We start from the raw sequence: 69887 nt of genomic DNA, 5'->3' as shown, positions 1-69887 counted from the left end.
TTGTTTTGCTCTACTCAAACTGATGAACTATGTTGGATGAGTTTTTCTTTCCATGACCCCATTGATGTGATAACTCTTTAAACTTATGTTGAATCATTTGCAGTGGGTTATATTCATGTTTGAGAATTGCCTTTTGAATTGAATCTTTGAGTTTTCCATGGTGAAAAATATATTGATGACCCTCAATTGATTGAGAATAAATTGAAATTGTGTGAATGAACTTAATGTGACTTGATTTAGCAATTGGTGTTGATTTGCCCAAATCATTGAGAGAAAGAAAATTCAGCAAAGGCAAAGACCTCAAAAGCACAAATTGAAAATTGTTTCAATGGTCAAAAGACTAGGAACAAGGCTAGTAGCCACTTGGATAGGTGACCAACTGAAAAATATAAACCATGACATCAAAAATAGGTTGGTGACCTTTCCAAGCAAGATCTAAAGTGCAAAAGCCTGAATAAAGTACTTCAAGGTAAGGGCAAGTCAATCCAAAAGCTGGAAAAAGTCTTAACAAATCAATGTGCATGATCTCTCTTGAGGAAAACAAATCCTAGCCATGGTAAGCAAAGGGAAACAAGGAAAGGAGGTAAGTAATCTTCATGCATATATTCTTCACTGCAATGCTTCAAAATAAGTGTCTAGAGTATGAGCTTAAGTGGTAATAAGGATCTAGAGCAAAGAAAGCTTATTTGACTATGTTTATTTGCTTGAGGGCAAGCAAAAGCTTAAGTGTGGGGGTATTTGATAGAGCATATTTTAGTCCATATTTTCATGATCTTATTGATGTTTATTTGCACCTATTCTACCTAATTTTGTGGTTTTAATCATGTTTTGCAAATATTAGGTGTGAAGAAACAATTTGAAGAAAATGCTCTTAAAAGTGCCAAAGAATGCCCAAAAACAGCCACTTTCGGAAGCACCTTCGGAAGCACTTTCGGAAGCCAAAACTCAACCACTTTCGGGGGCACCTTCGGAAGCACTTTCGGAAGCCGAAAGTCACCCACTTTCGGGGGCACTTTCGGCGGCCTAAAGTCCAGTCCAGAGGCGAAAGTCACCCACTTTCGGGGGCACCTTCGGCCGCCGAACCTTGGCTCCAGAGACGAAAGTCTTGCCCCCGAAACTTAACTTAGGCGGCCGAACTTGCCCCCGAACATGCTCTTCCCTATTTAATGAGCCAAATCTTGAAGATCACATGTTTCCTACATAGTGCCATGTTCATTCAAAATTCAAATCAAGGCTCCACCTTCCTCTTTAGTGCATGAATCTTCTTGGACACACCTTGGACATCAATCAAAAGACTAAAAAAAACTTGCAACTCCACACATGCACAAAGAAAACTCAAGGGCACTATGGGGCAATCACTCAAAGATACATGGACACTAAAAAGGAAAAAGGCAGCCTCTCAAGATCTATTTAAAGGCCTCAAGAAGACCAAGAATCACAATCTTCCATCAAGGGATTGATCAAGGCTCTCCAAAGGCTCCTCCACCTTGGTTCTTCATTTTTCTTTCTTCTTTTCTTTTATTTTCTGTTTTGGTTCAGCCATGAGTGGCTGAAACCCTCTTTCTAGTTGAAGTTTGGTTGAAACTAAGGTTGTTTAAAGGGTTGTGAGATCTGAACAGAAACTTTTGTCTTTGATTTTATTCAATATTCATGCAATTGTGCTTAATTCTAAAGATTGCTTTGTTGTTTTGATCAAATTGGCCACTTGATTCTTAATTGCAAAGTTAATTGATTGTTGATTAGGATATTTGTTAGTCCGTAATTGCTGGAAATATTCTGATCTAAGAACACTTGGTGTAAAAACCAAGAAATTGCATGATCTAGCAACATCTCATGCGTTTGAGTAGTTAGGGTTTGGATTTTTCTTGTTCTTCATGCAATTGGCAATTGTTTTGATGCCTATGGCCCAAGGACGTTCCTTGGCAATTTGTTGATTAGTAATTGGTTAGAGGACGTTCCCTAATCAATTTGTTCATAAGGAAAGACATGGTGGTGAGAAGCGTCTTCCACCCCCATAACCAACCTATTGAGTTAATCAAGATTACCATGTTTCAATGATCAACCCAAACAACCAAAGTGGATCCATATCTTCAACTAGACCTTTCTCTTATTGATTTCCTCTTTTATTTTAATTACTTGCTGTTTTAATTACTTTCATTAGTTGTTAATCAAATCATCTCAAAACCCCCCTTTTTACTTTCCTTGCACTTTACTTTTGTTCTATTTGCAATCACTTGCTTTCACTTGTGCTTTCAATTGGTTTGATTGGTCTTGATTAAGATAAATAAGTAGGTAATCAATTCTCTGTGGATACGATCCTTCACCACTGTCTACAGTTGTATTTGTAGGTAACCAAGAAGGTTATTTTTGGCCGGCTTCGACAACCGCTCCTGTCAATATCTCGTCTATCTTCTCTAAGCGCGATATGGATTGTTTGCACGATACTTATCACATTCCTCGTGAATCTTTCCAAATTTCCATTCCCTCTCCTTGCATTAGTGTTAATGACTTGATCCCTGGCAGTGACACTATCATTATCTTCGAGGAGGCAGTTGAAGGCGAGTCTCCGCTTCCCTTTAGACCCTTTCTTCATGGAGGTCCTCCGATTTCACAAGTTTTTAGTTGCCCAGCTTCATCCTACTGGCTGGAGAATCTTAGTGGTCTTTCAGTTCATGTACTTTAACAATCACATTGAACCAAGTGTAGCACTTTTTTCCCAGTTATACCAATTAGATACTTGTAAAAATGAGGAGTTTTGGTATTTTAGTAGTCGAAAGTACTTGAACTTTTTTTACTGAATGCCTTTTTCTTTAAAGCGGTGGAAAATTAAATTTTTTGTACTTCATCATCGGATGCCAAGGGGTTTTGGGCGCCTTTAAACCAGTTGACATTATTGGGTAGAGCTGAAGAAGGATAGGATCCGTCCAAGGAGAGGAAGATGAGGCTTTAGCCTTTCTCATGGCGATAACTAAAGCTGTAACGACCCGAAAACCGGACCGCTACCGGCGCTAGGATCCAGATAGACTTAAGGTCGCCGGGACCCGTAGCAAGCCTACTATACATCCTGTGTACCTGATAAAATCCCATACATGATCATACATTTTCATAAAAACTTTAAATTTGCATATATCAAACTTGACCTGTGCATGCACCATACTGTAAACATAAAACCCCACACTAGAGCCCTCATCAAATGCTCTAGTAGGGCAACATATCATATGTCAAGCCTGGTTCAACATAACTCATCACTAAAATATTAACATAAGATCATGTACAAAAAGGGATTTACCATATATTAGGGCCAAGCATAATATTAATCCTCATTACATCACTGTACAATACCTTACATTACATTACATTATTTGACATATCATGTCCACTACTAATCTGTTACAAATATATAGCTTTTACCCTTGACGACTTCCCGGTCTATCTTGAACCTGCAAACCTGGGGGTTAGAGGAGAGGGGTGAGCTACTAAAGCCCAGTGAGCACCATAGTAAAAACAACTTATTAAACATATGTTTTCATGAAATGCCTCACATCACAAACAAATCACACCAAGGATGGACTTGTCATCAATGGCCCTCTACATAATCCAATGTGCCCGGCCCACAACGGGAGCTCCTCAGGACTTTCGCTTAACATATCATAACATAACATATCCATATGTGCCAGGGGCGTAGAATGGGCCTCGACTTGGACTTTCTCTTACTCTTACTCTGTGCCAGGGGCGTAGAATGGGCCTCGACCTGGACTTCCATACCATATCATATCATATCATATCAAGGGCCAATGGGTCATCCAACATCCATCCACATCAACATCATATTATGCAATGCATCATATTCGTGAATTCTAATGTAATACAACCTATTACATACATGGCATTCATGATGCATGAATATGCTTAAAAGTTTAATTACTTTGAAATAAAAAGAGTTGTGTTCTACTCACCTCTGGCTGACTCTGAACTAACTCTGGAGCAGCTAACACTGCTGGCCTCCTCGGTTCCTCAGGTCCGATCCTACACAGGTGGACTCAAATGAGGGACCAAACAAACTATAACATGACTCTAAACAACTCCCTAAAAAATCTCTTAAAACATCATAAACATGTATGGAAAAACAGGCAAAGGAAGGCTGGGCAGGGGACTTTCGGCGGTAGGTTCGGCGGCTGAAGGTCCCTCCAGAGTCGAAAGTCAGGCACTTTCGGGGGCAGGGTTTGGCGGCCGAAAGTCACCAACCTTCGGGGCAGGTTCGACGGCCGAAACTCCCCTCCAGAGCCGAAAGTCCAACTTTCGGGGGCGAGTTTAGGCGGCCTAAAGCTGCCTCCACAGGCAGGTTCGACGGCTGAAACTGGCTTCGGCGGCTGAACCTGGGCTCTCCCAAAGGGCAGAACCCAATTCTGTCTTGCATATCCAGCCACCCACAACATCCCAACATGCATCTAACTATACTAAAACATGCATAAACACATATTCAAGCATATAGAGGCATAAAACTAGACTATACCCCAACAAGCATCACATTTAACATACATTTAACATAAAGGGTACATAAACCCTAATATTTTTACATCTACTCTAAACATGCATCAAAACCCTTAACCCCTTCTTAAAACTTACTTAAAACATGAAAGAAGAGAAGGATCTACACGTACCTCTTGAAGATCGAAAGGAGGGTGATCCAAACTTAGAGATATGGAGGAACGAGCTTCGGGGGTCTCCAAGCTTCAAAACTTTGATCTTTAGCTTAAAAATCTTCAAAACAAAGTAGAAACTCATTAAAAACTTGAAGGGATTGAAGGAAAACAACAAATCGATCATGGAAGGGCGAAATCTCACCTATACCCAAAAATAGAGGGAGAAAACTCGTCCATTTTGGGACAAGGGGCCTGTTATAGGTGGCTGGCCAGACCACCTTCGGGGGCCAAAGGTGCCTCCGCAAGAGGCCAATGTTCGGCGGCCGAACATGAGGTTCGACGGCCGAACCTGGCTTTTTCCTTCCTTGGTTTTTCTTTCAAAACTCAATTTCTTTCTTTATTAAAACTATAAAAACACATAAAAACATTTTAGAAAACCATATATTACCCTTCTAGAGGGTTCTGACATCCGAGATTCTGCCGAAAAGTGGGAATTCCGATGCCGGAGTCTAGCCGGGTATTACAAAAGCATTAAGAAAAATTGATATCACTCAGGCGGTGAGGAACACCATTTTGTCCTGGCACAGTCATCTCTCGGTATGCCAAACCTATGCTCCTCACTCGCCCAACCTCCCCGAGAGCACACCCTTGTCTGTGGATCAAGGTACTTCTCTTTTCATTCTCTTTATTTTTTGAATCGCTTTTCTTACTTACTTTTCCTCTTGTTTGCAGATATGGCTAGATCAAGTAGGTTTGCCAAAGCAGTACGCGCTACTCCTAAGAGCAAGGTTGTACCTACTAGGGTTGCTAGTCCCTCTGCTAAGCGTGCCCACCATTTAGAAGTGGTGATCGTGCTTCCTCCTCCCATTCCTCAACCTACAGTTGAGGAGACGGCACTTGAATCTTTAGCCCCAGGTGCTTCCGCTTCTGCCTCTGCTCCTACTGACATCCCTTCCCCTTCCATTCCTACTCCTACGAGTGTGAGGGTTGAGTCTTCCTAACATGCAAGAATTTGGCATTTGGCCCTGGAGCTAAATCGGGTGCCTTTGCTCCTTGATGACCCCTCCCTAGGCCTCCTGCTAATCAAGAGCACCCTAAGACCTATAGATCGCTGTCATGTGAATGTAGTGGAGATGGATGAGCTGTTTGTTAATGCATCCATTATGTACTAGAGAGTGTCCTTTGCACTTACGTAGCCCATGAGCGGTTTAAAGCCTTGAGGCGAGAGCTTAGGGCAAACAAGATAAACAGAGAGCTCTTGGCCGAGGAATGTTCAAGATTGAAAGCCTGGGTTACTAAAGTTGAGGGCACCGTGAAGGAAACCCTGGAGTCGGTGGACAAGCTTTAGGCTGATTTTAACGGCGCCCTTGCTTCTAATCTAGGTCTTGAGCACAGGGTAAAATTCGTTGAGGATCAAGTGGTTCTGTTATAGCATCAAGTTTTGCAACTACAAGCTCAAGCTGACAAGGCCCAAGTTGTTACTACTAGGATCACTAAGCTTGAGACAGAGCTTAAGAAAACAGATGCCCCCCCTGTAGCCTAGTCCTGAATTGCCTTAGGATATTAATATTATCATACTGTCATTCATCCATTGTGTGATCCACCATGTGGCCTGATTTGGTAAGGACAACCTCGTGGCCTTGATTAGTGGAACTCATGTAATACCCGGCTCGAGTCCGGCATCGGAATTCCTGTAGTCCGGTGGAATCTCGGGTGTCGGAACCCTCGAGAAGGGTAAGGCATATGTTTTCCAACGTCTTTTCACTTGTTTTCATGGTTTGAAGTGTTAAAAGACTTGAGTTTTGAAAGAAAAGCAATAAGGGAGAAATGCAAAGGTTCGGCCGCCGAAGGTCACTTTCGGCCGCCGAACATTGCATGGTTGCGGCTTCACGTTCGGCTGCCGAAGGTGGTCTGGCCAGCCACCTATAAAAGGGCCAAAGGTCGGTGAGAGGAGGGTATTTTCTCCTCCACTTGCAGCCAGAGGTGAGTTCCAGCCTCTCCTACGTTGACTTTCATGTTTTCCATGATTTTCATCAAATCTTTCAAGAGTTTTAAGAGTTTTGGTGACTTATGAAGGTTTTGAGCAAAAGAACCAAGTTTTGAAGCTTGGAGCTTTGGAAGAGCTTTTCTTCATATCTCCACGTTAGGATCCTTCATCCTCAAGTTGTTTAAGAGGTAAGTGAAGATCCTGAGCTTCTTTGATGATTTTGAAAGGTTTTATGAAGTTTGTATGGGTAGTATGCATGTTTAGGTTTAGGTGAGGTTTTTGGTGATTTGTGGTGTTCCAGCATGTTTAAGTGTTATGTGCTATGTTTGTTTGGGGTTTTAGGAGAGTTTTAGACCCCTTTGTGCATATATATGTGTATATGCTAGTTGGGAGTAGTTGATATGCATGTTTGTAGGTTTGGGCACAGTTTGCATGAAACAGAGCAGGGTTCTGCCCTTCGGGCAAAACCAGGTTCGGCCGCCGAAGGAAGGTTCGGCCGCCGAACCCCTTGTGGAGGCAGTTCGGCTGCCAAAGGTTGCCCCCGAAAGCTAGGCTTTCGGTTTAGAAAGGGACTTTCGGCCGCCGAAAGAGGGAGTTCGGCCGCCGAAAGAAGAAAACTTTTATGTTTTTACAGCAAATGTATGATCATGTGTGGGATTTCACAGGTATACAGACAGGATAGCAGGCTTACTACGGGTCCCGGCGACCTTAAGTCGATCTGGATCCTAGTGCCGGTGGCAGTTCGGTTTCCGGGCTGTTACAACTCATGTTTGGTTTGGTCTAGCAAAAACTGCTTGGTGACCTGGTCTGGTGAGAACTGCGTTGGGGCCTTAACTAGTGGGACCAATGCCCGAGTGGTTTGGCGAGAGCCACCTTATGTCCTGGCCTGACGAGAACTACCTTATCACCTTGATTAGTGGGACCAATGCCCGAATGGTCTGGTGGGAGTCGCCTTATAATATAGCTTAGCAACAACTGCCTTATGGCCTTGATTAGTGGGATTTGTGTCTGAATTATCTAGCCGATGTCGCCTTACGATTTGGCCTGGAGAAAACTGTCTTATGGCTTTGATTAGTGGGATGAGTGCCCAAGTGATCTGGCGGGTGCTGCCTTAGGACCTGACTTGGTGAAAAATGCCTTATGGCCTTAAACTGTCCTATGGTTACTTTGAATTGTTTTAATAGATATAAGGGGAAGGTAATCTATTGTTCTTATTCTTTAGAGGACACATTACATGAAAATACATCTTTGTTTGTTAAAAGAATATTCTTTACCTATATGCGAGGGTGGAACCACTCAGTTCTCTGACTGGCTGACTTATGAAATTTTAAGTGGATAATTTCCACGGGTGATGGGCTTCAAGATTTTCACAAGTTGTTTATCTACCTAGTAATTATATTTGCAGTCTGCCTAACCCTTTCCAGGTCCTTTCGCGATCATATGTATGACTTCTACGAGCTTTTTATCAGGGGTTGTCTCAGGGATTTTTTTCTCGAGTTTAGATCTTTTTTCTTTCTTTACCCTTCTTTGTGAACTTTCAAAGGGTACCATCCCTTATTTGTCTTTCAATCTTGTCCTTCAATTATTGACATTCTTCAGTTGTATGGCTATGATCTTTATGAAAGTGACAATACTTTATCCTATCTCGTTTATCCGCCTTTCTGGGACTAAACTTAGGTGGTCACCTGGTTTCTTTATCATTTTTCCTGATCTACATCAAGATATGGACCCGTGAGTTGCTTAGGGGAGTATAGTTCTTATACTTACCCTGTTCGTCCCTCTTTCACGAGATGGGGTAGCTTCTATGATCTCTTTTATGTCCCCGTTTCTCAGGCTTTTGACTTTGCTTCTGACTTGCCCTCTTATTGTAACAACCCGAAAATCGGACCGCTACCGGCGCTAGGATCTGGGTCGGCTTAAGGCCGCCGGGACCCGTAGCAAGCCTAACATAAAACCTGTAAACCTGTTAAATCCCATACATGATCAACACATACATAAAAATTTGAACTTTTCTCATTCAATTACCAAACTCAACCTATGCAAGCACAACTCATAATCGTCATTCCCCTCATTGGAGTCCTCAACTATGCTCCAATGGGAAACATTCATTCATACATTAAGTTTGGTTTTCATAAAATATCATTAAACTATTACATTTGAAAGATCATGTATTAAAAGGGATAAACCACATACTAGGGTCAAGCACCACTCTAATCCTCAATAACATCATTTCCTTACATAAGTATTCAATACTATTCATTACATTACTGAACTGAACATTACATTACAATATTTATCATGTCCACCACTAGCTATTACATAACCATGACTTTACTCTAGCCGACCTCCTAGTCTAACCCGTACCTGCAAACCTGGGGTTAAGGGAGTGGGGTGAGCTACTAGAGCCCAATGAGTAGAATAATAAAACATAGTATTTAAAACATATGATAACATGGAATGCATCACAGCACAAACAAATCACATCAAGGATGAACTTGTCACCATTTAACCCTCCATACAGTCTAATCATGCCAGGGGCGTAGTGCAGGCACGCCTGGACTTCCATAGCATAACATACATATCCAATAGTGTCGGAGGCGTAGTGCAGGCCACACCCGGACTTTCTCTTACATTGTGCCAGGGGCGTAGAGCAGGCACGCCTGGACTTCCATATCATATCATCATATCATAACATATGAGGGCTAATGGATCATTCAACATTCATCCACATCAACAACATAATAATATGCAATGCAACATATTCGTGGATTCTAATGCAAGCACCCTAGTATATCTCATGGCATTCATGATGCATGAATCATGCTAAAACTTACATTATTTGCTTTAAAATGTAGAGAGTTATTCCACTCACCTCTGGCTAGCTCTGACCGACACTGAAGCAGCTGACTCACTGCTGGGGTCCTCGGTTCCTCGGGTCTGAACCTACACAGGTGGACTCAAATGAGGGACCAAACATACATAAATATGACTCTAAGATACTCCCCAAAAACCCCCTAAAACACCTTAAAACAATCACAAAAATCATGCAAAGGAAGGCTGGACAGGGCACTTTCGGCGGCAGGTTCGGCGGCCGAAAGTCCCTCCAGAGCCAAAAGTCATGCACCTTCGGCGGCACTTTCGGCGGCCGAAGGTTCCCTCCAGAGACGAAACTCATGCATGTTCGACGGCACCTTCGGCGGCCGAAACTCCCTTCCAGAGCCGAAAGTCCACTTTCAGGGGCAGGGTTCGGCAGCCAAAAGTTGGCCTCCACAGGCAGGTTCGGCGGCCAAAAGAGCCTTCGGCTGCCGAACCTGAGTTCTTCCCAAAGGCAGAACTCAGCCTCTTTCATGCACAAATGCCTCCCAAACCATTCCATCATGCAATTACCTATTCTACAACAAGCAACACAAGCCAACAAGCATAAAGGGGTCTCAAACTAACCTAAACCCCAACCAAAGCACATCAAACATGCATAAACATCATACATTGCTCAATAACTCAACATAAACCCTTGAACTCAAAAATAACCTAACATGCATTTCTACCCCATAAATCTTCATGAAACTCATTCAAAACATATAATGAGCTAAAGATCGACTCTTACCTTTTGAAGATCGAGAGAGAGTGTGACCTAACTTGGAGATTTGGGGAAGATAGGTTCCTGAGGTCTCCAAGCTTCACAACTTCGATCTAAGCTTGAAATCTTCAAAACCAAGTTAAAACTCATAAGAAATCGTGAAAGATTTGAAGGAAGAACTCAAGATCGGCATGAGGGCGGCGGAGACTCACCTTGGCCAAAAATGGGGAGAAAAGCTCGCCCGTTCGGACATGGGGACCCCTTATAGGTGGCTGACCAGGCCACTTTCGGGGGCCTTACGTGCCTCCGCATGCATGCCATGTTCGGCGGCCGAACATAAGGTTCGGTGGCCGAACCTGGACTTTCCTCACTTATGCCTTCGGGGGCCTAAAGCACTCCCGAAGCGCATGCACGTTCGGCGGCCGAACCTGAATCTTCCTCCAAGGCTATTTTCATTAAAAACTCAATTTCCTTTTTACTTAAAATCATAAGATACATTAAATCATTTCATAAAACATGATTTTACCCTTCTAGAAGTTTTCGACATCCGAGATTCCACTAGACGGTAGGAATTCCGATACCGGAGTCTAGCCGGGTATTACACTTATCATCTCTCAGCACCTGGACTTCATTATCCAATCTAATATATTTTTGGGCTTTAATATCAACTGTTGATATGTTGCGGCTGGATTCTTAATTAAGGAATCCATGAGTTTACCATTACAAGTTCCTTTCCTCAGTGCCTCACACGTTATCTCATGGTTTAACTCTTTATCTATATGGCTTTTAGCATTGAAACGAGAAATAAAACTCACCCTCACCTTGGCGGATCTTTCGCAGGTTCGAGAAAAGTGTTTTAAGATGTATGAAAGTAATAACTCTGAATTTGAATATCGTAGCAAACTGTGTAAAATTTTAAATTAAATTTGGGCTTAGGTATTGGTACCATTTCTGGACCAAACCTGTAAGTGTGGACGAAAACACTCAGCATAATACAAAATCATTGACGTCTTGAAGCTGCATGGTCATCCTGAAAATGGTTAGATGGCTTTTAGGGTCCACCGTCCCATTGTATTTATCTAAGCTGGGTAGCTTGAACTTGGCGGAGAAGGTTTCCACTAATATTTCTTCTGAAAGAGGCGAGACACCATCTAAACTGAAATCTTCTTCTTATTCCTTTTGGTATCTTTGCACAGCTCGCACTAACTTCCAATCTCACCCTTTCAGAGGTTCGTTCGATTCGTCTTCAGATTCGACCCTCCCTTTGGGTCACAAGTTGGCCGCTTCAGCTTGGGCCCTCTAGAGTATCTATAGAGGCTTCGTCGCTTTTCGCGAGGTCCATTTTGGATACCTCTTACTGAGCCTTATACTGGTCGAAAGTAGCCTGCAACTTTTGAATATATTGGAGTAGCTGCTTGTTGTTTAAATATTTGAAGTCTGTTTCATTGATCACTGGAAGTGTATTTTCTCTGTTATCTAAAGTAGAGGAAACAATTACTCTCTCATCAATAGCAATATCAACAGTTGCTCTTGGACTACCGGCCATTTTGAGAGTGCGAAAAAATGATGGGAAATCGGTTGTGATCCAAATGAATAAAGGGGAATCAATGCACCTCCCAATAGCGGAACCAAATTATGTTGCTAAGATTTAAACTGATGACTTGATCATAATAGAACTGTATTGCGATGGGCTAAGACCTGCAAGGGAGACAACGTGAAGTAATAGTGGGTGCTCACGACAACTACTCTGATGCTCAAGTCAGTAACTGGATGAGAGAAAGTGTAATGGAAAGCTTAAAGTTTTAGTGTTCAAGAATTACGTACTTTTGTCTTTGTGGTTCTTCTCCCTTTATACTGTAAGAGATTAGGATGAGTATGATATTTCTCTGATAATCTGGTGATAATTTGGTTGTTTGCTTGATATGGGACATCATCAGCTATTTAGTTAGAAATTTCGCAATCAGAAATATAATGGAGATATGCTGAGCCGTATTTGATAACGATAACTTCGCTTAGAGACTTGCTTGTTGAGGGAATGACGAATTTTTTAGTGATAATTCGGGCGCTAAAATGTTCGGATCTTCTTTATTTTGAAATAAACCACGTCTTCGGCTCACCAAACTATTATCACATGGACTTATCTTATAATTATAGTTCATAGTTTACTTTTGAGAATTATTATGTAGCTATCAGTCATTTTTTTAATTAATAATTTATTTATTATTTTTTAAAATTTAATATGCATTAAAATTATCAATTTTAAGAATAATTTCAAAATATAGCAATAAAAATGCAGAATATATTAAAAACTAAAATTTATCACATATGAACTATATTCTTATTAATTTATATGAAATTTATTGTAATACTAAGGGACACATGGGATATAAAAAAAAAATTTACTCAACAATAAACAAAAATTTCCCAAATGATTTTAATTTTCTTTTATGTATTTCCGTTAGCATATACTCGAGCACAAGGAAGCCTTTCTCAGCCGGAGACAATGCCATCTCACCAGAGAGAGAAACAACAGCGTGGCAATTGCCAAGTGTCGAACTCTCAAGCATCCTCTTCAACCAACACAATTGGCTCGCCACCAGAAAACTCAGAGGAGCTAATTAGCCATAATCTCCCTCCAAAATTCCCTTCCTTCTCTCCTCCTTTCCCTAAATTTTATTCCTTCTTTTTTCCATTCTCATTTTTTTTCTCCATCCAATACCAGAAAGATAGGAGTATGAGAACCAGATCTTTCATTGATCCTTAAAGGAACACCAGAAAAAAAGAAGAAGCCAATTTTCCCATCAAGCTGGTATCTTTCTCTCTTTCTCTTTTGATAATCTCCGATTCAAACCTTAATTATATATTTATAGATATGGTTTCTGGGTGTCTGCCATTTCCTATTTTCTGTTTCTAATTTACACTACTGGTGTGTTTGTTCAATTACAAAAATTGACAAGTGGATTTGTATCTCAAGATTTTAATGACAGTGATTCAGTTTGTAAATTTTCGTTTTTAGATTCCTATTTCATAGTGTATGAATTTTAAGGAGAAACCAATCGGTGACCCTGCGTGCTTTCCATGCTTGCACTATCACGAATGTAGATTTCAAAGATGCTATTTGCATATAAAGACGGAAATTGGATTTTGATTTGATTTCTATCCTTGTCAGTTTGAGGTTGAGTAATTACGATTCATTCGTTGCTATACGGTAAGGCCGCATTTGGCTACTGCATTGGAAGAATGGAATAGGAAGACTCCACTTTGTTTTCTTCAAGTGCAGACATCCAATTTTGGAATGCTATTCTAAAGAAATACCATGAGAAGTGAAATCATTTCCATATCAATATGCATTCTAATTCTTAACCATAATCGACACAAATTCTTAGATCTTGAGTTTCTTGATGTGTTGTGCTTCAGGTATTATTTATCAAGTTTAGTTATTGATATTTCTAGTAAAGTGGCTTCCTCAGTCATATATGGAATTATACTTTGCATGCATAATTCTCCATGTTTGCTTAAGCTAGATTTTGAAATGGATGAGCTTTCAAAATTGCATGTGGTTCTCAAAAAGAAAGAAAAGAAGAGCTTTGGAAATCACATTCTATGATATTTTCTTGCGTTGGTTCTTCCTATGAAGTGCCATGTTCTGGTACCTTGACCAATGAGATGTGCAGGTGGAACATTTTTGAAAGTCTAGGTTCTAGAAAGTTTATTTTGCTTGCCATTTGTTCTGAACATGTATATATACATCACTTGGAGATGCAACTCCGCACTGAAATTAATCTTTTCATTGTTGATAGACACATCATAGAGAGCAGTCTCCAGGATGGGCATCAGCTTCAAATATTGGGATGAGTGTGTTGAACCACAGGACATGGAAGAAATGTGGTGGGTGCCTGAAGTGAGCACTGAATGGTTCGATGCTGGAGAGACTAAAGGACAGAAGGTTCACCTTTCAAGGGACCCTGATGGCGAGCCTTATTTGACACAAACTGAGATGAAGGTAAAATAAACTGCCCATCATTTACTTGGAAACCATAGTTTTTGCATTGCCCTTATTAAATTGAAACGTTAATCCTTGCTGTGGACCTTTTTCATTGATATTTGAATGTTGCTGTTCTTGAGTATGAAAAAACACAATCTCATTTCTACTGAATGATTCATTGAAGCAGCATCTTAATGACAAAAACAAACTGCTTTTCTTCTTCTGAAGTTTGTAGAGTTTGAAACGGAGCTATCGTTAAATTCTGGAGACGTTTGTTTCATTTTTGGCACTCCCACAATTTGATTAAGCAGTTATAGTGCCTTCTTTATTTATTTTTCTAAAATAAAATTGACTTGCAGTTGCAGATTATTAGGTAGAAGCTGTTTTGTTTTAATCTCATGTTCTAATTTCAGGCTGTCACTGAAATTATTGTCCGCAGACATTTTGATTCTCAGATCCTTCCGGTATGTTCACTTTAGTCATAAAATTCAACTCTTTATTTGTGCTTGAACAATTTTTTCTTATATTAATCTTATTTGATAGGATAATTTATAAATGACTTCACTTGCATCCTTCCCCCATTTTTACAGGATATGCTCTGTGCCATTGCTGAATTAGCAAGTGATAGGAAGTTGCTTGCTACAAACTATAACAAAAAAACTAAGGAGACCACCATAGGAATCATGCAACTGGTACCAAAAACAGCAGAGTGGCTTGTCAGGTATCAGATACATGTTCTAATCCCACTTTGAAAACAACTCCTTAAGTAGGTTCTTATTTCTGGTTTTATATCTGGCTTAATGTTGTAATTGCAACTTGTTCATAGAGATATGGGCTACCGGATATATGATGTACAAGAGAATCCAGATATTCTGTATAGGCCTTTTGTAAGTGTATATTTTGGGGCCGCATACCTTAAATGGTTATCAAACTTTGAGCAAAAGTAAGTTGTCAATTATAGAAATCATCTGTTCCATTTTGCATCCACGCTTTTTTGTTGCCTTGTGCATGTTTCATTCTACATTTTGTTCTCATAATTCAAAAGCTACCATTTTGAGTTTCATTTATTTGGGAGTATCAACACTAGAGCTTTTTTTGGCAGAGAAAGAAGTGAAGAGTTTGTAGTTAGGGCATATAAAGGTGGCACAAAAAAGGCAAATCATAAGTCAACTTTGCAGCATTGGAAACGTTACCTTTCAGTCAAGGAAAGTCTCCCATCAAGGTGTTTGTTTGCACTCCTCAATTTTAATTTACTGTTTATATCGACATCTTTGATAGCTATTCTGAAGATATTATTTAGCTGTTAATTTCTGAAAGCAAAATGGCTACTTTGTAATTTAACTACATGCTATAATTTCCATACAGCAGGGTATCTTATCCTCAGCAGGACTTGTTCCTTGCAAATTCTAACAGGCCATGTCTAAAGAAAATAGATAAATGATATTTGAAATTGATTGCATCTGTATCACTGTTTTACAGAAGCTTTGTAGATGAAGGTCCTTCAGTAAACAATTCTTGTGCTTCTGCTGCTGCAGCCGTATCTGCTTCACAAAACACAGGTTGTTCATTTCCCACTGAAATTCTTAGACCTTTAAGTTTCTATTTTCAGTATTTTAATGATCAGAAATTTCAAAATTAATAACATAATAAAAGGAAATATTCATACATCTCGTTGTCATTGAAAAAATCTTTCCTTTTTGTTGGTCATATAACTTCATGTGGTTAAGCTTTTACCTTTTCCTTTCATTTGTACTTAAGTCAAGTTCCAAAAATTATGATATTTTTGAGATTATAAACAATGAATGATAGCAGAAGTTCTGGAAGAATCTAGCAGATAAGTACAGTTACCACCTTAGTTTATTTGAGAAGGTGGTGCAAATGAAATAAAGATGTTGTCTTCAATGCTGATGGTAAGTCATATGCAAAGACCATTTTTGAGTAGAAATCATTCCAATTGCATGTTTTCTATTCATGATTTTTTTGGTCTTTCTGAAGTCAGTAACCAATGCAACTGGCAATGGTCCCTTTCTAAGTTGGTTAACGTATGGTGTCTATGATGCTTGATCGACTGCGTTTTACCTTGAGGTTGATATTTTTAGTGAGAATAGTTATGATTCCCAAATTTCTTCTCACATGTGGGAATTTTGCTCCCTTAAACTGGTAATTATCTGAGGTGAGTTACTTTTGCTATTCTGAGAGAGCAGGTGGTAGTCATGAATATTGGGACTCTAGGGCTTCTACAGAAGACATGATAGAGATGTGGAATAACAATGATGTTGCTAGAGAGTGGATGAAATGTGGAGAAAAACGTGGAAAGGTACGCTTTTCACATGACAAGGACAAGAGACCGTATCTTTCCCGGGTAGAAGTGAAGGTATGGATGAAATATTGCTGCTTTGCAGAATTATAATGCGTATCCTTACTGTATTGTTCCTTATTTTTCTCCTGGTCTAAGATTGATCTTGTTGTCAATATCTTTGTGGGTGGAGATGTCGCAATTTATGATGCTAATAGCCATTTAATTGTTGAGGGTTTGGATGCGTTGGTACTGGCTGTATGACTTCCCTTGATATCTTCATTGCTCAACTCACCAAAAATGACCTTATGCAGGCGGTTGCGGAGACAATTCTTTCAAAGCACTTTAGTACAAGGAAAGTTAAACCAGTGAGTACATACCATATCTAGTAAGGTTTCTTTGTTTCTCAAGTGTATATTCATTTGCTAATAATGCCTCTCTGTTTCTGTAATAAGATAAGACACTATTTGTTGGCTCTTTCCTCTTCTCAAGTTCTTTTCCTCCTTGAGATCTGGAGATGCCAAGAAGATAGTTTTCTGTTTGAATTACTATTGATTGTTTGTTTCTTGAGCATTATAAATTTAAAGTCTGCCCTTAGATTTCTTTCCCTACTGTACTCATCTTCTTCTATGTAACTTTTTATCTAATTTCTTTTCATGACACTTTGTTCAACTCTTATTGCACAGTCAGTCCTTTGTGCCCTTGCTGAAATGGTTAGCATGCGTTTTGTGACCGGCGTTGGACCCCGAATCGGATTAATGGGAATCGACTACTCTACAGCTTTCTGGCTTTACATGTATATCACTTCCAAATTTTCATTAATGGAAGTAGCATTCTAGTTGTATGTGGTTTCTGGTCACCCATAATGTGGAAATTTACTCGAATTTTTTTCCTTGTGCTTAGAGAGTTGGGTTATAGGGCTTACAAAATTGATTCCGTTGATGATTTGACGATGCCATTTGTGTCCATGTACTTTGGCGCAGCCTATCTGGCTTATTTATCAGAATATGAAGGGAGGTATGTTTTCTTCTTCGCATAGTTAAGTTCAGTGAAGGCATGTCGTCTAACTTGGTGGTTTTAAAACAGGGAAAGGACTCCACAGTTTGTTGTTCAGGCTTACCTTGCTGGACCAAAGAATGTGAATCTTCAGGAGACTGGTCCATTTTGGCTTAAATTTGAGCAAGCTTTGGCCAATTACGAAGATGTTAAAAAGTACTCGCCAACTCATTTTTACATGTGCAATTTTCTGTTAGACATAGGCAGTGGCTAATTAATGCATCTTTGTCTTTACAGAGATCCAGGAAGCTGCACCATCTTGTAAATTCACAAATTAAGTCATACCATCCTTCACAATACGTTGGGTAATTGATTATTGGCATTGTTGTAGAAGCCGCTCGAAATGTCTGAATGTTGTTATCCTGGAAACAAATCAGACAAAGTCTCAGCATCTCTTTCTTTGGTTTCACAACATAGTGAGTTAAGTTATCTAGAAATATATGTGTTGTTTGTATTTGATGTGCAGTTGCAATATTGGTCTTCTCTTTTCCTTCCATTTTCTGTTGGGTGTAGAAAAGAAGAGGGAGACGGACATTATTTTTATAAATGACCATCTATTGTAGTTGAGGATTATATTAGCTCAACGTCTTATAAGAGTAGACAATTTCGGAAAAAAAGTGGAGAATTCGAAATAAATAATAATTTCTTAAGTTCACATTTGTTTCATTTTGTTTTAAATTTTTCTTCTTTTGCTGAGATGGCTGTCACTAGACGGGCTATCAGGAAATTTAAGATAGTTGACGCATTATCCCTTGCATATCTAAGAATCTAGTTCCCGCCTAGAAAGCTGCTAATATATATATATATATATATATCTTTTTTTTTTGTGGGGGGGGGGGGGGGTGGTGGGATGTTTAAAAAGAGGAGGATAATTCACTGTTATCATGAAAAGAAACTCCATCCTAAAGTAATGGAAAAGATTAAACAAGAAACATGCATACTCTAATCAGAAATGGTGCCCTCTGAAGACAATTCTTTTCCTTCATGGTGGTGAGTTTGGATCGAGTCTTCACTTGCTTCGGAGTCTATTTTGAACTTGGGAATGTTAATTAATCCCCCAACAAGAAGGTTTTCCTGAACTTTTCTTCCCCAACTTGAAGGCAGCCGATCCTTCAAAAGTGGCAAGGTGGTGTCAGGTACTTGAAAGTAGTTCTTTCTTTGGTCAGTTGAATCCCTGAACACACTGGAGGGCAATATGGTCGATCCATTTCCAGGGTTGATGATTTTTAGTTTTTCCTTGTTCCACCTTCGTGACAGATCATCTATAGTTTTATGCTTGGAGAAAGTCAGAGAAGGGTCTCTCAGCATGACTTCCCAATTTCCCTGTCCATACCTGCGGATTCCCATCCAAAGAGAATCAAGTTCTTCCTCTAACCAAACATCTACCATTCCATGATCTTTGCTTATGTAGTTAGAGTTGAAGCTGGACATCTTCAAAATCATGCTATCAAAATTTTTACTCGGTTGTAGAACGGACCACAAGTTTGAAGCTGAACTCCTTGGATGAAGTTGGCCTCCTTGAGGTTCTGCACGCAGATCCTATACATAAATAACACGGCAAGTTAGTTGTTCCGTACTGAGAATAAAGTTGACAAAATGTGGATAATTTTTAATTCCAGGCAGATCCTGATTGAAAGATACCAGCTCCTGCAATGTAACATCACCGTTACCAATTTCCTGATGGTTCAGGTTAATCTCTGAAAATCTTGCATCTGATGCCTGATAGGATGAAAAACAGGGTAACCGTCCGGAATTAATTTGCCTGTACTGCAATCTTCTAGGGTCTACTGTACTGGAAAGATTCCGAAAACCATTCAAATGGGTATATTTCTGATCTGAAGCTTTAGAATGCAACTGGTCTATTAGGGCCTTTTTCTCTTTCATAAGAAGAGGCTTCTGTAATATGGGTTCCTTCAAGTCAATCGCTGATTCCATATGAAAATGAAGTGGTGCACGTCCATCTAGACCTGAACTAGGGATCAGTCCCCTGCTGCTGTTCCTGAGCGCAATTTTTTGTTTCTGCCTTGCTCGAAGCCTGGCACTATTTAAAGGAAGTACTTGTTAAAACATGAAAAATTACACACATCTGACCAATATTAAAACGCATACTTACAACTTCTCTTTCTTAGCCCTGCTAGATTGTGTAAACTTTGGGTGTAGAATCTGCTGCATTTCCCTTCCTTTATTCTGTTTTGAGATCACCGTGACCAAGTGTGATCCAAATATGCTTCATAAAAACAAACTACAAAACATTTTACAATATGAATTTGCACTTGCCTGCATAAAGTAATGCCCCTCTATTGACTTCTGAACGACATTCCTGATAATTTTGTCCCACACAATATTCAATTAGCTAGGTTAAGCATCAATCTAGCTTTCTAGCACAGACCTCTAGTTTTTCTAGTTGCTTTTATGACTCTAGGAAAGTAAAGCATCATAAGAAATAACATATTACCTCAAAAACCAAAGATCATCGTACTGATTTGCATTAGGACTTTGCGCACAAACACTGCTGTTCATTGCTTGATATACCATTGCTCTACCCTGCTCTTCTACTGGTTTTTGGTTAGATTCTTTTGGTTGCTGGGGATAAAGCGATTAAAAAAAAGTGAATAATGGAGAAAATGTTTTTTCATAAATGGAGAAATGTTATGCACGTGGGCATATGATGTTTATGTACTCATGTTCGATTTCATGGTGTTCTTGTTATGTAATAAAACTGTCATAACATTATAAATGTTCCAAATGTTGTTTGTAGTCGGGCTAGTGCTTTTTTAGTGGTAAATGCACAAGTTATAGCATAATAAAATGCTTTCCTATACCCTTGATGCATCCTTGGCTTCCATAACTTCATTAGCTTGTTCAGCAGACTCGGGTTCAATGCTTGAACAATTGAACAATCCTGATGTATCCATAGGAGGTTTGTCCTTTTGATTTTCATTTGCAGATTCAGGACCACAGACGACAGTTAATTTTCTTAGGCCATCATCTTCCTCTTTTTCTCCTCCTTTCTTCCTCGCATGTCTTCTGTAGACTTTAAATTCTTTTACCCTCTGAGTACCTATTTGCTCACCAATGTGGTTGACAGCATTCTGAAAGAAAAGGAGAAACACAAGGCATATCAGAAGATACTAAATATAATGTCCCATAAGAGAACTTAGATTCTTATGTCAATAATACTAATAATCTCAATCCTTCAAGATTCATTTTCCAAAGCCAAGTAAAAACGTTGAAAAGCATATATGAGGAACAGCAAGCTTTACTTTGCTAGATGAGGCATTTTCTTTCAAGCTCCTGAGACTCCTCAGTGGAGTTAAAAGATCAGCATCTTGACTGCAATTTTCACATTGCCAATTTCCAGAAGGAATGGACTTTGAGTACAAACAACATAGGATAAATATCAGGGTCTTAGCATAAATTAAAGGAAAGCGGGAATGTGAGCGAGAAAATAATGTTGACATACTTCAAGAGGTGGATTAAGGCACTGGAGATGATAAGTGCAGGGGCAGGTGTCACAACAGAGCAAATCACCACCATTGTCACAGATTACACACTCATAATAATGCTGAAAAACAAAAGAAAAGTATGGAAACTGGTGGCAAAACTAGGTTACTGAAATAGACTCAGAAAGACTGAATCTTAAAATTGGAATATGATCAAATTCTCAAAACAAGCCAAACAAATAGAAGTCTCACCCCATCGTCGCGTACATTGCGAGGAGGCAAATTGAAAGAGTTACCCTTTTTAGCTGTATACGAATTTGAAGTTGAGGAAACATCTGCAGAGTTCTTCAATTGGCTTTGTCCATGCTGACAATTGTCAATCATCTTATTGTTCTTAGCCATCGGAGGCATCCTCAGAAATTAATTCTGAAGATTCCAACCTTGGGAGAGTAATTAAACTACTGAAATACTCCAATGTAGCCCTGGGCTTATCTAACCACATCATGAAATAGTAATGAAAAATTTCAGACACCTGAAAATTTCATAGTAAAACTAATAGCCTTCATAATTATGATTGAAACAGAAGGCAAAAAGATCAGCTAATACAAGAGCAAAGATGTGCAGTCACCTAGCAAAGATTCAACAGTGCATAATATAGAACTTGTCGCAACTAATGACACATGATCATGAAAAGTGCAAAAGAGAAGATACAAAGCTTACATAAAAGACCTGCAGCTAAAAGCTGTCTTGAATATGGACTCGATTAGGTTGAAACAAAATACAAGGGGAAAAAAAATACTGTAGATAGATGTGTGTGTGCATTTCTGCTTCTTTAGCTTGTGATGCTGTTTATTGTGGTGCTAGTTCACTGCTACCCAAATATGCTGGTTTATCATATTTAATAAAGTTGCATCCTGGACTTTAATCCTACTTAGCTACCTTGTTTCTTATTAAAGCCAAGCCAACAATGAGCAGAACAACACAAATGCAACTTCTTGTTCCTGCCAAAATGGAATGAAATTTCTAAAAGTCTCTGAAAATATTTACATAATTGCTTTTCTAGTATTTATTTTCTCAAAGAAACTACTGACACCAGCGCATATCAAGTATTGTTAGTATTCTGCATCAATATAATGAAAACTCAATCCAAAAATTATTGACTAAAGTGACACAGTGCTTTTGCCATTTTTGCACCAGTTTTAGAAAGGCACCTACTCTATTATTCAAAACATCTAGTTTTCAACAAGATACTGAAAAGAACTTGCTCTCAAACCAAATCTCCAGGTTACTCGAAACCTAACAAGAATTCCACAATATGGAAGGGCCAGCCAAATTACAAAATTAGTAATTCTATTATTTATTAGGAAATTTGGAACAAAAAACCATCAAACCTACTGTTAACTTGAAGTTGCACCATTAGTCAAGCAAAAACAGCTGAAACAGAGGAGGCAAACAGGAAAACATTTAAGAAGAAAATATATAACCCAGAACAGTAATGTGTATCAGAAGTTTACCTTTATACGAATTGAATTGGCTAAAGAAGATGAGAGAGAGGGATAATAGAGCAGCAAGAAGTTAATGTGAGAAAAGGTGAATCGAAGTGAGAGAGTGTAGGCATACGTGTAGATTGTAAGAAGGTGATGAGTTGTAGAGAGTGACAGGGAGGAGTCTGCAATTGAAAGAGACTGACACTTGGCATTGGCATGTGGATTTTGGTTGTTCCTGAGTTTGTTGTTGTTTTTTTGTCCATTTTAGCTTTCATTTTGATTTCGATTTATGAGAGAACCAAATGGCTTTATTTTTAGAAATGAACTGGAAAATAAACGTAAAATTATTATTATTATTATTATTATTATTTGCCTTGAGAAATAATTCAGAGTACATGATTATGGAGGGATTTGTAATAACATAAAATATTTGAAACAATAATTTCATTAGAGAATGAAAAACATGAACATTTTGGAGCATAGGAGTAGTCCAGAATCTGGAATGCCACTTCTCATACTCATACATAAATATACATAGAAATATTACAACACTATTCTCGATAAATCATGATACTCGTTTCGTAAAATGCAACTTCAAAACCTTTTCCTTTTCACTAATCTTATATATTCCAACTCAGAGACCTCTCCTCCAATATTTTGCAACTTGGCAAATTATTATAGTATGTCAATAACTTGAATTTTAAAAGCTGAGCTTTTCTTTTTTTTTTTTTGAACAAAACAACAATTCTTGTGCAATCGAGCAACGCTTAGTAATTGGAGTCACGGGGGAGCGGTCGCGGTGAGTCAGGGGTTGAGAGGCGTAACAAAGCGCTTAGCTTTTGCGACCGCCCGACTTCTGTCATGAGCTCAGAGATCTGCTTCAGCGTTCTAGGTAGGCTTTAAAGGTACGGATTCTGCATTTTATCTTCTGCTTGGTAGCCGAGAAAACTGAGTAAATTTAATGTCTTCCCCCCCCCATGCACCTTCCCGCTGTATAAGATTTGTGTAGCCCACACGCTATTTTTCAGAGTAGCGTGAAACCCCCCTTTTTTTTTTTTCCTTAACGTTCTCATATATTTCCGCAAAACACTTGTGCCTTGTTGGGTAGAAGAAATTCTTTACATTTTATAATACGATAATTTATAATTGAAACTCGCATAATGTGGATTGAAGACTGTCCAGCTTTCATGGACTAAATTCGGAATACCAGCGTTGATGGGTAACCCTTTTAGCCTCAAGTCTAAAGTTACGTGGGAACGGCTCATTGAATACCTAGCGAAATTCGGGCACATAGAGCTGTCGACTTTACATGGTATGTTGGAAACGTTCTCGTATACCTACTATGTTGATAATGTACCTGATTGGTGGGCTTAAGGTGTTTTAAGTTAATTTGTCTCAGATTCGATCAATTACTCTTCATTGTTACCTCATGAGTTGAGTAAAAACACGAGGGAAAGGATAGCTTTGAGAAAATTGGAGCATTTGTTTGGTCCTATTCATAATGCTGCCCCTTTTATTTTAATCTGGCTTTAGTTGTATGAACCATTTGATTGGTTAAAAAGAAGGAATTTCAAAGAGATGCATTTCTTATAAAATCCTGATATTGAATAGAGATAGTGTTGTAATGTTAACTCATGGATTACTCCAGTCTCAGACATCAGGGTCAGATTTGATTAAAGGGGATGTCCTTTTCATTTTGCATAAAAGAGCTTCCTTGCCTCTTTGTGCTTTAGAACAGGTAACTAAGAATTTCTTTTTCCTATGAAGTTCTCTAGCACACTGAAGAGGTTAAAAATATCATGAATCTTCATCTATTTCTTGTGATGCTTTTTCTTTTGTTGCTTACAAACAGCTGAAACATGTAATTCCAGAAGCTATTTCATATCCAACTCCTGTAATTGGTCGAAGTAGACTGGTACATACAAGTGATGATTCTGACAGAAGTCCTGTGGATTTTTGTAATATGCCATCAGTTGGGAACTCCAATGTCGTGCCACCTGAAAATGAAAACGTAATGGTGAGAGATGATTCATGCATCAAGAATTTATTACATTTTAAGAGGAATCAAAGTGATTTTACATGCAAAAATTCAAGTCAAGACTTCCAGGAAAGCCAAGACTGTATGCATGATGGTGATCTCCATGTAAATGCCAAGAGGCATAAGCAGAATTCTTCATGTGCAACTCAGTCTGTGAAACAAATTTCAGTTCCACAACATGGCAATCAGTTGGCTGAAAATTTGTCTGAGAGAATAGGTGGAGATACTGGAAAAGGAAGTCAAGATGCAGAAAGAGAATGTCGGGTAGGAAAATTGGATGAATGCAGGTCTTTAGAGAACGATGATGGCAGGTTTTTCTCCACAAATAGGCTTGGGCAGAGTCCTGATGCCAGTGCTATTGATCAATTCCAGCACAATCCATTTGAGAATACAGATAGTGCCAACAAAATGCAACTAGATACATCTGGAGATGGATCCCACCTGTATTTTCAGCTGGAAGAAGTTAATGAGGATGGGCATGGAGCATTGAATAAGGCACCCGTCATGAACATCCAGCAAAAAGTCTCCTTTGATGAACTAAAGATGACGGTAAACAGTGTATGCAACTGAAAACATCAAATGCTCCACCCTTGAGTGGATCTCTGAGGAATATTACCGATGATAAGGCTGGTGGCATGGAGCATCTTTGCAAACAATGTACGACAAGTGATGTCAATCAATATCATCTCAAAAAGGTAGATAGCATGAAGAAGAATCGTTTTCTGAGCTCCCGGTGCACAGTAGCTGGTGCTTTTCCGGCAATAGCTGGCCAGACAAAGCCATATATTCTTGTTTAAAGTGCAGCAAATGTGATCAGGTGTTGGTTTGTAGTGCTGTTGGTTGCTCATTGGTTTTTCATGAAAAGTGCTTGGGTCCCTCATTGAGCTTTGATGAGCAGGGAAATTTCTGCTGTCCATTTTGTGCATATTCCCATGCTATTCAAAGGTACAGCGAAGCTAAGAAAAAGGAATCTTTGGCAAGAGAAGAATTGCATGTATTCGTCAATCAAATTCCAAAATAACATAATCGTCTCTAGAATGTAACGGACTTGGGAAAAGCAAAGGCCGTGAGCAACTAGTATAAGATCTTAGTCTATGGCTTCATATGTTTTGTAAATTTAGAGGGTTGAAGAGGAGCCTTGTAACAGTGGTAGGAAAGGAAAGATATGTTTTGGGTATTGTAGAAAAAAGATCCACGTCAAGCAGAAGATAAAATGTGTATAGGAGGGAAATGTCGTCTTTGTTTTTGTATTTGTTTTCCTCGAAAGCGCTTGACATGTGTTTCTGGTGTCGTGTAGTAAAGAAAACCATGCTAACATGAATCAGATGAACTGCTAATTAGGCTTCGTAAGTGCAATCTGTGGGCTGATTAATAACCAATTGAGATTGAAAAGTATATTGAGCGAGAGTTCGTTTCCAGGGTTTGTGCCCACGTAAACAAAAACTAGATTTTCACTCAGCTTTGTCTCTTCATGTTGCATGACAAGAGCGCCATCCAAGTTAACATCAGCAAAGGAAAAGAATTATTGAATACATCCGTATGATTATTATGATCGCATTAGCAAGGTAAACTCATACACGCACTATTGATTGTGGGATTATTTTTTTCATGAATAACTTAAATAGGAGATAAATGTGAGTATGATATTCTCGTATAATCAAAATTATGTTATTATGGTTGAATTATATGTATGATGTTAAAATTTATGAACTTTACGTGTTATATTATAATTATTGATCATATAAACTTAAAATATAAATATATTATCTAAAAAATGTAAATATATAAAAAGAAATTTGGATAAAAGCTTTCTAGTCTTATTAGAATTTAGAAGAAAGAGTAGACTTAGCCAATGATGAAAGATTAATAAGTTGATTATTACAAAATTGTATCTGTTTTAGCAGGTAATCTTCTAAGGAAATTCTGGGGCAGAGAAGAAATATTTGCCCTCATCCTTGGAGGCCTCATCACATATGTTCCCGCAAGGATGACCAAGTATCTCAAAGGAGACATATATACAACAAACCCACCAATCAAACACATTATCAGGAACATTAAGGTAGCTTTGGGATCCCTCCAGCTCAGCACAGAATTTACTCTCTCCAACTGAGTTGCCAAGTCACCTATCACTGTCATCAACCTCCCTGCTATGCTTCTCAATCTGTCATACCTTTTCTTTACAACATCACCTGCCTTGGACGTTGGAAATGGATCGAATTCTTCATCCAAGTCATCAGGATGCGCAGTTTCAGCATGAGATAATTTGGTATCCACGAAAGGCGGGTGTCTAGGCCTCTTTAGATACCTCCAAACTCCAACTATAAACAAGGAGAAAAAGCATGTTGGTAATATTAGTGTTGGGTAGATAACAAGGACAAGGAACCCCAAGTGTACTGCTATTGTTGCTATTGGATTCTTCCATTGGCGTATCCCGTCAAACCATTTCCAAAATCCAATAATACCTCTCAGGCATCTCAGAACTCTCTCACAGTTTGCTTTTCCTCTTCTCAGACTCCACGTGTTTGCACCTGTATCCAGCATATACTCCACAACCTCCCTCTTTAAAGGTGGATCCGCGCGTCCCAGCCTTAAACAGACAACATAAATAGCCTGGTGCCTTAAACTGTCAAGCTCATACACGGACAATGGGCTAGTGTAATGCATTCTAGGAAGCAAAGGCTGTGTATATGAATATAACAAATTAAACAAAGAGGTGCAACCAAATTTTACAGCCAAATGAAGTTCTCCCATTTTCTTCAACCCATTAGGTTGCAGGACTATAAGCGGGTAAGCATGTGTGTATATCCTACCAGTTTCAAGGGTAGACAGACGAATCCTTACCTTGCCAATTCTTGGATCTTTTGTCCCTCCATTCTTGTTGTCATCTGTTCCTATATGACTATTATCAAAAACCCCAACTGTAATAACTGTACACGGATCATAAACATCCCAATAATATTGTTCATTCCATCTTGGAGATAAACTGTCAATTACAGTGCTCGTTCGCACCCACTTCTGCCCGTATTTGGCTACGCAATAAGCGTCTGTAGTTCCACGACCATCCTTGGACTTCATGGGAAGCAAGCCTTCAGCTTTCAGGATTCCCAATTCCAATATACCAATTCTATCTGGCCATAACTCGGGTGACGTTGCCCTGAAATCACTGCAGTAAGATGTGGGTTCATCGAAAACATGATACACACCATCCAAAAACACCTTAAGATGAAGCCTACTAGAGAACTGCACTTCCTTCTCACCTTCACCTCCCTCCACATGCCTCTCCAGATTAATCCACTTATCTCCCATAGCTAGTGGTAAAAGCCGCTTGTCCACGTTTTGCAGAGCAATCACACACCTTCCTAGACATTCCACCTTATTACCTCCTATCTTATCTTGCACACTCAAAATCAAAGGGTCATCAAATGGCTCTGCTGCAACAAATATCAATTCCTCATTCCATCTAGGATTGGCACTCTTATCCACTGAAACTCTACTCCTTAAAACTATATTCCCAAGGATACCCTTTACATAAACTTGTAGGTTCCTGTTCTTATCTGCAGGCACCAAATCCTGTGCTCCAATCACGTGAACTCTAAGATACCACAATCTTGGAGATAAATATATCTTAGAACGTGTGTTTGATACACTTTGACTGCTAACAGCAGCAGCATCAGAATGCCAAGCAATCGAATATGCATCATCTGCTTGATTCCCTATCCAAACAGCCAACATCAGCTCTCCTAGTCCCAGAACTTTGACCCCATTGCTATCCTCTAATCTGTACCACTGAGGTGCCAACGGACCATCCGGAGGAAACCGTGTGGGAATGTCGGCTATATTGAATGAAACCCCACCAATAAGCGTATCATGCACCAACTCTTTATCTTTCACCAAGATATCTAGTATCCTAGTGTGGAGCCCATCCTTTGTGAAAGCAAACACTTGGTTCCATTCAGGATTGGAGGTCTTGCCAAGAAATCTTGTTATTCCCTTATAGTTGCCCATCTTTATCTCAACATAAGGGTCACAAGTGCCAGTGGCATTATTAACTAGCAAATTCTTGGCTCTCACAATCCTAACATAAACGAACTGTCGTTGTTCTACAAGTGTGAGCTTATGATTAGCGGGTGCGATATTCCGGGTGCCAATATTAGGTGTTGTCTCCTTGAGGGAGTAGTCCTCTTCTGGTTTTTCCTTAGGCGGCATTGCTCATCAAAACTGCAAGAATTGTAATTGTTCAACAAGATTCAAAAGAGATATTAGATTGCACAGTCAAGCTAAAAAAAATTGCCACGAGAGCTTGTGTGTAAATTGATTAATAAAGATTGGCAGTCTTGGACATGGAATCGAAGGAAACAAAATCAACGGAGCAGACAAATGAGAAGAGTAATGTGTGAAATAAAATGGATATGCAGACGTACCAAAAACACCCGAGAAGATGTTTGCTTACTGCGCACCAGCAACTCCACAATGTTAATGTTATAATTTCATTTTCAGGGAATAAGGAAATTTTTTTTGACAAGGGAAGAATCAGGGGGAAATAAATGCACCAAGATCATGACCTACATGATCTGATTACATAATGAATTATTCATAAATCATGATTCGTTTTTGCATTTAGAAGATATCCTAATTCTAGGAAATACATTTCTTAATTCAGATACGATGACGATATAACATTAAAGACGAGGATCCTTTTATATGCAACGGAAAATACTTTGCTTCTGTTATAGATAAGACTTCGGAAAGCTGATTTTGGAGCCGTAGATAACGAATTATTTGCAATAAAATAATTCAATTGAAAATTCTGATGCAATCATGCATAATCTTTATTTTTGCTAACTTTTAAATAAATGCAGGAACAAATCAGTCTGATTTACATGTGATATTGTAAGCTCTCAAGATTTGGTTGAGACTCTTGTGTCCTACACAAACACTTGCAACATTCATAACTTTTTTACTTGCTTGTTCACCTCATATTCTCTTGAAAATTGCATGATCACCTCATGCCTCTCCTCCTCCTCCTCATAATTCCAAGATCCTTTCGATGATTTTTAACTTTATTTATTTTCAATCGTCTTGAATTCCTTAGCCTTTGGGATCCACCCTTAACATGAGCAGAAATTTTGCCGGTCTTCAATGTCACATGGTGGTGGTGTCGATAGCGACTATGGCTTGAAGCATAGCGAGAGCTCTGCAGATGAAAATTTCTTCCTTCCCTTTTCTTTCTAACAACGTGATGACAGTTATCTGAATAGTCACTTTCAGAGGTTGAAGTAATCCCTTTTTCGATGTCTCGAAAACGTCTACGATGTACGCGTTTTGTGTTCTTTAACTTGTGCCACAGAAAACAGGTAACATATTGTAATGAGAACCAATATGTCTCACATCCAGCCCAACACATCTTACAGATGCTTCTTCCTATGCATTGGAAAATTCCCAGCTTGAATAATAGGTACAAGAACATCAAAGCTGTCAACCAATAAGATGAATACATTTAATACTCATGCCTTTTTCTCTAAAAAAGATATCTTAGACCGTAAAAATCAAATTTCTCCCCACTGCTCCCACCACTGTATCCCAACTGTAGAGACAAAACATAATTTCTCATGAATTAAGCATAAACCATCGAGAATTAAAATCAAGCATTAAAACAGATTCGGCATAGAGAATGTATTGCTACCTAGATAGTATAAAGTACTTAGCCTCAAATAAAATTATGAACATGTTATGCGCATGAAACAATTAAAAAGGAAACTCTAATATTAAAAGAAAAAGTAATTAACAAACGGAATTTATATTTCAAGATGAGAAAATAATAAAAAGACTTACTTATGTAGCAGAGTCCCAAAATCATCAACAACTTCACCAGATCAGAGACACACAAGTGCTCAATAAAACAGACTACATCCCATGGCCCCGCACAAACATCCCTGCAGATTCATCAACGCATGATGCAGTTGTTTTATATTAGTTAGTAACAAGATTAAGGAAATGAATTGAGATTTATGGTTGTACATAATGGATAAAGATTAAGGCACTTGAAACTTGTAAATAAAGATTAAATTAAGAATGATAAGAGAGTATACTTACTCACATGATGCTCCAAGAATAGTCTTGAAAGGAGCACTAAAAACATTAGCAAGAACACCTCCAAGGCCATTTGCAGCTTTACTAACGATGGTTCCCATTTCTTTCCTTTTTTTTTTTGAAAAAACAAAGAGTATTCAATTAATAAAAAAATAAATAAAAAGACAAATTTTGAGTTCTGCTCATGGTGCATAAGACATGAAATATGGTGAACAAAGAATCAAGAAATGAAAATAAGGGAACCAATGATTAGTGATCAAACGAGACTAATAACAACAGGTTCAATGGAAATTCAATTTTTGGCAACTTGGCGCAGAATAGTTAGGTAAACCTGCAAATTAATGGAATGGTTTTATCTACTTGTACCATTTTCTACGTACATCAAAACATTGAAGAAGCCCATCCCACTGAAACATCACATACACATTCAAAGGAAGAACCATATATATATAAACGAAAAAATTAAAGAAAAAAAAAATCAATTGGCTTGCCTGAAACACAAGAGAGTGAGAGATCGGGAGAGGCAGAGCGGATGCCTGGTGACGGTTGGGCGGCAGTTTCTGTAGGAAAAGAGTTGAACTTCGGAGGCCAGATTCTCTCCACACCAAGCATCCGGCAAGGGCCCATTATACACAGAGAGTCCAGTTATAAAAAAAACTCTTATGACTTTCTTTTAGTTAAATTGCCACTATGAGATTTAACCCTACTGCTGTTAAAATAATAATGAAAAAACTCTTTGCTATATTTTCTTTTTCATTATTTTGCTCTTTCCGTTAATTTTTCTTTTCCACATATTATCTTTATGTAAATTAAATAATGCAATTCTTGTTAAAAAAATTTAGGATACGACATCCAAACTAAAAACCTTCACTGGACCTTATAACAATAGTTTAGCATTTCAGAACCATTTCATTTGGTTTGATTAAAGAATAGCAAATCAGGCAAAGTGAACTTTTTCTATATGCGTCCACATCTATGTTAGCATCTTTTCCTTGGTAAATGTGGTATTTGTATTTACTGACAACTTCAACATTTCATGGTTGTGAAGGAGAAGATGAAACAAGCATTCCTCCTGCATCCATAAACTTGGTAGCAAACTCCTCATCATTTTTACCAAGCATATCTTTTAAGCTGCATTCCACATTCCTTCCCTTCAGCACCCAGAATCTCGGCTTTATCTTCTTTTCCAGTGAATAACTAAAATACCTTGGATAATCCACTACCTCTTTCACTGGTTTCTCCATTATATTCACCAGGAATTCGTATTTTGGTCTCAAAACCTCATTGACGCTGTACCCAAGCAAAGGAGAGAACCTGCGGACCATGAATACAATCTCTCTCTTTGAGAGTCCTACCTCCATCAAGTACTCCATCCTGCCATCATTACACCCACATTACATCAGAACACAAAGCCAAGATTATTGACGTAACCTGTACACTGAAACTTAAGCCACAGTGATAATGACCCAAACCTACTTAATAGAAAGATAACCTCTTAATTCATCCTCTCTCTTTCTCCCTAGTTAAGGGAACAATCTAGATCTTGGTGCTCTCCACTCCACTCAGCTTTCATGAACTTTACCACCTGGGGTTATTGGAGTCAAAAGGTGGGTAATTTACACAGATAGTACACCTAACTTAAGAGTCTGTAACAGTAAGGTTTCATTTTGTCACTTAATGAGGTGAAACGTCATTTGCAGATTGTTGATGATGAGGAAGAGGGTTGATTGGTTTTTTTCACTCTCTCTCTCTCTCTCTCATCTTTTAACTTAGGTACACATAAAGTAAATAAAAAAATAAATTTTTATTAATTAAACTTTTCTTTGACAAGTGTTTAGTTAGGAGAGAAAATATTAATTTTTTTTAATTTCATAAGTGCCACATCAGCAAATGTATCCGTAGACCTGCTATATAAGGCAACTAAGGATTTTACGTTACTTAAACAACAGTTGAGGAGGTTTTAAGCGACAAAATAAAGTTTGGGTACCTTACTGTTATAGGTATACCATCTGTGTAAATTACCCATCAAAAAGTAAATTGCCTCATAACCTAATGCTTGCTAGAAATCTAATTGGAACCGTTCACATAAATAAATAACATGTAGGTCTTGTTCTTCAGCTTATTTTCAGTATTAACTTATGGGAACTTGAGTAGGGCAATAAACAACTTTACTGAACTACTTCACAAGGATAGAACTAAATATCACATGCCTGAAGAATAAGTGAGGTTCTGATCACACCTCAACTATAGTCAACTCATACGTCAATTTTTTAAAATGATAGTAACAATAATAATTAAGCAAATATCTTAAAGAAAAAGAAGCATTACCTAGGAAGTAATGCTTTGTTGATGTCGGACACAAGAAACTCTGGATATTTTTTAATAATGCGAGGCAGATGGTCCTCAGAAACACCAATAGAAGTAAGGAATTCAACTTTCACCCGTAGTGTTTTCTCAATGCTCATAGCAAAAATCTCAGGACAGCGAACAAGTATCTTGCCCACAGTTTCCTGATCAAATCCTAGATCTTTCAAAAATGAAACCACCTGCAGATTGCACTCATATACACTTTATGTCATATTTTCTTGTATAACAAGGTTTAAATTCCTGGATCCAGTAGCAGATTAGAGATACTTGGGACACAACAGAAATTGAAGAAGAACAAAGTCTTCCCAAAATAACTAAACCATCCCATAAAGCATGTTTCTATTATATGACATATTTTCTTGTATAACAAGGTTTAAATTCCTGGATCCAGTAGCAGATTAGAGATACTTGGGACACAACAGAAATTGAAGAAGAACAAAGTCTTCCCAAAATAACTAAACCATCCCATAAAGCATGTTTCTACTATATGCACAAAAATACAAATATTTTTTGTTAATCACATACCTGAAGAAAATCTTCAGGTTTTCTTAGCAGTAGTTGAGGACTTTTAGCAATAACTTGTCCCAACTTCTTGTGTTTAACACATAGCACTCCAAACTGTTCAAACATCAACTTCAGCTTGCTTGTCGAACAACCCAGAATGTGAGGCCAGTTTCTGATTGCTTTGTCAATGCTCGCTTTTGCTACCTGATGAAATAAAAGTACAATGAAAAACACGTGAAATTTGAATGACCATTGCAGTCATGGAGTGAAAAGCATTCTTTGTCACGCTAAAATAAAATAGTTGCCTAAAAATTAATGTGCTACTCCAAATTGAGGGCAAAAGAACTTTTCAAGAATAGTTTAGCATTTCCTTACTGTTATTTTTTTTTCACTTATCTTAGACGGAAGTAGTATATTACATGTATGCGCTTGTTATCATCGTGACCTCTTTATCACAAAGCAAACCAAAGCTTTAACGTGAAGGTACAAATTAATACACATCTAATGAACATGCCCAAGGTTCCTAAGGATGAGCATTTAAACATAGCCTTGCAGAACAATATACCTTCTCCATATCACACAAAGAAACAATCTTCTTATAGTTATCTTGAATGCTGGTTGAAAGAATCCATGGATATTTTTGTATTATTTTTCCAAAATCTTCATCTACTGCAACAAACTGAAAAATGATGTATGAGTTATACCACAAGTAAGAAAGATAACAACAAAGAAATAAGAATGCACACCACATGCACACCAAACAGAAGAATAAAAAAACAAATAGAAGCAATTAATTAATATTTGAGAATTCACCTTCTTAAGAGACAGAACTTTTCTTTCAATGTCCTTACTATCACATAAGAGAATAGGTGGGAACAATAAGAATATGGCATGCATTCGTTCCTTGGGGATTCCAATACTTTCAAGAAGTTCCATCATAGGCTTCAAGTGTGTGTCTAACGGCAACGAAAGAATATGTGGAAATGATTCAACTAAGCATCGAAAAGAGGCATCAGAGGAACCAAGCATGTCCAAACCACCACGTCGTGCTTCAATCTACACCATAAAACCAGAAGCTCAGCTAACAAAACAAAAAGTCTTAAACATTAAAATAACTGAAGTCTATGAGATTCTCAAAGACAAAGTCATAAAAACAAAGGCATACTAAACCTTTTCGAACAGGGACAATGTCTGTTGCAAATCATCACCAATGGGTATAGATAAATGCATCATCATACGTCGTGCATTTTTTCCAATGAGGCTTTTATCATCACTGCCAGAAAACAACATTTCCTTCATATGCTCAACCTAAAAGCCAAATGTAGCATAAGCGACAATTCCAGACAATAAATATAAACTAAGTAGCATTTGGTTGCTCCAGACTATGTCATAATTTTTTTACATTTCTCAAAAGCTGGAAAAAAAGTGGACCTACAGTTCAATACAACTAAATTCAGTTCTAAATCATATTTTTGATTCTTTGTCCACATATTCTTCAGTAAATATCTTTTTAACTAGAACATCTATCAAAAAGATCCAGAAGATACAAAGTGTAATAATAATAAAGAAAGAGCAGAAACAGTTATAAATCTAAACTCAGAGCATATAAATTACAAACATTATAGTGGAACAACATGTTCCTCCTGCAGTAGGATGCTGAAAATAACTACAAAGGCATGCGGTATTTGTTTGGATTAGCTATTTTTGTTAATCAAATAAGCCACGATTTGTAATGATATTCTTTGCTAAAAAGGAATTCTCTTGGAGTCGCTTCCAACATCGTGATGCCAGTTCCAAGGTACATTTGAAGAGTTGGTTAATGGAAAGTTATGCGGAAGCAAATCCGCTGCTAATAAAGCTTTTGAATTTACTGTAGTTTCCCACGAATCCAGCAATTATTTTTCTCATTTCGACATTATGAAATCATTTACTCGCTAATTATCCAGCAAAGTAACAGCATATAAAATTGTTATGAAAAATAAAGAAAAAGAAAAAAAAAACAACAACAAGAAGGCCATACATGAAATGCCCAAATTCTTTATCAGCTAACTAAGACATTAAAAATCATATAAAATTTGAAGGAGAACCTTGTTAATGAGAGCGGGAAGCGACTGGCTGGTGATGTATCGAGCAACATTCATAGCCGAAGACAAACTCAATCCAAGACTCTCAAGAAAAGCAACCTTACCATTATCACCTTTATCCTTGGCCATGTAAATAACCTTTTCCTTAAAGGCCAAATCAACATATTCCTTCCCATCAGCGCTAGCACTTTCCCATCCATTCCAGTCGTCCAAATCTTTCACACTATCAATGAGCATCCTAGCATAGTTAGGGCAATTTGAAGCAATGGAACTAGAATCCTCGAAGGATATTCCAAAGTCTTGGAGAAAGTGGAAAATGGCTTCTTGGGTATCTTTGAGTTGGTGTTCTTGTTGATCTTGAGTAGAGGATGGGGATGGGTTGCAGGGGTTTTGGCATTTGGGAAATGGGTTAGTGAGTAATTGAGTCGTTTGATGGAGTAGAAAGGACGGAGATTTGAGGGGTAAAAGGATTTGTGAGTGGAATTGGGTATGGGAGCGAGCGTTAAGGGATGAGAATGGAAAATATGAGGGAATTGAGGTTTTGCTGATCATCATTGAGAAATGACAAGTGAAAAGAAAAATCAACTTCAGCCAAACTAAAACCCAGTTTCCCCTTAGCTAAGCTAAAAGTCGAAAAAAGCTGGCAGGTTCTCACCCAGACAAGAATCTTGCCGTTGTGAATATAGAGATTAAAAAGCGCCGCCTGTGGGAATCGAACCCACGACCACATGGTTAAAAGCCATGCGCTCTACCAGCTGAGCTAAGGCGGCTTTACATTAATGGTTATTCTAAGTAATTTTATGATTTATAATTTGTTTATCTCCTCATTCTCCACGTGAAATTCTCTTAGCGATCGGATGCTGCGAGTCAGATCACAAATTCCTATTTACGCATAAAAGGCATACAACAGCAAGATATTCAAACTTCGTTATGTCCCTTAAAACCATCGACTTCTATTTCTATGTGAACTATATCTTTTTTTTTTTTTAAGTCTCTCTTATGATGAGATAAGATCCAATGGGGTGTGTGAAAGTGAACACTTAGATAGTGGCTCGATTCAATGGGTTGAACACTGATCAACTGCTTGATGAAGTGAGATCCAATAGAGTGTTCAAAAGTGGACACTTGAATAACGGCTAGATTCAGTAGGTTGACCATTGATTTATAATTGATTCCGTTAAGTCTCTAAATTTGATCATGAAAAATGAGACTTATATGGTAAAAAAAGAAAGTCAGGGATCCACCAGGGATGTCTCCAGTGGAGACCCTCTGATACTCAAGTTAATTCAAGGATTACTTGTGATTTATCAACATAAAGAGAGGATAAAAGAAATTAAATAATAAGACATTTATGAGAATCTCTAGAGAGCCTCTATTTTGGGGTTCTTCTGTTAGTATGAGAGTGACCGGCTCCTTTGGGCCTTAGTTCTTTCTGGAGTTTTCTGTCTCAGGGAGAATGATACTCCAGTGAGACTTTGAGAAAGGAGAGAGGTGTTTCTCAACCGGACTTTTTCTTAAATTATGCCAGGACGTAGAATGGGTCAACCGGACTTCCATACCGTATCATCGTCATCATATCATACCGAGGACTAATGGATCATCCAATATCCATCCACATCAACATCAACGTATGCAATGCAACATATTCGTGAATTCTAATGCAAACAACCTAGTATATATATTATAGCATTCGTGATGCATGAACATGCTTGAAATTTATTTGCTTTAAAACATAGAGTTCCATTCTACTCACCTCAGACTGACTCTGAACAGCTAGCACTGTGGGCCTCCTCGGTTCCTCGGGTCCGAACCTCTTGAAGATCGAGAGAAAACGTGACCCAACTTGGAGATTTGGGGAAAATGGGTTCCGGAGGTCTCCAAGCTTCCAAACTTCGATTTTTGCTCTAAAACTTTGCGCGAAAATGGGGGAAAAAGCTCGTCCATTTTCGGACATGGGGCCTTTTATAGGTGGCTGGCCAGACCACCTTTGGAAGCCAAAGGTGACTCCAAAACTCCACCAAGTTCGGCGGCCGAACATGAGGTTCGGCGGCCAAACCTGGAATTTCCTCCATAGTGCTTTTCTTTCAAAAACTTAATTTCTTTCTTACTTAAAACCTTAAAACACTTGAAAACATTTTAGAAAAATATATGTTACCCTTCTAGAGGATTTCGACATCCGGGATTTCGCCGGACGGTAGGAATTTCGATGCCGGAGTCTAGCCAGGTATTACAAAGCATGCCAAGTTGCAACTTAAGAGGAGATAAATAAGAAAAGTAATTTGAAATTCAAATTTCAAATCTTCAAGAGCATTCAAAATTCAAAATTTAAAATTCACCTTATTGAGGAAGCCAAATCTCAAGGATGAGTTAGGAAGAGCTAGGGCACTTGCCTCTCAACATTCAAAAGAAGGCTCCACCTCATCAATGCAAACTTGGGCAGCATACTTGGGCAGCAAGGAAGAGCTAGGGCAACACCTCCATGCTATAAAAGCACAAGCCAAGCCGCATGCCCCATACACACACAATCCCTTGGACATTCGGCCACTCCTCCTTCACTCCAAGCCGCCGCACCTCCTTCTTCCCTTCTTCTTCTCTTTCTTTTTGAGTTTTGTTTCAACTATGAGTGGCTGAAACTCCTTTTTCTAGTTGAAGATTTGTAACGACCCCAAAATGGACCGTCACCGGCGCTAGGATTCAGGTCGGCTTAAGGCCGCCAGAACCCGTAGCAAGCCTGCTATACTCTCTGTGTACCTGTAAATCTCATACATGATCATACATTTTCTGTAAAAATAAAAACTCTTTTCTGAAACAAGGCTTAACCTGTGCATGCACTATCTCTGTACTCTGTACTCTGTACTCTGTACCCTTGACTAGAGCTTGCTCTAGATGGGTTAACTCATACCTGTTAAGCCTGGTTTTTCACATACAGTAAAACATATATACCTATACAGATCATGTACATACCAAACATCACTAAGGCAAGCACATTGCTAACTTTATACACAACTATTAACACGCATCTCGTCTGTTTGTCGCAACTGTTCGAATTTAATTACTTTCATCTCCCTGGAGCTATCAGGAAAAGCCCACCCTGCAAACTCATTGGCGAACTCTCCCCACGACATACTGTTCATCCTGGGTTCCACATAACTCTTGAACCATTCTCTGGCCTTCTTGCATTTAAGTGTAAACCCTGCCATCTCAATGGCCCTACTATCATCAACTCCCAACTCACTGGTTATCATCCTAACTGATCTGAGGTATTCAAATGGATCATCTCCCGTGTTGTATTTAGGAGCATCCAATTTCAAGTACTCTGTCATTTGCACTTTACCTCCAGATGAGCTAGGTTGATGTCTGTCAACAACAGGGGCTACTGGTTCTGGTGGTGGTGGTACTGGGTCATTTAGCTCTGGGTGTGCTGCACTTGGATGGGTAGGGGAAGGTGGATACATAGGATATGGTGGATAATAAGGAGGATAAGGCATATATGGCATGTAAGGAGGATATGGGACAAAACTAGAGTACTCCGACATACCTCCCATCGGATACTCTGAGTCCTGCGGAAAGGCTGGATAGCCAAAACCTGAGGTCTGCGCACCTCCCTGCGACTCTCCCATACCTTCCTCAAATCTGCCTACACCCATGCTGTCATCTCTAGACTGGTCAATCTCCATAGCCTCCCTCCTTTCCTCTGATCTTCCTCCCCTAGCTGTTCCCCTTCTGCTCTCGTCGACAGACCTTCTAGGGTTTATTGACGTACCTTCCCTGCTAGATCTCTGAGACCTTGCCCTCAGCAATGCAGGAGGATGAGCAGCTATTCTCTCACCATCTGGTGGGACTCTAGTCAATCGAGCTGATCGACGAGTTCCTCTCATCTTTACTCTGGAAAACAACACATACTATAGCACTTTAGCACATAAACATCACATATCAAGAAGGCACATGCATAACTCATGGCATTCCATAGACTATCCTAGTGGACATGATTTCCTATTGTGCTTGACCACTTCTAACCTCTATGAGCCCGACACTGTCTCTATAGGTCCGATCATTTGAACCTAGGGCTCTGATACCAATCTGTAACGACCCCAAAATGGACCGTCACCGGCGCTAGGATTCAGGTTGGCTTAAGGCCGCCAAAACCCGTAGCAAGCCTGCTATACTCTCTGTGTACCTATAAATCTCATACATGATCATACATTTTCTGTGAAAATAAAAACTCTTTTCTGAAACAAGGCTTAACCTGTGCATGCACTATCTCTGTACTCTGTACTCTGTACTCTGTACCCCTGACTAGAGCTTGCTCTAGATGGGTTAACTCATACCTGTTAAGCCTGGTTTTTCACATACAGTAAAACATATATACCTATACAGATCATGTACATACCAAACATCACTAAGGCAAGCACATTGCTAACTTTATACACAACTATTACATCTCTTTAATATTACATGTCCACTCTAAGCTATTACAAATCTCTTTACTCTTTCTGTACTCTGTGGATCTCCTCTGTATACTGTATACTGAACCTGCAAAACTGGGGTTAAGGGAGTGGGATGAGCTCTATAGCCCAGTGAGTAGAACAGTAAAATAGTCATTAACACATGCTCTGATGGAATGCATCAAACCACAGACAATCCACATCAAGGGTAAACCTGTCACCACATAGTCCCGGTAACTCTGTCGTGCCAGGGCGTAGAATCGAGCACCTGGTCTTCCTGTGATATATATATATGTGTATATAACACCTCTGTACTTACCATTGCCAGGGCATAGTCAAAGGCTCCTGGACTTTACTATACCTGCCAGGGCGTAGTCAAAGGCTCCTGGACTTCTCTATACCTGCTAGGGCGTAGTCAAAGGCTCCTGGACTTCTCTCAGAGACTATTGGATCATTCAGCATTCACCCACATCAACAAAGAACTATGCAATGCAACATATTCGTGGATTCTAATGTAATCAACCTACTGGATAACCATGATGCATGATAAATGCTAAAAACATTCCATTTTGCAATTAAAAGAGTTAAGTTTAGTTCCACTCACCTCTGGCTATCTGGACTGACTCTGCAGGCTCTGAAAACTCTGGAGCAGTACTCACTGCTGCTCTCTCTGGTTCCTCTGGTCTGTACCTATACAGATGGACTCAAATGAGGGACCAAACTAACTGAAGAACAACTCTAATAAACGCCCCAAGAATCCCCCTTAAACTCACTCTAACATCCATGCAAAGCATGCAAAGGAAAGCTGGACAGGACACTTTCGGCGGCAGGTTCGGCGGCCGAAAGTCCTATCCAGAGACGAAACTGATGCACCTTCGGCGGCCGAATCTCTACTTTCGGCAGCCGAACCCTTTCGGGGGCAAGCTTGGGCAGCCGAAGCCACCCCCTCATGGGTTCGGCGGCCAAATGTACCTTCGGCGGCCGAACCTGAGTTCATCCGCAAGGTAGAAACTTGCTCTGCCTCTCGCCAAAAGCACCAAAACCTTCTCAATCTCAACCACCTCAATTCCTCAACTTGCATATACCCAAGTATATGCTCAAAGGGGTCAAAACCTACCTAAAAACCCCAAACACACAAAACAAATAATACAAAAACAAGCTTTACTCACAAAATCATCAAAACATCACAAATAACCCTATTCATGCAACTCTCCCCCAAAACCACATAAAACCTTCAGAAAACATAAAAACAAGCTCAGGATCTTCACTTACCTCTTGAACCCAAGAAGCTGAACGATCCTAACGTGGAGTTTTGGAGCAACTCTCCTTCAAACTGTCCAAACTTCACAACTTTGAGTTTTTAGCTTAAAACCTTCAAAATAACATAAAACCGAATCAAATCTTTGCAAGATTGGATGAAAACATGAAAGAATACTCACAAAGGACAGGGTCTCACCTCAGAACGTGAAAGAAACGGCGAAGCTTATCCTTTCAACCGACTGAGGGCCTTTTATAGGTGGCTGGCCAGACCACCTTCGGCGGCCACATGTGAAACCGAAAGCCATGCATGTTCGGCGGCCGAACCTCAACTTCGGCGGCCGAACCTGGCTTTTCTGCCTTGGTTCAATTCACTCAAAAACTCAGTTCCTTAAGCTTTAAAACTATGTAACATACCAAAACATGGTAGAAAAACATCACTCTAACCCTTCTAGAGACTTCCGACATCCGAAACTCCATCGGAAAGTAGAATTCCGATGCCGGACTCTAGCCGGATATTACAAGATTGGTTGAAACTTTAGTTGTTTTATGGATTGGGAGATCTGAACATACATTGTTTATCTTTTATTTTTCAATATTTATTCACTTTCATGCTTAATTCCATTGTTGCTTTGTTATTTAGATCAATAAGGCCAATTGATTCTTGATTGCAAGGTAATAATTTGTTAGTTTGGATAGTTTTAAGTCCGTAATTGCTTGGATTATTCAAACATAAGTAACTCTTGGTGTAAAAACTAAGGAAATTACATGATCTAGCAATATCACCATGCATTTGGGTAGCTAGAATTAGGTCTCTCTATTTCTTAATGCAATCGACAATTGTTAGATGTCAAAAAACTAAGGACGTTCCTTGGCAACTTGTTGATTATTGATTAGTTAGAGGACGTTCCCTAATTAATTTATGCTTAAGGAGGGATATGGTGGTGAGAAGCGTCTTCTATCTCCATAACTAATTTATTGAATTAGACAAAGGAACCTACGTATCAATGATCAATCCTAACAACTGAAGTGGATTCAATTCTTCAAATAGAGCCTTTCTCATATTTGAATTCCTTTACTTTAATTATTCGCTTTACTTTATTGTTTTCATTATTAGTTTAATTGAATCAATCTCAAAACCCCATTTTTTATTTTACTTTCAGTTTATTTACTTTCAGTTTAATTACTTGGTCTTGATAAGGAAAATAGGTAAGTATCAATTCCCTGTGGATTCGATCCTTTTGCCACTATCTACAGTTGTAAAATTATTGATAACCAAAAAGGTTATTTTTGACCGGCTTCGACAACCGCACAGTCAGCCATGTGCCTTTTAGATGCAGCTAATGATTTTCAGATCTTTTCACCATCTCTCTTTCTTTTCGTCTTTCTTGTTGTCTGCCTATTAGCTTTTCTTAGTTTGCCATGCAGATCTTAAAGGGTTTAGTTTGAAAACTCCGGCGACAGAACATTCTCCTTCGTTTCCCACAGACAACCCCACTTGATGAGGTGAGATCCAATAGGGTATCCGAAAGTGGATACCTGGGCAGTGGCTCAATTCAATGGGTTGACCATTGATCAATGCCACTTGATGAGGTGAGATCCAACGGGGTGTCTGAAAGTGGACACCTAGACAGCGGCTCGATTTAATGGATTGACCATTGATCCATGATTGATTTCGTTTGGTCCCTCCGTGTTTAGTCTTGGGAAAAGGGACCTATAAGATAGAAAAAAACCCTGGGCAGCGGCTTGATTCAGTGGGTTGACCATTGATCAATACCACTTGATGAGGTGAGATCCAACGGGGTGTCCAAAAGTGGACACCTGGACAGCAGCTCGATTCAGTGGATTGACCATCGATCCATGATTGATTCCGTTAGGTCTCTCCGTGTTTGTTCTTGAGAAAAGGGACTTATAAGATAGAAAAGATTATCAGGGGTTCATCGAGAATGTCCCCGATGGAGACTCTCCAACACTCAAGTTAGTTCAAGTATTACCTGGGATTCATCAATATAAGAAGAGGATACAAGGAATTAAATAATAAGACTTTTATGAGAAATTTCGAGAGAGCCTTTATTTTGGGGTTCTTCTGTGAGTATGAGAGTGACTGGCTCATTTGGACCTTAGTTCTTTTGGAGAGCTTTTTGTCTCAGGAAAAATGATACTCTGATGCGAGTTTCAGAGAGGAGAGGGGTGTTTCTCCACCCGAGACAGATCTCCTTGGCGAGGTTGGTTCAGAAATATTTGTATCTTGATTCTCTGCTTTATGTCCTATCAGATTGGATGGTGGCGTGATGCGATAAGTATATCAGGCAACTGACAGACGACTAATCAATGCGGAGCTGTTGAGCTCATACCCTTTGACAAGTATGTTAAGTAGCTGGACAATCTTTTAATACCTCGGAGAGGATTAGAGTGGCCGACTATTGCATGGAGGTCAGTTGTCTTGCTCTGGTTTCGACAAGTCATACCCGGTCTGTACAACCTTCATTGGAATTGGTAGTATTTATATTTATTTCTAATTGTATGGCACGAGCACCATAAAAGTCGTCTCACTCATTCTGGATATTGAGAAGGTCAAGAGCGCTAACGACCTGATCTTCGGACCCCTATAAATCGGAGTTTCTACTGTCTGGTCAGATCAGGTAGAGACTTCAGCTTGTCTCTTTCAATTCTTACTTTTTATACATTAACACCTTACTACAGTAATTGTAAAATAAAATAATTAATTGAAAATAATAAAATTTAGGTACCTTATCATTACATATCTCAAAATTGATATATCGTATATGTAAATTACTCGTATTAAAATTGATGTTGCAAGACCAGGTCATCCTCGAATCCACTTTCATATCTGCTCTCTTAGTATTAACGTTTCAGTTCAATGGCAGGGTGAATGACTTAGAAGAATTTTGATGAATAATTTTTATTTTATAAAAATATCATTAATGACTTAATATGGTTATAACAACGAATATTCACCAATTTCTTAAAATAAATATTCATGAAGAATATTTTATTTATACTCATTAGTGTTCTAATTAAAAGCTATTATAATTTATTAATTTTAAATCTAATTCGTTAACAATATAAATCAAGTTACATAATCAATTATATCTAGCAGTATAATTTTAACATGTATAGTTATCCTCATTATTTTCAAAGCATGCATGCATATGTTTTTTTTCCATATATATTTATTAGATAAATTATTTTCATGAAAATATATCACTTATAACCTATAAAATTTTATCATATTATTGATATGATTGAAGTAGTGATATTGGGTGTAATTAAAAATAAAGAAGAAAAAACTCATATTTGAGAAATTTTAAATTGATTCAGCTTGCATATAAGGAAAAGTGAGAGTGTCTGCATATTATCCATCAAGATAAGCAAGCTCTAGTATTCTAACAATAGCTGCCCAGTTGAAGAATTTGACTATTCACTTTTTTGTGCAAGCTGAATAAAAAAATTAAAGGTTTCAATAACCAGGCTTGTTTCTGGCACATTCATTCACTTATGAAACTTAGTTTATTTTACAATTTTTTGAACATAAAAATCATGAAAAATATTGTATATTTTCAAACAACCAAGCAATCTTTTTATTTGTTGTCCGTCTTTTAGGGGATTGAGTATCTAAGAGGCCACCCACGTCCCATCCGATTGCCTTCAAATGCTATAGGACGGCAATAAGCAGTGCTTGCGGTATTCTGCGAGAGCCCACAAGGGGAAGCAATCCTTATATATTGGGTAGTGAAGCATGCAGTTATTCTTGAATGCTCCCAGTATTTCCTACAATACAAAATTTATTATCACACTACCCACCTCAACCATAATATTTTAAATATTTTATTTATTTATTTACCTGCTGAGGGAAGCTACCGTCTTCCATCTGAGAATTAATTATCAACTTTGCTCCGCGATGAAGAGGAGTAGGGTCTCTCTTCGCCTATTTCCAATCAGTTGACGTATTTTTATTTCAGATAAAAAAGAATTAGATTTTTGCTCTACTAACTTCATAAAAAAAACCAATAAGTGAAAGGTTAACTCACCTGACCCGCACGCATTAAACCCAACATAGCCCATGCTGTATGAACCAAATTGGACCGCCATTCTTTAAGGGGTGTGTAAATCTGATAGGAGCAATTTTTTTAAGATTAAAAAAAAAAAAAGGAAAAACTATCAATTTATTATGCATTACTTACCTTGTTGGGGCAAGAAAGAAAACTCTCTCCCCAACCCCCATCTGGGCTTTGATTTTTCAGCAGAAAATCAACGCCTTTGCGCACCGCTGGACACTCCTCGTAAGTTTTTCCAGCGGTCGAAAGCCCGACAAGCGCAAACCATGTCCCATAAAGGAAGCAGATTCCCCAGTTTCCATACCTGCATTTTTTTTTTTTATAAAAAAGAAAACATTTATATTAAAACAATTGCTCTTCTGAGTACTATCTTCAATTTATTAACAAAAGAAAAAAAACACTAGTAATAATTATATGCACCAAGAACCATCAGCTGTTTGAATGTTTTGGACATATTGGGCAGCATTGGTGATGAAGTTCTCAATTTCTTTGGTCCTATGTTCTGGGTGCAGCTTCTTGAACATTACTAGTGCATCAATCGCAGATGATGTGCACTCCACGTACCTAAACACAAATCACTTCTATTACTTGATGGAATTTCGTAGGATTTTATGGTACAAAGCCGAAAATCATAAGGTCTTACTCGTGCTCGATCACAATGTTCTCCAGAAATTCCATGGGATTGAGTTTCTAAGGTCAAAAATAATTAAAAAAAAAAAAAAAAAAAAAAAAAGAGGAAGGATTGTTTCCATAAAATTAGAAATAATTAGCTAAAAGTGGAGGGTCAAATTGAAAGCATCTCTAAGATATAATTACCTCTAACCACATTGCACCCCTTACGGGCTCCCAGGGTGGTAAACCACCATTTTTACTCTGCAATCACTTGAAGATTCAGTAACATATCTACCTACTTGCGAATATATATATATTTTTTCCTTATATAAAAAAAAAAAGCTGAATTATAAGTCAAACCTGCAAGGAAAGTATGACGTTGACCGCATCATATAAGCGCTGAGGCTCTACCTTATCACCGATGGCTTCTGGAGGCAACTGTGAGCCATACAAAAGACACTGCATGATAGAGGGAGAGAGTTTTAATTAGTTTTCATTTCGGAGGATAGCCATATTAATTATGGAGAGTGGATCAGTTACCTTCAAGCCTTCTGCAGTGCAATCCGAAACTTGCCAGCCATGGTCTTGATCGGAGAAAGGCCATCCTCCTTTAGAAATGTGACGAAACATGCTATTAAAGTCACCCGCAGGATTGTCTTTAATCTTCCAAATCAAAAACCCATAATTAACTTTAAGTATTGAATGCAAAAAAAAAAAAAAAAAAGGGGCGGGGGCGGGGGGATGCATGTTTGGTACCTGAGAATTCCTGATGAACTCATATGCTTTGGCTAATGCGGGCATGATTTCATCGCCGAGATCGCTGAAAAACAAAGCCTGAAAGGTGAAACTAGCATCCCAGGACTGACTGCCGAATCCCTGTATATTTATTAATTAATTCGATTAAGATCAAGGTAAAATACACATATATGTTGTGTGGTAGCTATTAGTGTACTGACAGAAACTTTCAATCCATCCTCTGCAAGCCACATGTAATCTGGAACCCTAGCAAGATGCTTCTTGAAGCAGATGCCTTCAGGGTCTTCCACCCAGCAAGCAAGCATGCATAAGGCCTAATAAAACAAAAATTAGTAATACTATATATTATATTTGTAATAATAAGATATATTGTAAAAATATATAACCTTCTCTACACATCCAATGGTAATGTATCTGCTGTTCTCATCTTCATAATGGATGTGATGCATTGTTGCCTGGAGAGCCTTTTCTCTTATTATATTGTTCAAAGGCCAGCGTGTTAGAAGGGGCTCCGAAAGCACATAAAGAGTATCCCACATAACATTTTGAATCAGAGAATGGGGATAATAAAGATCCTCCTGAATATTCCACAGCAAATAATCATATATCTTTTTTTTTTTTTTTGAAAGGTTAATTAAGTAGAATATTTGAAGTGGGTGGCTAGACCTTTGCACATAGATGGCGCACACTCTTCCAAGGAATGGTATGATAAGGCTGAGAAAAGATTTCCTCTCTCAATTCAAGAATGAGGGGTGTAACTGGGGCAACAAACCTTTTCCCGTACAAGTACGACATTGGCATGTAAACCAGCCGACAATAGCACCACATTTTTGCTGCATTTTACTTTTGGTAAATATTATATTATACTTCATTAGTATGCATAATTCATTATTATCATAAAGAAGCTAGCAGACCTGGATGTACAGGAACCAAAGAGGGTAAAATCCAAAACTCTGGGGGCATAGGGTTGCATCCAGACCAGTCAAACAGACCAAGTATCTGTACAGTAACGAGTAATAAATTAATTAAAAACATGTATACTGTATAGAGAGAGAGAGAGAGGGGGGGGGGGGGGGGGTGAATTAAATACGCACCGCAAGCCAAGTCTTTCCCCATGAGGAAATATAAGTTGCACCACCATGGTCGAGGATCCATTTTCGTGCTCTGGCACAAGCATTATCCTGACCGCCATCAGGCCCTTCGCCCAGCATCCGCATGCAAATGTAACTCAAAACTGTGCAAAACATGCAGCTGTGACTCTCGATGTCTAAGCCCCACCCGCCGTCTTCATTCTGCCAATTACATTAAATTAATTAATAATAGCACGCATGCAGGAAATTAATCTCAACCAATAAGATAATATACCTGATGGTAGTATAAGTAACGGAGGATTTCTCTGCGATACTCAGCATGCAAAAATGTGTTGAGATGCCCCGTAATGTAGAGACAGAACACCTACAATTGATTGAGCAAATCAATATGATTGACATTTGTAAGTTTAGTTTAGGAATTAATGCATAAGCAGAAGCATGCTTTCTTACAAAGGGTGGAGTAAAATAAAGTACGCCAGCATTTTCAGCCGGCCAATGGCCATCGCTGGCTTGCAGAGCAGATAAGAAGTGAGCAGACCTCCTTATTGCTGCTGTGGTCTTCTTCCATGCAATTTCCTCACCATTCTCTATCCTCACTGGAGGTATCCTTTGTTCGAAATTTTTCTCATGTAGAGCCTGCCATTTTTATTTTATTTTTCACAGAATACATATGTACTATTTTCATATACACAATTTTTCTTGAATTTCATAAATCAATCTAAACTTATCTCTTAAAAAAATTATTGATTGCAACTTTTTGGCCAGTTGACAAATTTAATTCAAAATTGAAAGAGAAAAAAAAACAATTAACCAAGTTGTACATTTCAAGTTTTACAATATTCCAATGCATTTGAAATTAGAACGTCTCCTTTGTTAATTGCAATTAAAATTTTGATATATACTAGTCTTTTTGTTTTGTTTTATTTTATTGAAAGCAAATACTTCCATAAATGGAAAAAAATATTCTCCAGAAAATAAATCATTTATATTAAGAAAAAAAATACTAGCTAATATTGATTTGTATAAGAAAATAATATTTTCGCATAAAGTAATTTTTATATACAAGTTATTTTTAATTAAATTATCTAAGATAAAAGGGTATTTAAAATTGGAATGGATAACGGAAGGGAGCATGGGATAGGATAGCAAGCTTAATAAATAATATTTAAGAGCTTGATATATCCCCATTTCATTTCATTTCATGTTGCGTGTGTTTCAGTTGGCATTGGCTTTTAATGAAATGATTTATTTGTTTAAAAGAAAAAATATATATGTGTTCATGGAGAATCATTGAAGGAAGAGAGCATTGATGGGAACAGGTCTGGTTCCAGATAGTGAATAACATCGAAATCGCCCGATCAAATCAGCTTACTTCTTGAATTGGATTGAAACTGTCGATTTCAGTTTTTTTTTTTTTTTTTTTTTTCCCTTTTTAACTAAAATTAAAACCACAATCAAAATAAGTGGGTATTCTTACAATATATATATTCATTTTATAAAAAATTAAATAAATTATTATAAAATTTCTATTTCTTTTAAAATAAAAAATTTTGTACCTATTTTTCTTTTTCAGATTTCACAATTCACAATTATATATTAGATTTTAAACCATAATATTTTAGAAGTGATTATTTTAATACTACTTACGACTATATATATATATATATATATATATATATATAATGATATATTTTAATAAAAATTTATTTTATATTTAATAAAATTATAATTTTAATTAAATTTATTTATGTGTAAAAGGTAAGTAAACAATTGTTTATTTTTCCTGCAATAAAAGCGCAATAATTCTCAAATTATTATCTTTTACTTTTAGCTATAAATATATAAGGAATTAATTTGTAACCGCTATCCTAGATTATTTTTATTGTAGTGATTTAACTATACCTTTACCTTGTTTAAAAAAAAATAATAATAATAATTATACTTTTACCTTTCATTTATCAAATATTTTCTATTTGTATATTATAATATTTATTCAAATTCCATTTCAATTAATATGAAAGCAATCATTTTAATAACAATATTTACATTAAATTATTACTGTACGTAATTCTATTTTAATAACATTTCTATATTTTATTAATTATTATGGCATTAAAAGTCAAGTTCTACAATTAATTTTAATTGTATAATTAATTTTACAAAATTCTTCTACTTTTGACTTCCGATGGTATCCAAATTGTCCTTTCTCTCTCTGTTTGTTTGCAATATATTATCTTTTTACCTTTTTTTTTTTTAAAAGTAAATAATTATAATTTTTCATCTTATAAAATTGAAAGAAATCAAAATTTTATTTAGTTTCTATTATAGAGTTTCATAATATGTAAAATTGAAGTTTTTGGTAACTTTATGTACCAATTTTTAATAGGTATAATCTTTTATTGATCTCCAGAGTATTTTTCTCTCATATTAATTACTACATTTAGTACAAGAAATTCACAAAAAATAGAATAAAATACATATTAGCTGATTTTTATAGCATTATCATTAATATTTTAGTATGGAGTTGAGTTTTGGTGTAATCCCCGTGGGATGCCCGTTATTCACTTTTTCCTATTAATTTGTTTCTCTTTTTGGTAAACAGTAGAGAGATTTGTTTTTGGGGTGCAATTAATAAACTAACAAAAAAAAAAAAAACAGAGATGACCTGATATTGCCAAAGGAGGTTGGAGCAGCACTTCACTTGATATCTGTTCCGATAAAATTTAAGGCGAGCGTCCTCAACCTGGGCTCGCTCTTCGGGGGTGCCAGCATCAGCATCGTATTCCCATGTTTGCCTTCCAGCGAAGTTGTTTGTACTGAATAAGTAAGGATTACCTGCGCCATCTGCGACCTTCAGCCTCCACATGCTTCTTCTTCTTCTTCCTTCAATTCTCTGTTTACCAACTATTTGCAAGCTGATCAGGCATGCACGTATGAGTTATCTATTTAATTAATAACTCATGAATTATTATTGATGATAAATAAACCTTTGCCTACCTTGGGAATTATATGCAGAAAAAATTGCAAGCTTTCTGATCTCAAAACAAAATAGACACTCAGCTTCTTGGGTTAGCTTGCTGTTTCGTGCTTTATAAAAGGCCAACTCTTGTCAATGACTTGCAAACATTGCCATAAATTAATTATTCTAATTAATAATTATTTTATAATCTTAAGCTTGTTGGCAGTGTATCCTTTCGTCCTTATTGTCCTTCAAATTTCAGTATAATATTAAGGTATATTTCCAATTTAGTCCCTATGGGTAGGTACTGCCATTATGAATGTGTTTGTCCCTGCAATTTCAATAACTCATTAAAACATCTCCAACCTTGGTCCTTTTACAGTTTGGTCCTTACAACACCACCGTAAGACCAAATTGATGTTTGTTACGATGGATGTTTTCATTTGGCAAGGATGTTTCTCATCTCAGGCAATGCTTTTACAGCCTCTGACTGAACCCATAATATTTCCAAGAAGCGTAATAATATTTGCTATCCACCGAATCAGAGTTAGACTTTGACTAGGAGCAACTCTTTAGATGTTTGAGTTGAAAGTGAGGCAGTGTGAATACTGCCCAGGAGAACGCCAAGAGAAGGGACCCAAGAATTAAATAATAATTACTCCGGCACTACCTTCCCTGATTTTCGCAAAGCGAATTGTATGAAATGTGATGCGATTGAGCTTGTCCATGGCGTGTTTTGAGTGTCTGAGCGCCACAGGACTCGGCCGTACAATAGGATGGAGCTCACGGTTCAGCAGAGCCTTGCGACAAACCATAGAAAGCAGCTGTGACTTTGAGAGAGAAGATAAGGAAAGAGACCAAAATAAAACATATTTGGTTAGACTAATTAGTTGATAAGCATAATTAGTCTCCACGAATTTATTTAACGCCAAAATCAGATATAAATGGATAGAAGATGAATGTACTCATTTTTGTTTTAATTGATAAATGGGAGGACTAAATTGATAATCATTTCCATTAAGTTGATCAATTTTTTATTTTTGTAATGACTGGATGGAAGGACTAAATTAGAAATAGTAAGAAAAATTATAGATATTTTAATAATTTTTAAAAAATATAGAGATTAATTTATTAATAATAACAATATCTTTAGGCAACAAATGAGGAATTGAAGATTTAGGTACTGCCAACTGCCCAGTAGATGAGTGTCATAATGAAAGGTTGTACAGGCAAGTGTTGATATTGGGGTCCGGCAAATGGGGAAAGGAGAAACAACAAAATAATGAGATGAATTGAAAGGTAGCTGGGAAACTGACCTTCTAATTAATGAAGGCTTCAGTTATGAAACTTTTCTGATTGAATATGAAGTGAAAAATTATTTGTGATGGTACAGAGAGAGAAGAATTGATTATTGAGGGAGGGGGAGAAAAATTCTAGATTGTAGCCTTGACCGTCGGAACATTATTTTGTGGTCCGATTGTAGCATCGGAAGATGGCTTCAAACTGTAAGTTGTGTTGTGTTAGTGTGCATGTATAAAAAATTGCGGGATGTTTGGCACACGGGATGATGGAGGGTAAGCACATTCATTTACAGGGAGAGCAATAATCGAAGAGAGACTTGTCCACTTGGTCATTCAAGCTGGTTAGGTGTCACAGTTACTCACCTTCATCCTCCTCCATCATCTCTCTCCAATTAATTTCCCAATCTACATTTTCTATTATGACGTCTGCTGTTTCCTTTCCTTCCCCCTCTCCCCATGCATGTGTATATTATTAATTTTGAAGATAAATTTCAGAATATAATCATAATTACATATAAATTTTATTATAATTAATTATCATGACTGAATTTTTTTTTTACGAACATAATATGTCCCACAAGTATGTATATATAGCTTGTAATAAATATATTATTTAGACTAATGCAATATTTATATTTAGATAATTAAACATTTATTAATGTATTATTTACGCTTAATAAAAATAAAAAAATATATTTAACAAGTTTAAATTTAATATAATTATATTAATTAAATTTTATTGAGTTAAATTAAAAAATCAATTTTTTTTAAAATAAAACTATATTAAAAACAAAGACATATTGAATTTATTCTCAATTAAAAATTAAAATTTGAGAGCACTACCCATGCTTGTTTCCTTTTAAGTCCATCACTGAATATAGCCCGTGTCTATATAAATTGAGCATATGAAGATGATGAACTTGGGCATCTGCTTCAATAGAAAATTATTTGACAGGTGAAAACACAGATGATAAATGTAAAATTTTCATTCCATAAAACTAAAAAGATGGTAATATATAATGAAAATATAAGAAAAGAAGAAGAAGAAAAAACAAGGATATAGGTAGTTAAAATGAAAAAGAAAGGGGCTGGCGTGCGAGAGATTGAGAAATAGACGTATCACGGACGCTTAATGAGTTGTCATATGTGTTGATTTGGTGGTTGGATACGCCCCACCTCCATTTGATTTGAGTCCTTATCATTAATTAGTTCTAAAAAGTCAGATGTTCATATTAATTGGATTTTTATTTTAGATTATATAGAAATTATACATAATTTTGATTCAGAAAATGTACCAAAAGTTAATTGCATGATTATAAGTTTAGAATTTTTCTACATGATATGTTTTGTAAGAATAAATTTGTATGCAGTCATATAAAATGACAAAATAACAGATTTTTATATATCTTTTTGGGAATTATTACATTTAAATTTTTAAATTAATTATGATGTTTTACCTAATACATACCATACCATACCATACAAATAGAAATAGAAATAGAAGCTGAAATGTGCATGTGAAGGCTCTGTCTACTAAAAGTCAAATCATCCAACCTTGATGTCCTTATTATTAAAAGTTAATTTTCAACGTAATCCTCGGCCTTACTTTTTTATTTTTTAAAAAACTATATATTACAGTTTTCTCATTTTATTAAGTCAAGCCTTCATGTATAATGTATTAATTTAGAATAAACATATTTTTTTTAAAATTAATTGGAAATTACCTATTCCTAACTCTAAATTATCGCCGTTTTATTTGGATTTTCATAGTGTTCCGCTTCGAACACTTGTACAAAGATAAAATTTATTTTAAACTGATTACTTAAATTTTTTACATTTATGTATGGACAACTTTACACTAATTAATTTATATACAAAAAAGGGCAATGATAAATATAAATGCTACTGCAAATTAATCAAACTCGTGTTCCAGAAGGCAAGGAATAAGCAACTTTGTCGCTCTATTTTAACCTTTCTATTACTTTTTTTTTTAAAAGTATCTTATCCTTTGGCCTTTCTTCGCAGTTCCAATAAATAATTACTTCATGCAAAGGCAGCCTGGCAGACTGCTACAATCCATGCTTCTTTCCTTCCTTCATTTAGTGCTGTCTTTTCATATACCAAAAATTACTGGTTGACCTTCAGTTTGAATCACTGGATAATAGGTTTTTGATTTTAAAAATATATTAAAATATTTTATAATTTAATTGTTAAATATTATAAAAAAAAATTAATATATTTTTAATATAAAAAATTAATTAATAATTTTTTTACAAAATTAACTAATTAATTAATTTTTAAAATTAAATAATAAATTTCTCTTATAGGAACAAGCCCTGGGCATTTCCTTCCTATTCATTGCTTCACTGGTCATCGCTCCATCCGTTATCATTTACTCCCATAATTAATTTGAAGAAATTGTTGTACCTACACATCTGAGTAATTTATACATAATTTAAAACTGTAATAAATTTTTTTAAAAGTATAATCGATTGGATATATAAGTTTAACTTTTTACACTTAAATACATATAAAAAATTTCACACAAATTTAATGTTAATATTAACTTTTTGTTAAAAAAATGTCAGAATCCGAATATGACGAGCAATGGCAAAGCCACTTCTATGTTTTTTTATTTTTTTTTAAATTATTTAAATATATTTATTATCGAATCAAATTGATGTGTTACACATATTTTTTTAAATTAATTATGAAATGAAGAATTTATATTAATATGAATTGAATTAAGGTTTTTAAATATAACCAAAATCAATGATATTACTAAAAATTAATAAAATAAATAAGTATACTTTATACTTTTTAATTTATAAGCTTTTAATTTTAACATTTGATATTAATTATTATAATTCTACTTATTAAAAAATATTTTTTATCATAAAAATAGTGAATAATTAGTTATATAATAGAACTGAATATTAATAATTGATTAAATATTATTTAATCACATATATTAAAAGAATATATTTTTTATAAGATTAACAATTGAAATATTATGATAAGTTCTTTATAGAAATTCATAGGAATATATATTTTTTTAATTTTTATTAATTTTTTATATTATAATTTTTTATTTTTTTATAAAAAATATATCTCTCTAAAAAAGATTAATTTTATTTTTATATTTATTAAAAAAATATAATTGATTAAACACAACAGCCGTTTAAAGTAAGTTATGAGTTAGTACTCGAAGATAGAGTCGCATGGTAAAAGTCTGATAAGATGATACTTGGTCCCACCGATTGAAAGAAAACTTAGACGTTGTAGGTTTTCATCAAAGACTCGCTCTCTCAAATACAGGGAGACTTTACGGAAAGTTATCATTAGAGAATGCAATCCAATAGATTTTCATTACACGTATAATTATGAAATCTCTTATTTACTATCCGGTGCTAGTCGGATTTTCAGGATACTTGATAACCAATTCCACTTTCTTACGGTATAAAAACTGATGAACATGAAGATCAAGGTACGCATTCTTATATAACTACTCTTGAATTTAAAGCATCTCATTATACTCGCCCTTTTCTTTAGTTCACTGACTTGAGTATCGGAGTGGCTGCCATAGACACCAATCACCTCGTTTTCTTTTTCTTGTAGATTAATTAATCGCAATACAATTTTATTTCAACCACATCATTTGGTTCCGTTGCCAGAAACTTTCATTGGACTTTCTCTATTCAATTGAAGAAGAAACTGGTCTTTCATATTTTCTCCTAAAAGGAAAACTTTTCTTTTTCTATTTTCTAAAATGACTGATAATTCACAAACTATTGCTGCCAACAAGGGCGTAATCATTATCTCCACTCCTAGTAGTGGACAAGACACACCATCAATGGTCAATGAGGTTTATTTGAGCAATATAAATAATGAGCAGATACTCCAATACATAAAAAGGCTATAGTCCATTCTCGAGCAGTATAAAGCTCTGGAGAAGGGCTCATTCATGACTCTCAGAATAAGGGAGGAAGCGTTCATCGACTGTAATACCCGGTTAGAGTCCGGTATCAGAATTCCTGTCATCCGGTGGAATCCAGGATGTCGGAATTATCTAAAAGGGTAAGATGTATGGTTTGCTAAAGTAATATGTGTTTTAATGTTTTCATGTTGAAAAGAAATGAGTTTTTGAGAGAAATGACCCAAGGCAGAAAAGCCAGGTTCGGCCGCTGAAGGTGAGGTTCGGCCGCCGAACATGCATGGCTTTCGGTTTCACGTGTGGCCGCCGAAGGTGGTCTGGCCAGCCACCTATAAAAGGCCCTCAGTCGGTTGAAAGGATAACTCTTGCCGTTTTCTTTTACTTTCTGAGGTGAGACCCTGTCCTTCTGAAACTTTTCTTCATGTTTTCATTAAATCATGCAAAGGTGTGATTGATTTTATGTTTTTTGAAGGTTTTGAGCTAAAAATACAAAATTGTGAAGTGTGGAGAGATTGAAGGAGAGTTGCTCCAAAACTTCACGTTAGGATCGTTCATCTTCTTGGTTTCAAGAGGTAAGTGAAGATCCTGACCTTGTTTTTATATTTTCTGAAGGTTTTATGAGGTTTTGGGAGAGAGTTGCATGAATAGGGTTAAAGAAGAGTTTTTAATATTGTTGTGAGAAACGCTTGTTTGTGTGTTATGTGCTTGTGTTGTTGGGGTTTTTAGCTAGTTTTTGACCCCTTTGAGCATATACTTGGGTGTATGCAAGTTGAGGAATTGAGGTGGTTGAGTTTGGGAGAGGTTTGTGCATTTTGGCGTGAGGCAGAGCAAGGTTCTGCCTTGCTGAGGAACCTAGCTTCGGCCGTCGAAGAATGGTTCGGCTGCCGAACCCCTGAGGAGGTGGCTTCGGCTGCCCAAGCTTGCCCCCGAACTTTTGGACTTTCGGCTCTAGAGGGGTGTTTCGACCGCCGAAGGTGCCGCCGAAGGTTAGAGACTTTCGTCTCTCCTAGCCCCCGAAACTTGCCCCCGAAAGGGTTCGGCTGCCGAAAGTTGAGATTCGGCCGCCGAAGGTGCATGAGTTTCGGCTCTGGAGAGGACTTTCGGCCGCCGAACCTGCCGCCGAAAGTGTTCTGTCCAGCCTTCCTTTGCATGCTTTGCATGGATGTTTAAGTGAGTTTAAGGGGAGTCTTGGGGAGTTTAATAGAGTTGTTCATAAGCTAGTTTGGTCCCTCATTTGAGTTTATTTGTGCCTACACAGACCAGAGGAACCAGAGAGAGCAGCAGTGAGTACTGCTCCAGAGTGAACAACACCTGCAAAGTCAGTCCAGATAGCCAGAGGTGAGTGGAACTAAACTTAATTCTTTTAATTGAGTAATGGAATGTTTTTAGCATATATCATGCATCATGAGTATACAGGAGGTTGATTGCATTAGAATTCACGAATATGTTGCACTGCATCGTTATTTGTTGATGTGGGTGAATGCTGAATGATCCAATAGTCACTGAGATAAGTCCAGGAGCCTTTAACTACGCCCTGGCAGGTATAGTAAAGTCCAGGAGTCTTTGACTACGCCCTGGCAATGGTAAGTACAGGTGTTATAGACACATATACATATATGAGACAGGAAATCCAGGTGCCTTTGACTACACCCTGGTATGAGATACTGGGACTATTTGGTGACAGGTTTACCCTTGATGTGGATTGTCTATGTTATGATGCATTCCATAAGGTCATGTTTTAATGATATGTTTTACTGTTCTACTCACTGGGCTATAGAGCTCATCCCACTCCCTTCACCCCAGTCTTGCAGGTTCAGTGTACAGTCTACAGGGGAAGTCCAGCAGAGTTCAGGAAAAGAGAAGAGTTGTGTAATAGGTAGTGGACATGTAATATTAAAGAGATGTAACAGTTGTGTAAACAGTTAGCATTGCGCTTGACTTAGTGATGTTTGTGTTGTAAATCTTTTGTTATGTACATTGTAACAGCCCGGAAACCGATACCCCTCTGTAACGGCCCGAACCACCACCGGCGCTAGAATCCAGATCGGCTTAAGGCCGCTGGGACCCGTAGCAAGCCAAACATACCTCCTATCACCTGGTCAAATCCCATACATGATCAAAACTTTAACATAAAAACTGAAACATCTGATGTCTATCCCGAGCCTGACCTGTATGCAACAAAACTGGAAACATAAAGAACCCCCTACTAGAGCCCTCAACAAAACTCTAGCTGGGTCAACATAACATACATCAAGCCGGAGTCACATCCAAAGAACTAGAACCTAACCTGTGCATGCATCAAACCACAAACATAAGACCTCCACTAGGGTCCTCATCAAGCTCTAGCGTGGTAAACAACACATGCCACCAGTTTAGTTCAAACACAACTCAACATCATGTATTAGAAAGGGACTAACCAAGTCTTAGGGCCAAGCACAGTACTAATCCATAAACATAACTTTACATTACAATCCATTATCTCAATTCACATTACATGTCTACACTAAAGTACTAATCTAATACTATTACATAAGTAAAACCTTTACTCTTGAGACTTCCCGATCGACCTCATACCTGCAACACTGGGGTTAGGGGAGAGGGGTGACTTCAAGGTTATGACTTCAAGGTTCGGTATATTCGGCTGAGGCAGATATTTCGATAGATGCCCTCAACCGGAAACCACTTGGCAGCTTACCCCATCCCTTAGTATAGTAAGAAGAAGGCCAGTAGTCAAAGATGAGAAGAATCAGAACTGCTGTGAGTCAGCAGGAGAATCATGAAGTTGTCCGCAAGAGGCATGTAGAGTACCAGAAGAGAGAAGAGTCTTGTCAGAGTGTGCAGCGGAAACATGTTGAGGTTCTCGAGGAAGATGAGGTTGCTGGAGGTGTCTCCTAAAGAGAGGGTGATTCGTTACGGGCAAAAAGGTAAATTAACTCTCTAATACATTGGACCCTTGAAATCCTGCAGAGGATTGGGAATGTATCCCACGAGTTAGATTTACCTACTTCAATGGAAGAGATCCATCCGTTTTTCCATGTTTCCACGGTATATGAGTTTGTGTCGGGTCCGAGTGAGGTTCTTGAAGGAACCAGAGGTGGAGATCGCAGAGGATCTCACCTATGTTGAGCAGCTAGTACAGACCGCAGACACGCACGTTAGAAAGTGTGGAAACAAGGAAATACCGATGGTGGAAGTCCCTTAGGATCACCTTAGATGATAAAGTACACCAGGGAGATCGAGAGTTCATACTCCAGTGACACCGTGTTTCTTTTTAGATTAGAACTTATGTGTTGTTATGATTGTATGTTATGTTTTATGTTATGCATGTCTTAGTTGAGGAACATTCGGGGACGAATGTTCTTAAGGGGGGAGAATGTAATACCCGGCTAGACTCCGGCATCAGAATTCCTACCGTCCGGTGGAACCGCGGATGTCGGAAACCTCTAGAAGGGTAAAATCATGTTTTTATAAAATGTTTTCCTGTATTTTAATGTTTTAAGTATGAAATAAAAATGAGTTTTTGCATGAAAAAGTCCTTGGAGGAAAACTCAGGTTCGGCCGCCGAACATGCATGCGTTTTGGAGGCACGTTAGGCCCCCGAAAGCATGAACGAGGGAAGTCCAGGTTCGGCCGCCGAACTTCACCTTCGGCCGCCGAACATAGCATGCTTGCGGAGGCACATTCGGCCCCCGAACGTGGCCTGGCCAGCCACCTATAAAAGGGTCCCTTAGCCGAAAACGGGCGAGCTTTTTCTCCCCATTTCGGCCAAGGTGAGCATTCCGCCATCCTTCCCCAATCTTGAGTTTTTCCTTCCTTTTTCCATGATTTTTACAAGTTTATAACTTTGGTTTTGAAGATCTTTGAGCTTAGAACGAGTTTTGGAGCTTGGAGACCAAAAGTTGGAACTTCTCCCATCTCCAAGTTTAGATCTCCTCAACCCTCAATCTTCAAGAGGTAAGAGCCGATCTTAAGCTCATAGTATGTTTTAAATAAGTTTTATGAAGTTTTATGGGGTAGAAATGCGTGTTTGAGTTAGTTGAGCTATGTTAGGTTTTATGTGATTTTTGAACAATGTGGCATGTTTGAGTATGTTTGAAGTGTTGTAGATGGGGTATATGTTTGTTTGAGGCCCCTAGGAGCTTGTATGCATGTTTTGGTTGAATGGTATGCATGATTTGAGCTTGGGAGGCGAAATGTGCATAGGAGAGCTGAGTTTCTGCCATTCGGGAGAAACTCAGGTTCGGCCGCCGAAGGGACTTTCGGCCGCCGAACCCCCTTGTGGAGGCAGCATTCGGCTGCCGAAGCTTGCCTCCGTAAGAGGACTTTCGGATCTGTCTAGGACTTTCGGCCGCCGAAGGTGCCGCCGAAAGTGCCTGACTTTCGGATCTGTCTGGACTTTCGGCCGCCGAAGGTGCCGCCGAAAGTGTTCTGTCCAGACTTTTCTTGCATGTTTTTATGTGATGTTTTCAGGATGTTTTAGGGGGTTTTTGGGGAGTATAGTAGAGTTATGTTTATGTATGTTTGGTCCCTTATTGGCGTCCACCTGTGTAGGAACGGACCCGAGGAACCGAGGTGCTTAGCAGTGTCAACTGCTTCAGAGATAGTCCAGAGCTAGTCTAGAAGTGAGTGGAACACAACTCTCTTATTTTAAAGCAAATGAATCAAATGTTTTAAGCATGTTCATGCATCATGAATACCATGATATGTAATAGGTTGTTTGCATTAGAATTCACGAATATGCTGCATTGCATAATATGTTGATGATGTGGATGAATCTTGAATGATCCTCTAGCCCTCAATACGATATGATATGATATGATATGCCATGGTATGATATGAGATAGAAAGACCAGGTCGCCCCTGGCACTATGTTATGTAAGCGAACACTAGGTGAGGCCTAATCGCCCCTGGTGTAGTCGGACATGTTATGATATGAGTTAAGTAAGCGAATACTAGGTGTGGCCTCATCGCCCCTGGTATAGTTGGACGTATTACGACACGTAGAGGGCTATGGGTGACAAATTCATCCTTGATGTGATATGTTTGTGATGTGATGCATTTCATGAAAGCATATGTTAAAATGAATTGTTTTCTTTATGGTTTCTGCTCACTGGGCTTTTTAGCTCACCCCTCTCCCCTAACCCCAGGTTTGCAGGGTAAGAGATAGTCAGGAGATCAGCAGGTTACGTCCATGGTCATGTTTATGTAATAGAATAGTTGTGGACATGATGTAATGTAAGGTTATGTATTGATGTAAAAAGAGTTGTATTGCATAATGTTATTATGTTATATGTTCAGAGTTATAGTATTGTGCTTGGCCCGAGTTGGTAAATCCCTTTATACATGAGTTTTATTTTATATCGTTTTATGTGATGGACCGAGTTTGACAAAGGGTATGCTGACCCTAGGGGTTCTATGAGTTCAGTCATAGTGCATACACAGGTCAAACGGGTTAAAGAAGAAGTTTACAGTTTTATGTTTTAAAGTTTATGCTTATGTTTGATCATGTATGGGATTATACCAGCTATACAGGATGTATGTTAGGCTTGCTACGGGTCCCGGCGACCTTAAGTCGATCTGGATCCTAGCGCCGGTAGCGGTCCGGATTTCCGGGTCGTTACAAAGGAGCTCCTCAGGTCTTTACTGTATAATCAAATAGTACCGAAGTACTCTGTGCCCGGCCCCTCTCAGAGGCTCCTCAGGACTTTACTGTGCCCGGCCCTCGATGGGGCTCCTCAGGACTTTACTGTGAGGGCTAATGTATCCAAAACTATGTCCGATCTGTCACATCATACAATGTACAAGGAGCAGTGCCAAGTACAAGGTTAAATGCAATGCCTCATATTTGTGTACACTAATGCAATCAATCCTACTATTCATCATGATGCATGAAACATGCTCAAAGCATTTGATTTCATAAATTAAAAGATTAAGTTTAATTCTACTCACCTCTGGCAGACGCTGGACTGACTCTGCAACAGCTAACACTGATGGCCTCCTCGGTCCCTCGGGTCCGATCCTACACAGTTGGACTCGAATGAGGTGCCAAACACATTCTAACCACTCATAAACAACTACCCAAAAACCCCTTAAAACATCACTTAAACATGCATAGAAAACAACCATGAAAAGGCTGGACAGGGCACCTTCGGCGGCCGAACCCTCTCTCCAGAGATGAAACTCGGGTACTTTCGGCGGCACCTTCGGCGGCCGAAAGTCCCTCTCCAGAGACGAAAGTCAGGCACTTTCGGCGGCCGAACCTTCCTTCGGCGGCCGAAAGTCTGCTTTCAAGCCAAAACTCAACTTTCGGGGGCAAGGTTAGGCGGCCAAACCATGCATCCAAAGGCAGGTTCGGCGGCCGAAGCTACTTTCGGCGGCTGAACCTGAGTTCTTCCCAGAAGGGCAGAACTCAGCTTCTCATGCATTCAAGCCTCCCAAACCTTCCAAACACCCCAAAACAAGCACCCAACCTTACCAAAACATGCATAAGCCTTAACCATGCACAAAGGAGTTTAAACAAGCTTAAACTCCAACAAAGAACATGAAAAAGCATACTTAAATGGCTTATGACCCACATAGGCCAAAACCATCAAAACAACCCAAATCCTCACATACTCTCTCCCCATCATGCATACTCACTCCCACAAGCATAAAGGAGCATAAACTAACATAAACTCCTCAACACAAACATCACATAACATACATTAGGCATAAGAACCCCCATAAACCCTAACATGCATATCTACCCATACTTAACCATTAAAACCTCCTAAAACTTACTTAAACTTCATGAAACATAAAGGAAAGCATAGATCCACACTTACCTCTTGAAGATCGAGGGTTTGTGCGAGCTCTAACTCGGAGGTATGGAGAATCCAAGCTCCAAAAGCTCCAAGCTCCCAAAACTTGATCTAAGCTTGAAAACTCTTCAAAATAACCATGGAACTCATGAAAACATGAAGGAGATGAAGAAAAACATGAAAACGGCCAAAGGAGGACAAAAACTCACCTGAGCTCGAGAATGGGGAGAAAACTCGCCCATTTCCGATCTGAGGGCCCTTTATAGGTGGCCTGGTCGAAGACCTTCGGCAGCCTAACGTGCCCCCTAAACTCATGCATGTTCGGCGGCCGAACCTTGGCTCGCTCAAACAAAGCTTTCGGAGGCCAAAAGCGCTCCCGAAGCCTTCCCATGTTCGGCGGCCGAACTTCACTTTCGGCGGCCGAACCTGGCAAATGCCTCCTTGGTCTTTTCTTTTCAAAACTCAATTCTTTTTCATTTAAAACCATGAAATCAGTAAAAACATTTTAGAAAACACATTTTACCCCTCTAAAAGCCTCTGGCATCTTCAGAATTCTAGATTCCAACGGAGATTCCGCCGGAAGGTAGGGATTCCGACGCCGGAATCTAGCCGGGTATTACATACATGATCTGTATATGTGTCTATTTTACAGAGTATGTGAAAAACCAGGCTTAATAGGTATGAGTTAACCCATCTAGAGCAAGCTCTAGTCAGGGGTACAGAGTACAGAGTACAGAGTACAGAGTACAGAGATAGTACATACACAGGTTAAGCCTTGGTTCAGAAAAGAGTTTTATTTTTCACAGAAAATGTATGAGATTTACAGGTACACAAAGAGTATAGTAGGCTTGCTACGGGTTCTGGCGGCCTTAAGCCGACCTGAATCCTAGCACCGGTGACGGTCCATTTTGGGGTCGTTACAGATTGGTATCAGAGCCCTAGGTTCACATGATCGGACCTATAGAGAGAGTGTCGGGCTCCTAGAGGTTAGAGGTAGTCAAGCACAATAGGAAATCATGTCCACTAGGATAGGATGATGCGTCCTGTCTATTTGATGCTATGAGTTATGCATGTGCTTTCCTGTTATATGAGTTACTTATGTGTTGTGGTGTTTTTTCAGAGTTAAGATGCGAGGAACTCGTCGATCAGCTCGATTGACTGGAGTCCCACCCGATAGTGAGAGAAGAGATGCTCGTCCTCCTGCATTACCAAGGGCAAGGTCACAAAGATCTAGCAGGGAAGGTACGTCAATAGACCCTAGAAGGTCTGTAGACGAGAGCAGAAGAGGAACAGCTAGAGGAGGGAGATCAGAGGAAGTGAGGGAGGCTATGGAGGTTGACCAGTTAGTGGAGGAAAGCATGGGTGTAGGCAGATCTGATGAAGGTATGGGAGAGTCTCAGGGAGGCGCTCAGGTCTCGGGGTTTGGGTATCCAGCCTTTCCTCAGGACCCAGGGTATCCGATGGGAGGTATGTCGGAGTACTCTAGTTTTGTCCCATATCCTACTTACATGCCATATATGCCTTATCCTCATTATTACCCATCATATCCTATGTATCCATCTTCCCCTACCCATCCAAGTGCAGCACACCTAGAGCTAAATGAACCAGTACCTCCACCACCACAACCAGAACCAATAGCTCCTGTTGCCCAAAGACATCAACCGAGCTCATCTGGAGGTAAGGTGCAAATGACAGAGTATTTGAAATTGGATGCTCCGAAATTCAATCCAGGAGATGATCCATTTGAGTATCTGAGAACTGTGAAGATGATCACTGATGAGTTGGGAGCAGATGATAGCAGAGCCATAGAAATGGCGGGGTTTACACTTAAGTGTAAGAAAGCTCGAGAATGGTTCAAGAACTATGTGGAGCCTAGGATAGACAGCATGTCATGGGGAGAGTTCGCCAATGAGTTTGCAGGGTGGGCTTTTCCTGATAGCTTTAGGGAGATGAAAGTAATAGAATTTGAGCAGTTGAGACAGACAGACGAGATGAGTGTTGACGAGTTTACAGATAAGTTTCTAGATTTGCTTCAGTATGTGGGTCAAGCCTATGATACTGATCAGAAGAAGGCAAGGAGATATACTATGAGATTGCATCCTAGGTATTCTTCCTTGATTCTTCCTGCAGAAAAGGAGAGTTTCCACTCTATTGTGGATGCAGCCAGGAAAATGGAAGCAAGTGCCAAGGTAGAGGGAGAGGATCAGCCTCTACTTCAGCAGCAGGTTCCCGAGGTGGAAATCCGGTAGCCCCAGCACGGATTTTCACTGTGACACAGGAGGAGGCTAACACGTCGAACACAGTGGTGTCAGGTAATCTCATCATTGGGTGTTCAGATGTGTATGCTTTGATGGACCCCGATGCTTCTCATTCCTTTATTGCTTCGAGAGCCATAGAGAGGTTGGGTTTGATGAGTTCTGAGTTAGAGTATCCTCTCTGGGTCAGTGGACCCAAGTGTGACCCATCAGTGGCAGCGTCCGTCTGTCATTTCAGTCCAGTGTTCATAGAGGGTAGATGCCTTCCAGCTGACCTTGTGGTTCTAGACTTGACAGATTTTGATGTCATTCTAGGGATGGATTGGTTATCTGCATATGGTGCGACCTTGGACTGTAGAGAGAAGGTAGTTAGTCTCAGAGACCAGGATGGGTCAGAGTGTGTCTTCAGAGGAGACAGGAGAGGTACACCCAGAGGTTTGATTTCAGCCCTTCAGGCTCGTCGTTTGCTTAGGAGGGGTTGTCAGGGGTTTCTAGCTCATGTGAGGGAGCTAGATAGTCAGGTTAGGGAACCAGCCACTGTACCAGTAGTCCGAGAGTTTCTAGATGTGTTCCCAGACGACCTTCCAGGACTACCACCTGGTAGGGAGATAGAGTTTGAAATTGAATTGCTACCTGAGACCAGACCTATCTCTATTCCTCCCTACAAGATGGCATCAGCAGAGTTAAAAGAGTTGAAAGTACAGTTGCAGGATTTGGTAGATAAGGGTTTCATCCGCCCTAGTACCTCACCTTGGGGTGCTCCAGTGCTCTTTGTCAGAAAGAAGGATGGATCCCTCAGACTTTGTATCGACTACAGAAAGTTGAACAAGGTCACTACCAAGAACAGGTATCCTTTACCTCGGATTGATGATCTATTCGACCAGCTAGCTGGAGCAGGTTGTTTCTCTAAAATAGATCTGAGATCTGGGTATCATCAGTTGAGAGTCAGAGAGGCAGATGTGCCAAAGACAGCTTTCAGGACCAGATATGGGCATTATGAGTTCTTAGTGATGCCGTTCGGGTTGACTAACGCCCCTGCAGCATTCATGGATCTCATGAACCGAGTGTTCAGCGAGTTTCTGGATCACTTTGTTATTGTTTTTATCGATGATATCTTAGTGTATTCCAAAGATGCAGAGGAGCATGCCCAGCATCTGAGGATAGTTCTGCAGACACTGAGAGAACATGGTTTGTATGCCAAGTTCTCTAAGTGTGAGTTTTGGTTGCGGAGCATTTCCTTCTTGGGACACATGGTATCAGCAGAAGGGATTGAGGTAGACCCCAAGAAGATAGAGGTTGTAGCTAACTGGCCCAGACCCACTACAGTGACTGAGATTAAAAGCTTTTTGGGACTGGCAGGTTACTACAGGAGGTTCGTTCAGGACTTCTCGAAGATAGCGGCTCCTATGACCAAACTGACTCAGAAGAACCAGAAGTTTATCTGGTCAGACCAGTGTGAAGAGAGCTTTGTGGAGCTCAAGAGGAGATTGACATCAGCCCCAGTGTTAGCTTTGCCTATTAGTCACGAGGATTTCACAGTGTTCTGTGATGCATCTCAAGTGGGATTGGGTTGTGTTTTGATGCAGAGTGATAGGGTAATTGCTTATGCTTCTAGACAGCTGAAGAAGCACGAGTTGAATTACCCCACCCATGACCTAGAGATGGCAGCAGTTATTTTTGCACTCAAGATGTGGAGGCATTACCTCTACGGGGTGAAATGCGAGATCTTCACTGATCACAAGAGTTTACAGTACATCTTGAGTCAGAGAGAGCTGAATTTGAGGCAGAGAAGATGGGTAGAATTGCTCACTGATTATGATTGTAAGATCCTGTATCTTCCGGGTAAGGCGAATATTGTGGCAGACGCCCTAAGCCGGAAGTCATTAGGCAGTTTATCCCATATAGCAGCAGAGCAGAGACCAATAGTGATGGAGCTTTACAAGCTCATCGAGGAGGGGTTACAGCTAGAATTGTCTGGTATAGGTGCGTTGATAGCACAGATGAGAGTGACACCTGTGTTTCTGGAGCAGATAGCTCAAAAACAGCATGAGGACCCTGCGTTGATGACAATTGCCAGGACTGTTCAGTCAGGCAACAGTGCAGAGTTCAGATTTGACAGCAAAGGAATCCTTCGCTATGGGAGTCGACTTTGTGTACCAGATGTAACAGCCCGGAAATCAAACTGCTACCGGCACTAGGATCCAGATCGACTTAAGGTCGCCGGGACCCGTAGTAAGCCTGCTATACTGTCTGTGTACCTGTGAAATCCCATACATGATCATACATTTTCTGTCAAACCATTAAACCTTTTCTTTACTCCAGGGCTTAACCTGTGCATGCACTATTTCTGATCTATCAACTCATAATGTTAAGCCTGGTTTTCTCATATTTATGACCAATAAAAGAAACATACATAAACTGATCATGTGTCTACAATAAGGGATTCCAACTCTTATAAGTCAAGCACAAAGCTACACACTATACATTATCTCTTTACATGTACATGTCCACACTAGCTATTACATAACTCTTCTTCTTGCAAACCCTGCTGGACTCCCTCTGGACTCTGAACCTGCAAACCTGGGGGATAGGGGAGAGGGATGAGCTATACAAGCCCAATGAGCAGAACTAGAAACCATAATGTGAAAAAACCATGATCTCATGGAATGCACTACAGCACATCATCTCAGGGATAGACATGACCACCAACAATCCCACTCAAAGGATGCCTGGCCTAGCCAGGTCTGACAACCTCAATCTGCCTGGCCCGGCCAGGTCTTACACTCTGCCTGCCTGGCCCAGCCAGGTCTTACTATCTCTGCTGCCTGATCTAGTCAGGTCTTACCTACAGATGGCTGCCTGGCCCGGCCAGGTCTTATAACAGAGTTTGGGCTATTGGAGTCGCCTTGGTCTATCCACAGCCTCATACACATCGTATATGCAATGCGTCAACTTCGTGAAACTAATGCAAACATCCTACTATACTCTTATGATGCATGACATATGCTCAAAGCAGTTTAGTTTTGAAAAGAGAAGTTCCACTCACCTCTAGCTGACTCTGTACTAACTCTGCAGGTTCTGAAACAGTGCTCACTGCTGCTCTCTGGGGTTCCTCTGGTCCGTACCTACACAGGTGGACTCAAATGAGGGACCAAACTAACTCAAGACCATCTCTAAGAAACTCCCTAAAAAACCCTCTAAACGATCCCCAAACAATCACATAAAACATGCAAAAGAAAGCTGGACAGGACACTTTCGGCGGCAGGTTCGGCGGCCGAAACCCCTCTCCAGAGACGAAACTCATGCATGTTCGGCAGCACCTTCGGCGGCCGAAAGTCTTGTCCAGAGACGAAACTCAACCTTCGGCGGCACTTTCGGCGGCCGAACCTTGCCTCCAGAGACGAAAGTCCCAAGTTTCGGGGGCAAGCTTTGGCAGCCGAAACTGCCTCCACAAGGGGTTCGACGGCCGAACCTGGTTTTGCCCGCTGGTTCACATAATTCTTGAACCACTCCCGTGCCTTCTTGCACTTAAGCGTGAACCCGGCCATCTGAATGGCTCTACTGTCATCCGCCCCTATCTCATCTGTAATTGCCTTGACCCGCTCCAAGTACACGAACGGATCATTACCGGTTTCAAACTGGGGAGCACCCAGCTTCATATAGTCTGTCATCTTGACCTTGCTCCCACTGGCTGAGCTAGGTCTAGGTGGTTGAGCAACTGGGGCTGCTGGTTCTGCAGGTGGTGGAGGTGGTACAACATTTTCTGAGGTAGGGTTTGCTGGATTTGGATAGTAGGGTGGAGGTGGATACATTGGGTACTGAGAGTACGGTGGGTAGTATGGTGGGTATGGCATCTGTGTGGGATAAGGGGTGAAACTAGGGTAATCCGATGTACCTCCCATCGAATACCCGGGATGTTGTGAGAAATGTGGGTAGTGAGGTGGCTGTACAAATCCCGAGGCCTGAGTGCCTCCTTGGGATTCTCCCATCCCTTCTTCTGACATACTGACTCCCAAACTGCCATCCCTCCTCTGTTCTACGTCCATATCATCCCCCATATCCTCTGACGCTCCTCCCTGAACTGTTCCTCTGACTGATCTGCTTCTACCCAGATCCAGAGACCTTCTAGGGTCTCTTGCTACTCTGTCCCTGTTGGACCTGCTTGACATTGCCCTAGGCAATGTAGGAGGACGGGCGCTCATGCCCTCATCCTCAGGTGGTACTCCAGTCAATCTTGCTGATCGACGAGTTCCTCTCATCCTGTTTTCTGAAAAACAGTACACATCAAGCAAGCATTAGCATCATATGGTTCATGTGGGCACACATGAACCCTCATCACATACATCACATATCATAGCATATCATTAATGCACATGCATATTATCATGGCATTTCACATCATCATGCAAGACAGGACTCCACATCCTATCCTAGTGGACATGATCTTTTCCTATTGTGCTTGACCTTCTATAACATCTATGAGCCCGACACTCTAGGTCCGACCATATGAACTAGGCTCTGATACCATTCTGTAACGACCCGAAAATCGGACCGCTACCGGCGCTAGGATCCGGGTCGACTTAAGGCCGCCGGGACCCGTAGCAAGCCTGACATAAAACCTGTGAACCTGTGTAATCCCATACATGATCAACAACATGCATAAAAATTAAAACTTTTCTTTCCATAAACATCAACCAAACTCAACCTGTGCATAAATATGAACATAACTTTGATCCCTCTGTGGGATCTCGTCTGTGCCCTCAAAGGGTAACATAACCTGTGTTGAGCTGGTTTACATAAACATTATCAAAATCTCTAAGATCATGTATATAAAAAGGGAT

General features: G+C 38.9%; 6 protein-coding genes, 1 long non-coding RNA gene and 1 other non-coding gene across 14 annotated transcripts; 2 read left to right on the top strand and 6 right to left on the bottom strand.

Moving 5' to 3' along the window:
- The first annotated feature begins 12733 nt into the window (after positions 1-12733).
- On the top strand, positions 12734-18209 carry LOC110631106. The gene is made up of 13 exons (XM_021778823.2): positions 12734-13016; positions 14008-14210; positions 14606-14656; positions 14783-14913; positions 15019-15135; positions 15295-15414; positions 15672-15751; positions 16397-16566; positions 16803-16856; positions 17175-17284; positions 17392-17505; positions 17575-17700; positions 17782-18209. Exons 2-13 carry the CDS (start codon positions 14034-14036, stop codon positions 17807-17809), a joined length of 1278 nt encoding a protein of 425 aa, XP_021634515.1. The 5' UTR covers positions 12734-13016; positions 14008-14033; the 3' UTR covers positions 17810-18209.
- A 4783-nt stretch (positions 18210-22992) lies between these two features.
- LOC110630919 lies at positions 22993-25868 on the top strand. Of its 3 annotated transcripts, none has more exons than XM_021778568.2 (3): positions 22993-23379; positions 23648-24212; positions 24327-25868. In XM_021778568.2, exons 2-3 carry the CDS (start codon positions 24099-24101, stop codon positions 25080-25082), a joined length of 870 nt encoding a protein of 289 aa, XP_021634260.1. In that variant the 5' UTR covers positions 22993-23379; positions 23648-24098; the 3' UTR covers positions 25083-25868. The 3 variants fall into 3 exon arrangements, with proteins under 3 accessions (XP_021634260.1, XP_021634258.1, XP_021634261.1); XM_021778569.2 differs by having other exon boundaries at positions 22994-23786; positions 24123-24212; XM_021778566.2 differs by having other exon boundaries at positions 22993-24212.
- A 460-nt stretch (positions 25869-26328) lies between these two features.
- On the bottom strand, positions 26329-29168 carry LOC110599603 (FT-interacting protein 3). The gene is made up of 2 exons (XM_043950343.1): positions 28934-29168; positions 26329-28730 (listed from the first exon to the last, which is right to left on the bottom strand). The coding sequence occupies exon 2, from the start codon at positions 28716-28718 to the stop codon at positions 26391-26393; it is 2328 nt and encodes a 775-aa protein (XP_043806278.1). The 5' UTR covers positions 28719-28730; positions 28934-29168; the 3' UTR covers positions 26329-26390.
- Positions 29169-29305: 137 nt separating this feature from the next.
- Positions 29306-31300, bottom strand: LOC110599605. 2 transcript variants are annotated; one of them, XM_021736059.2, is made up of 4 exons: positions 31094-31300; positions 30606-30705; positions 30345-30445; positions 29306-29984 (listed from the first exon to the last, which is right to left on the bottom strand). In XM_021736059.2, exons 1-4 carry the CDS (start codon positions 31227-31229, stop codon positions 29512-29514), a joined length of 810 nt encoding a protein of 269 aa, XP_021591751.1. In that variant the 5' UTR covers positions 31230-31300; the 3' UTR covers positions 29306-29511. The 2 variants fall into 2 exon arrangements, with proteins under 2 accessions (XP_021591751.1, XP_021591752.1); XM_021736060.2 differs by having other exon boundaries at positions 30606-30710; positions 31094-31221.
- A 153-nt stretch (positions 31301-31453) lies between these two features.
- Positions 31454-36237, bottom strand: LOC110599604 (transcription termination factor MTERF6, chloroplastic/mitochondrial). 2 transcript variants are annotated; one of them, XM_021736057.2, is made up of 7 exons: positions 35561-36237; positions 34644-34781; positions 34287-34529; positions 34039-34152; positions 33495-33677; positions 32931-33148; positions 31454-31976 (listed from the first exon to the last, which is right to left on the bottom strand). In XM_021736057.2, exons 1-7 carry the CDS (start codon positions 36110-36112, stop codon positions 31637-31639), a joined length of 1788 nt encoding a protein of 595 aa, XP_021591749.1. In that variant the 5' UTR covers positions 36113-36237; the 3' UTR covers positions 31454-31636. The 2 variants fall into 2 exon arrangements, with proteins under 2 accessions (XP_021591749.1, XP_021591750.1); XM_021736058.2 differs by having other exon boundaries at positions 34644-34746; positions 35561-36216.
- A 17-nt stretch (positions 36238-36254) lies between these two features.
- On the bottom strand, positions 36255-36327 carry TRNAK-UUU. Its single transcript has one exon. It is a non-coding gene; the product is annotated as a tRNA-Lys (tRNA).
- An 8411-nt stretch (positions 36328-44738) lies between these two features.
- On the bottom strand, positions 44739-50954 carry LOC110600327 (beta-amyrin synthase). Of its 3 annotated transcripts, none has more exons than XM_021737160.2 (19): positions 50795-50954; positions 50463-50712; positions 48248-48433; positions 48072-48161; positions 47801-47998; positions 47621-47705; positions 47373-47539; positions 47093-47284; positions 46907-47020; positions 46707-46826; positions 46491-46613; positions 46311-46409; positions 46155-46211; positions 45982-46028; positions 45759-45902; positions 45465-45642; positions 45312-45392; positions 45125-45208; positions 44739-45051 (listed from the first exon to the last, which is right to left on the bottom strand). In XM_021737160.2, exons 2-19 carry the CDS (start codon positions 50661-50663, stop codon positions 44929-44931), a joined length of 2289 nt encoding a protein of 762 aa, XP_021592852.1. In that variant the 5' UTR covers positions 50664-50712; positions 50795-50954; the 3' UTR covers positions 44739-44928. The 3 variants fall into 3 exon arrangements, with proteins under 3 accessions (XP_021592852.1, XP_021592854.1, XP_021592853.1); XM_021737162.2 differs by having other exon boundaries at positions 50463-50690; positions 50795-50945; XM_021737161.2 differs by having other exon boundaries at positions 50463-50701; positions 50795-50920.
- On the bottom strand, positions 48439-50456 carry LOC122721819. Its single transcript, XR_006348592.1, has 2 exons — positions 49746-50456; positions 48439-49705 (listed from the first exon to the last, which is right to left on the bottom strand). It is a non-coding gene; the product is annotated as an uncharacterized LOC122721819 (long non-coding RNA).
- Positions 50955-69887: the final 18933 nt, after the last annotated feature.

This window comes from Manihot esculenta, chromosome 14, assembly GCF_001659605.2.
Source record: "Manihot esculenta cultivar AM560-2 chromosome 14, M.esculenta_v8, whole genome shotgun sequence".
Classification (NCBI taxonomy): domain Eukaryota; kingdom Viridiplantae; phylum Streptophyta; class Magnoliopsida; order Malpighiales; family Euphorbiaceae; genus Manihot; species Manihot esculenta.
Note: the sequence above shows the minus strand (reverse complement) of the source record. Positions and strands in the feature narration are given on the sequence as shown.

Excerpts from the sequence above, each read along its gene's own strand:
- LOC110631106 (XM_021778823.2), top strand. The coding sequence starts at position 14,034 with ATGGGCATCAGCTTCAAATATTGGGATGAGTGTGTTGAACCACAGGAC. Across the intron at positions 15,752-16,396 it reads ATCTGCTTCACAAAACACAG|GTGGTAGTCATGAATATTGG; the intron begins GTTGTTCATTTC and ends CTGAGAGAGCAG. Across the intron at positions 16,567-16,802 it reads TTTCCCGGGTAGAAGTGAAG|GCGGTTGCGGAGACAATTCT; the intron begins GTATGGATGAAA and ends GACCTTATGCAG.
- LOC110630919 (XM_021778568.2), top strand. The coding sequence starts at position 24,099 with ATGTTAACTCATGGATTACTCCAGTCTCAGACATCAGGGTCAGATTTG. Across the intron at positions 24,213-24,326 it reads CTCTTTGTGCTTTAGAACAG|CTGAAACATGTAATTCCAGA; the intron begins GTAACTAAGAAT and ends GCTTACAAACAG.
- LOC110599603 (XM_043950343.1), bottom strand. The coding sequence starts at position 28,718 with ATGCCGCCTAAGGAAAAACCAGAAGAGGACTACTCCCTCAAGGAGACA.
- LOC110599605 (XM_021736059.2), bottom strand. The coding sequence starts at position 31,229 with ATGGGCCCTTGCCGGATGCTTGGTGTGGAGAGAATCTGGCCTCCGAAG. Across the intron at positions 30,706-31,093 it reads CTCACTCTCTTGTGTTTCAG|AAATGGGAACCATCGTTAGT; the intron begins GCAAGCCAATTG and ends AAAAAAGGAAAG. Across the intron at positions 29,985-30,344 it reads TTTGGGACTCTGCTACATAA|CTTTGATGTTCTTGTACCTA; the intron begins GTAAGTCTTTTT and ends ATTGGTTGACAG.
- LOC110599604 (XM_021736057.2), bottom strand. The coding sequence starts at position 36,112 with ATGATGATCAGCAAAACCTCAATTCCCTCATATTTTCCATTCTCATCC. Across the intron at positions 34,782-35,560 it reads TTCCCGCTCTCATTAACAAG|GTTGAGCATATGAAGGAAAT; the intron begins GTTCTCCTTCAA and ends TTTGGCTTTTAG. Across the intron at positions 34,530-34,643 it reads CATTGTCCCTGTTCGAAAAG|ATTGAAGCACGACGTGGTGG; the intron begins GTTTAGTATGCC and ends TTTATGGTGTAG.
- LOC110600327 (XM_021737160.2), bottom strand. The coding sequence starts at position 50,663 with ATGTGGAGGCTGAAGGTCGCAGATGGCGCAGGTAATCCTTACTTATTC. Across the intron at positions 47,285-47,372 it reads TGCGCCATCTATGTGCAAAG|GAGGATCTTTATTATCCCCA; the intron begins GTCTAGCCACCC and ends TGGAATATTCAG. Across the intron at positions 45,643-45,758 it reads CAAACAGCTGATGGTTCTTG|GTATGGAAACTGGGGAATCT; the intron begins GTGCATATAATT and ends AAAAAAATGCAG.